This window comes from Patiria miniata, unplaced genomic scaffold, assembly GCF_015706575.1.
Source record: "Patiria miniata isolate m_02_andy unplaced genomic scaffold, ASM1570657v1 HiC_scaffold_1, whole genome shotgun sequence".
Classification (NCBI taxonomy): domain Eukaryota; kingdom Metazoa; phylum Echinodermata; class Asteroidea; order Valvatida; family Asterinidae; genus Patiria; species Patiria miniata.
Window position 1 is genome coordinate 5,894,759 of NW_024037047.1, and position 72,089 is coordinate 5,966,847.

The window sequence follows — 72,089 nt, forward strand, 5'->3', positions numbered from 1 at the left end:
TAAGCTGCGATTGCAAAACTAATTTTGGAAGCGAAAGTAAACCGTGCGGAACGTAAACAGGAAGTTCTATTGTGACACGGTTTTTGTGAGCCGCCGAGGTGCGCTATGCAACGCTGTAGTGTTTGGGGAAATCCCTGACTATAACAAAATGACTGCTTTTTCTAAAAATAGGACAAGTCTCATCACAAACGTTTGCAATTTGTTTATAAGAGGTTTACAACTCGCAAACTCAACATTCGAGAAGATTCAAGCAGGTTCACACGGATATCTCTGTAAGTTCTTTTTGTATTTATGTCAGGCCTTATGTCATGTTCAAATCTCTAAGACAGTGATTGCCAAAGAGAAAAATCATGCAGGTACCTGGTCAAGACAACTCTAATTGATTGAAATGAACACTGTGTTGAAACCAGAGTTAAAACTCGTTGCGTTTTTATTTAGTAAAGTGTTGAACCTTCAGTTTGAATGAGAGCATTTTCACTCGAGTATAGAATAACTTTTCACTCTTTAGAGAGTAGGCCTATAGTAGCTATCCATGGCATGTACTTTTGACGTTAAGAGTGCATTCTCTACAGCTGAATCACTTTAGAACGCATACTATATAGAGCTTTCTGAATATCCAAGCGAAAACGCTATTCTGCGTTATTATCAGGCCCAGTAAAAAAAAAGTTATCAACATTAGCAAAGTACGTGCTACAACTAGAGAATGAGTGCCAATCTATCACGTGAGTATACCAATTTTTTTGTATCCCTTGTCTAATTTTTTTTCGGTAGGTAAAAAACTTCGACTCTCAAAGAACAGTTAACGATGACTGATCGCAAGCGCTATCTCTCCTTTCTCCATGTTCTCCTGATCTGGCTGATAGTTGTGACTCTCATGCCGGAAGCTTCACTCGGTCTGCCCTTGAAGAACGAGCACATGACCAAACGAAGTCTAGACAATCTCATACACAATAGCGGAGCAGACCAGCTTGCAATCTCAACGCGCCCTGATCCAGACCCTCCCACCACGAGTTTACTGGCTGTCACGGACACGGAGCCTCAATGCCTGCTTCATCACGAGTACGCAGAGATTCTCCACAGAGGGCACGATGACAGTGACCCCCTAGTTAGATCGTTCATCAACCGGCACGGTGAAATCAGGTTCGTAAAAAAACCCGAAATTTATGTTTTGATTAATAAATGTTTGTACTTCAAAAGTTCGAATGTGATTTGTGCTCCGTTTTTTGTCCTTCTGACTTGCAAGTTATTTCAAAGGCTCAAGAGAAAAAAATCGCACTACTCCATGAGGTGACATTCGAAGATTTCGAACCCATTATGTGATTCGCATCATGTAGAACCGTGATCGATGTTATCCCGATTTCTATCCGAGGAAAAATTCCGAGGAAAAATAAAGTTAGGAGTCGAAAACTGCTATCTCTTCCGCGCCCTCATTCCCTCAGTGAACAATACTAGCATGCATGTTTGACTGAAGTTCTTTAAGACAAGATAATATGTAAGTCAAGGTCAAAGATAAATAAGGAACAGGACAGCTCTTTGCAATATAGGGTGAGTAAAAAAAAGCGGAACCCACCACCCCTCCCCCCCCAAAAATATATTTAATATTTAAAAAAATGTGTAGCATCAAACATAATAATGACTGGAAAGCCAATTTCATAAGCTACTTTTAGATGAAAAAATACTGAAGTTGCTCAATCCGTTCAAAGAATATCCCCATTTAAACATAATGACCCTAAAACCCATTTTGTCCAAAATGCGATTTCAAGGATCGTCGTCACAGTTGTCTTCAAACATCCCCAGCCTCAGTTTAAAAGTTAAAAATGTGCAACACATTCCTTTTGAAGGCCATCTTGTAAAAAAAGTAGCTTATGAAATTGTCTCTCCAGTCGTTATTAATGTTTAGTGCAACATATCATTTAAATATGAAATATATTTTGAGGTGGGGGGGAGGTTGAGTTCCGCTTTTTTTTCCTTTTTTTTTTTAACTCATCCTTAATTATGCTGTAGGCCTATATCCTTCTTAAACATGTGCCATAATAGACATTTAAATTCTTCTCACTCCATTGTCCCTTTGCACTTTAGACATTATGTGTGTCTTCCCTGTCGGTCATGCCCCCCTGGAGTTCGAATTCTTTCCCCCTGTCATCGAAGAAGGGACACCATTTGTAGCTCCACTTGTGTCGAACCCAACTACCAGTTCGACATGGACCGACAGATGTGCAGTAAGTAGTTAAACATTAATTCCCTGATGTCAATCCCAAAACTTTTTCAAAAAAAGCTAGGAGGAATTAACTTTTAAACATGTTGAATTTGTGTTGGTTCAAAGAGTTAGCTCTTCGAGGTTGGACGAAATTGATGAATGATGAGTCATTATTGCGAATAGGTAATTTCGAAACGCATCTCTGAAAGGGAAGTAAACTCTATGTGGGAGATAAAAAGGAACAGGAAGCTATTTTGTTGTTTGTTTGTTTTTTTCCCGTCTTATTCGAAACACGAGGGCATTGGGGGAAATCCAAGACAAAACTGTGATTTCAAAATACGAACAATAAGTCCGGGATGACGCATTTTCGTAATTGGCTCAAAATAGCGTATGCACACGCACGGCGACATTATTAGCTAGCACTTAAGCATATGACTAGATTAGTTCTGTGATGCACAGGTTGATTTTACCTTTGGGCTTTTCGGCTGACTTTTAATACGCTGAATGTAAAAAACAAGTTGAACTGAAAAAAAATAGCTTAAACAGCTGAAAGCAAATGTTTATCTGACGAAGTCGTTGAAGCCAATGGGCCCTGTGATCAGTTTGCCTTGGACAAAGCTAGAAAGAAAGTTACTTTTGGTTGGACATTCTAACCGTAAAAAGAGATACTAGTATGCACTAGTATACATTCGAAAGTAAACATAAATAATGTAAATTTAATTAATTTGTTGTTTAATCTTTAAATCAAATCTTTATTCAGTTCCACAGGATCCAGCACAAGACACTTCTACTCAGGCATCATCTTCAACCGCAATTCTTTTGCCCCGGACCACAGCGAATAACTTGGTATTCGTAGTAGATGACAGCACGGGAGACAGTGGCATCATTGACACAGTCGATCAATTTACAGCGCCACCGCCATCACACAAAGCACTTGGAACACAAGTTACTGTTATAACAGTTGGCATAGTGACACTGAACATGCTTGCCATTGCGGGAATTGCCCTCATATATAAAAGGTAATTATAAACAATTTCAACTGTAGCGTTTGTTACACCCTACAGAAAAAAATAAAACACAAAGAAATCTCAGATCCCATGTGTATTGTATCATTGTCATGGTTAGACCAACTACCTGCCCCCCCCAAAAAAAAAAATGGCTGGGCTTGAGTCCTTGTTAAGGATCAATCTCAATATCCCTTTTTGTGCATCTCATCTTTTGGATTTGCGAGCATTCTTGTTAACATCTCTCTTTTTGTGTCTGTTGTATGCTTTAAACCATAGAGCCAAGTGTAGAAAACGGTACCAGAAGTCTCGAAGTGGATGCTTCAATAATGTCTTATCGACTCCTCATGATGCTACCCAATCGTCTGTACAGTCTTCATCAGTACATAATCAAGTAGATAATAGACCAAACACTACATCTGATAGTTCCAGTGATAGATCAACTTCCAGAGGGATCCAGGGAGAAACGAGCCTTTCAGACCGACGTCAACCTCAAAGTGAACCGAGTTCCCAACGAGCCAAGGAAAGTAACCTGAATATCTTCCGAGAACCAGGTTATGAACAGGGTGCCGTAACAATTATGGTCTCGCAAGAAAACGAGTCGGTCTCCCCAGCTCCTATTCAAGTCCTCCGTGGCAAAGATCCATACTGGCTTGTCATGATCGGCCAGTTCGGCCCAGAAGGGGGCGTCCTTTCTTGCGAAGACTCTGATGTCATCTTGGAGATTCCACCAGGTGCTATCCCTGCCGACCATCAAAACCAGACAATCATTGCAAAGGTCTCGCTGCGACCAGATGTCGCTGGACCGAAAAAGAAAGACCCTGACTCCCTGTGGTTGACTCCCCTTGTGGAATTTGAATCCCCTGGACTTAAGAGATTCAACAAGGATGTCAGGATGAGGCTTCCACATTGTGCCCGCATGAAGCCTGGCTGGACCTTCTGTGTGAACTACACTAATCCCGCCGCTGACACCAAATGCAAGAGGCTAACCGAACCTGCTACCAGTAACCGACACCCGGAGGCTGACAGCTTCCTGCTTTCCAGTGACGCCAAATCAGAGTCAACTTGGTTTTCTGTTGAACAGAAATGTATCTTAACCAAGTCTGGAAAAAGCTGTCGCAAGGCTTCTGTAGAAGGTGACGACGTGACTTTCACAGTCGACGAGAAGTACTTCAATGTCTCAACGTCACACTTCTCTAAATACTGCTGCACAGGATGCCATAAAGAACACCCTCTTCATCTGGAGGCTGTAGTTTACTGGATTCACACAAAGGTCCAAGGTCGTGAGCAGATGGATCTGAACGTTTATATCCTTGATCCAATAAAGGTAAGGGACTTCAGACAAGTTCAGAGAAAACCTGCAGAGTTTATTGCATACAGTTAAGGCATCTTGTTCATAAAAACTTTGATAACGTTTTGTGTTTCTTTTACCAGGATGCCCGAGTGCGGGTCGACCAGAATGAACGGTACAGCGACAGCCACACAGGTTATTACGATCTCATCTTAGGCTATAAGAAGAAGAGCAAGGAACCATCTCCAATCGAGATCAGTGTTCCAGAGGACTGCATGGGAGACGACTGGAAGTGGAAACTAGATACCTACAATGGATGCCTGCCGGCTAAGAAGGTGAGTTCAAAGATAACAGTACATTTCAGGAGTCCCCCTTGAAAACCCCTCGACAATGCCAATGTTTTATATCGATTTAAGGAAAGGAAAAAAAGCTCAAACACACCCTTCGCAGCCAAATCCTCTACCAATGCTCGGGTAAAGAATATATACAGAGCTATCCGGTTCGTTAGTGTGACGTCACCTCCAGCACTTTCTGCACGATTGGAACCGGAAGTTAACGCAGCTCGAGCGTTTGCAGCCAATGGGCGCTAGTAATCAGTGGTGTGCGCGCGTGTATGACGTTTTTACTAACGAACCGGATGCAAGTAGCTGTTTACCTTGCATGCGTGGCATCTTTGCAGAACTCGTTGCCTGACGCTTGCTTCCCTTCATCGTGTGATATGATCTCCTTGAAGAGAAACATCAAGTCCCATCTTTTGAATCTTCTTTTCTGTTCATTTCGCTTGTTTCTATCCCCTACACTTCTCTATGTAGCCCTTCACATTGAGTGGCTTTCGGCAGTGTAATGGGTGACTTCCATTCAACATCATTTTTGTTCTTTCCTCATCAGGTAATTCCAATCCAGTCGCTGATTCGATGTTGCTCACCCCTCATGTTCTCCCGTCAGACATTCTCCTTCAGCCCCAAGAACCCTGCCAAGGACAAGCAACTGTCTTTCTTCAAGGCGATAGTCTGCATCAAGCAGGAGAACTGGCCCGAGGGCGACCCCACCAACATTCTTGTCACCGTGCCTCTTGCAGCGAAGGTAAAGATGAGAGGTTCCATTTTGACTTGGACTAAAGCCGCATCCAACTCTCTTGTCTAGGGTTATTGTCTAGGTCTTGGAACATTACAACTGCATGCCATGGGTTCACAAGGGCGGATCCAGAAAACTATTTTTTTTGGGGGGGGGCCAACAAAATTTTGGCGTGGGGTTCGGGGCCCGCTTAAGGGCCCCGAAATTTTTTTGGATTCTTGATGCTCTGTGGTGCGATCTGAGGCAATTTCTGACCACTTTAACCAATGTTTTTTGGAGGAAAAGATGGTGGTGTACCCATTGCCTGCCTTTATTGCGATGTCACATAAAAAAAAAAATTGGTTTCTTGTTTTAGGGGGGCCATAACCCCCTTTGGCCCCCCCCCTGGATCCGCCCTTGTGGGTTCATGCTGGCAAAAGACGTAGCCTTAGCTCTGAAAGCCTGTTTCTGACATGGCATACGTTCTAGGCTATGTATTTGCCTTTATGTGCCGCATAAAATGTGCCAGTGTTGCACATTCATGCTTAGTCTGTCTTCCAGATACATGTAAAGGTTGGCTAAAACATGCACTGCAAGTAGTTTGGAATTATCATCATTTGATGGTGGTGTTGTACCAGTGATGTTCAATGTACCATTTCTGTTAAAGGTCGAACCCTCCCTCTCTGGCAGGCAATTCAGCTACGCAATCACAACAATCAAAATCGATCCAATTACTGATTTTAACAGTTAAGAATTCCCTTGTTAATTTGATATAGCCATGCTTTTGACTAGAGGTGATTGATATGCCAGTTGTTACTATCAGCATAGAGCAAGGAACAGATACCCCTTTGTCTATTGGGAGGAAATTGTGACTTGACTGTGACAGATAAAACAGAATCTAAGGATGTATCCAGTGGAGAGAGACACAATTGAAATACTTCAATTCATTTAATTATATTTCCCACTCTTTTTCCCCCAGGAAACGATAGAATCTTACTTGAATGTGAACAACAACAGAGAAACAGGTGAGATTCTAAATTGCGTTTTGAGAAAGTGTGCTGTAGTTTAGATAAGAACCTAAGTAGCTGACGAGAAGACGGTTTTCTCGGAGGGATTCCTTCGAGTTGAAGACCAAAATTTCGAGGAAGAGGGAAGAGTTGAAGGTCTTCCTTTTATTTTGTACAGCACACTTAGTCCAACTTTGTCATTCACAATCAAGCAATGCATTCTGTAAAAGAAAGACATCTTCCCGACGTACATCTCCCGACGTAGAACGAACTGTTTCACTCTTGTGGTATAATCGATTAATCTTTTCCGGTTTTCTTTTTGTTTCTTTGTATCAGGCGCTATCGTGACAGATGCCCAAATCAAGCTTGTTGAAAGCAAACTGTCGGTCAAGAACTGGCGCCCTCTGTACCGCAAGCTGACTGGCGAGGGAGCGGACGTCAAGCTCGGCCACATCGAGGCCAGACACCCGAACAACACCGCCGAGCAGATCCACGAAGCTCTGGTGGACTGGCGGACGAGTGCCGGACCCATGGCCAGGCTCCAAGACCTGATTGTCGCTCTGGAAGAAGTTGGACACAGGGATATCGTGGATTCCTTGCAGCCGGTGATGAAGATGAATGATGAACTCATCGTTCAATCTGACGAACCGTCGATGTGTAAAAAAGAGACATGTGTTTAGAAAAAAAATCAATCAAGGGCAAGTGTCGGTGAGCTGCAAATAAGCGGGGAGATTTGCTCACCCAGAAAATGGTTGATCTCGAAAGATAGCATGTCACTTTACAAAATGCCATGAGATACCTGTATGTTCAAAATCCAAATGTCAGTGTCATTGATCTAGCACAGCATAGTGATCTGCTTATTGCACAGACAATTGTTGAGCTTGGAAAGAATTGCTTAGAAGAAAAATAGGTTATACCTTACAAAATTACATTAGACTATAGTAATTGACCTATCGCCTTTTGCGAGTTAGCAATGCCCCTCAGACAACCCTATGGAGATTTTGTACAGTATGTTTTATTTGTCTCAGTTTTTTGCGCGTTCCGCGTCCATTTGTATCCGGTTCGTTAGTGTGACGTCAGCACTTCTGCACGATTGGAACCGGAAGTTAACGCAGCTCGAGCGTTTGTAGCCAATCCGGATTGTGGAACCGGAAGTTAACACACCTCGAGCGTTTATCCAATGGGCGCTAGTAATCGGTGGTGCGCGCGCGTGTATGACGTTTTTACTAACGAACTGTATATCATGTAATTGGACCATATTTTACAAGCTGCGTTGACGCGATTCTGCCGCGATGTGTTAATTGGGTTGGGAATGGCTCTCAGCAGGAGGTTTTTGGTCTAGCACGTAAATTTGATAGGGAGTGTGGTCTAGTGGTTAAAATTCATGGCTCGTGATGTTTCTATGAACTGAAGGTGACGTCGTGACCACGCCCACCTGTCGTGGTTCACTCAAATAATATGTGCCTTGTTTTTCGTTAGAATTAAACACAAAAAAGCACTTGTCGCTTTTAAGTCTGGGTAAGATATCTCCTTCATGTTCAGAATTTTGTTAAATTCAAAGCTATGCAATATGTGCATGTTATATTTTTACATGTAGAATTTGTATTAGAACAAACCAAGGATGGCTTATAAAGTTAAACGTTAAGAGAGTTCTTTAATTATTTATTTACTGGCTGTAAAAGATATGCCTCCTGAATTATGCAATGTCGGACATGCGTTTTTGTAATAAAACGTACTCTTTTTAAAATAACTTTATTCATATCATTCTGAAATGTCTTTTGGTGTACGTCTGTAAGTTTTACTACATCATAGACTCGTTGACGCGTGCGCCCACTGGGATATTTTGTTAGACTTGCTTATTATTCACGAGTCGGCCATGATTAATTGAAAGTGAGGTAAATATAAAATCTTCATTTTTGGAACTTGCGAAGAAAAATGAAAGCAAGAACATTAGGCCTACTTAATAATTCAAATCTGTTTAAATGAAAAGTTTAAACTTTGTAATTAAACATTCCCTAATGTTTTAGGCCAAATTAAAAAAAAAGATGAAAGTAAAATAAGGCTGCATAGCCTAAATAGTCTGGCGCCATCCCATTCTACAGTTAACAATTATGAAACATTCAGGGAACACGACAAAAATGGCTACCTCGTGAATAAGGTCTATTGAAGTATAGACCTTTCTACGCTTGGTTGGCAAACTGCATTTCTGCCAACCACGGGTTGCAAAACTATGGAAGTTCCGACACTGCAAAAATGAAGAAGAGTTATTACAGATAACCAAAATAATATTTGATGGTTGGAAATACAACATTGTCTACAAAGCTACAACATAATTCCTAAAGATGCCTTTTCACTATGTATTGAGGGCGTTATGGGTTTTTGGAAAAATATGTTGCCAACCACGACTTTAATTTATGCGCTTGCGGCAGCCCATACAAAATAGCACCAATGTTTACAAACAAAAGACTTCTATATCTCTATCAAAGCGCTTGCCTAATTATGTTCCAGGCTAGTGGGCCCACAGCATCCAGAGTCACTATTTGCAATTTCTTTTAGTTTCTGAGACTGATCTTTCAGTTTAGTTTCTTTCGCAGAGTTCTGTGGTCATTGAATTTGTGGATTTGTAAAAAGGATTACTTGAACTTTTGAGAAATGAGGAGTCAGGTTGGCGTAGTGACTTTCCTCGCCTTTCACCGCTGTGACCCCTGTTCGAATCCCGCCTGAGCCGATTATGTGGATGGAGTTTTCAGTCCCTACCAGATTCCATGAGTTTTCCTCAGAATATTCCTCTGGGCTTTTCCTCCCACCTCTAAAACTGTAAATTCTTCTCATTGTCTTCTCTCTACAGGTTTCTTCAGGCTTTCGAGCTACAGTGCTTAGGGCACTTTTGAGGAATCCTCGGTTTCATTACCAGAAAGAAATAAAATAAAATATAAAATAAATTTTGATAAAATGGGACTCGAAAGTCAATGTACGTTAAATATTGAAAAGGAGTGGAGAATTCCTTCTCAAACAATGAAAGATGTGGTACATCACGATGTTTCAATTGTCTTGAACACCTACATGAGGTTGAATTTTTTTCAGACTAATTTTACCTGTTTCCAGGAAGTGAGTGTATACATTGTACATGTATTTATCTTGGGCGTCTGTATGTAGCAGAGATCGTATACGTTGTCTGTAGCAATTCATTTGCAGACCTGCAATCCTCTATTGTTTTTGTTAACAGCGCCCCCTTATGGTGATCATAAAAGAGCAAATATGCTAAACACATTCATAATTGTCTTCAACAGTTCAGTTAGAACAAGTTGTTCCATGTTAATGTTAAATGTTGTGTAAAATATGGCGAGCTTGAAGTCAATCGATCTGAGATCTTTCTTTCAAAGACACCAAGGATGCTGCATGGTTCTTATTGCATTTGTGGAGCTTTTTATCGTCCTCGGATCCATCTTGAGTTACAACATTCTCTTTGCCCGTTTCCAAGAGGAATTTGGCTCTGGAGCTGCCATTACAGGTAAAAAAAGGTCTTGCTATCTATTCGTTCCGTTTTATTGTTTGTTGCGACACCGGAAATGCGCAGTGAATGTACGTGTTGCATTGCATTGTGGGACTGTTTGCGCAACATCAAAATCTCAACATGATCGAAAATGCAGTGTACATTCACGTGAATGCTAACTTGCGACGTGAATTTGACGTCGCCGTAAATTCGCAACGAAAATGGCCCAGTTCAAAATAAGCCTTCTTTTTCAACTCTTCATAATTCACAAGGCAAAAAGTACCCCTGGCACGTCAAACTTTGCGTTCGCGTTATCGTTCGCAACGAGTACACACCGAACGAAAAGTTCATGCGAAGCGAATTTGACGTCACGAAACATTCGCTGCAAATTTGCTGGAATAGTATGTTAACTTTTATTTCGTAAAGCCCGGTTCATACTTCATGCGAATGCGAAGCGAATTTGACGTCGTGAAACATTCGCTGCGAAATTCGCCCGAGTTGAAATGTGTTAAACTTTTGCGAATTCGCAGCGCGAATACTTGCCAAGACGTCCCAAATTCGCGTTTGCTTTCGCTTTCGCGCCGATGATGAACCGGGCTTAACGCAAATACTTGTGATGTTCGCTTGCGCTGAGTATGAGCCGATCATTAGGGAGAAGATCAAAGGGGATGGTTGGGGTGGCTATAAACCACACCATGCACCAATGTTAAGTTATTTACATTGTGAAAACAATCCAACATTTCCTTAAAGGGCTCATGACATGAATCTATTACTTGTGAACATTGATTTCTGCAATTATCTACTCCCCTTAAATGTCTGATATCAAGTATGGAGTGAAATGTCCTAGCGGTTAAGAGCACCGGACTCATGTTCTGGTGTTTCAGAGGCAAAAGTGACGTGGGTTCGAGCCCGCGGGCGGGCACTTGTGCTCGTAAGCAAGGCACTTAACCTTTATTGCTTCGTCCTTCGGATGTGACGTTAAGCTGTAGGTGTGTTGCATAAAAGAACCCAGTAAACACTTATCGCTAAGAGAAGGGGTTTGCCCCGGTGTTTCTGGCCTCCTGTATAAACTCCCACGTGGAGTACTTAGGAGAAGAACCAACCAAGAGCCAAGCACCAAGTTGACGCCATTTCAAAATTCATTGTATCGAAAAATGCACTTTTTAAACATTTAAATTTTTCCATGCTTTTCCTGCAAAATGAGGGCGCTGTTGCTGTGATGTCATAACAGGAAGAAACTGTTAACTAAAGAGTTTTCTGTTCAAATTTTGAAACCAAATTTTTTGAATCTGCTCATTGAAAACATTTGTGAGAAAACATCTGTGAGAAAACTTTGCTCATTGGCCTACAGAAACAACGAATCACCAAAGAAAAGAAAATTTACGACAGCAAAATATCCAAAATTTGGTGCTGAAATAGCTGTATCATTGAGGTTTCTGCCTGAAATGACATCACACTTCTGCTCATGAATATGCAAATTTGCATCAGCATAAAAACCAAAGGCTCTAATATGCCCTTGAAAATGGCAAAATGAAATTTAAAAATTAGGTTAAATGGGACACAAAGGTGCATTTACAAGGACTGCAGTAAAAATACATGACATAAATTACAATCACCTGAATAACGTCATCGTCGCTTCAGAACTTGGTCGATTTATGCGTTTACTGCATTGCATCATTCAGCTCTCCCTCCCTTGACGTCCAAACCCCAGCCACGCCCCCTTTGGAAAAATGTTGGATCTGCCACTGAAACCGGCCGTAATTTACCTTCAGGCACTTCTGACAAACCCGTGGAAAAGTTCTCAGTAGCTTTACAAATCAGTGTTCATTCTGACGCAGTAGACTAAGCTACCCATAACTTATAGCCGCAGGTCATTATGTGTTGCGGGGACATTTAAAGGGAATGTACATGTACAACATTTGCTTTTGCTGTAATTTTCAGAAATGGATGGAATTGGGGGGTTGGAAATATATAGCAAATATAGTTACACTGACTTTTTTGAGGTTTTGGGTTCGAAAATGCTATAAAAACCAAGAAAAGCAATCATGTTCCTGTAGTCTGGTTCCCTGACTCCATATAAGAAGAAACAGAGCAATTTACATACATTGGGGAATTGTAAGGTCGGGGAACCAGTCTAGCTGGCTCGTACCCGTTCATAGGTTTGTAATCGATTGCAAACACGTGCGATGGTCAATTGGGGCCAGTATTTGAAAAAAGGAGGTTTTTTTCCTACGCTGATCGGCCGACCAGCGTTGGAAATTGATACAAAAATACCACTTTTCTTAAAAATGACAGTATACCAGGTGCCATGATTTTACAGGATGCTTTACACTGTCATTCACTTACAGTCCAGCATGGTATTTCAAAATGATTTGGTAGTTTTATTTTTTGATGTTTGCAAATGTTGTATTTGCCCTTTAAACACTTCTTAGTACAACCTTTGTTCCGCGCACCTGCTGTTTCACGCTGGGGTTCCATATCATGGGGATTATGTTTTAAAGAAAATGTCACAAGTTCAAGATCAACTTTCTTCCTGAGTGGAATCTTCCGCTCAGGTCTGTAATACGAATGTAGACAAGCAACGTAATGAAGGACGGCCTTCTCAAGCAAAAAACAAAAACAAAAAATATTGAGTGTTTTTTTTCGATGACTCTGGTTACCAATATTATAAAATGGAAATACAAGTCAGATTTTACAGATCAAATCAACTTTGTCGATCGCGCCCTCTACTTTGTCGATCGCGCCCACAAATTTGTGCTCACAAAATGGTACGGGCCACAAGTTGGACATTGCGCCCCTTTTGACAGCAATGTTTTCAAAACTATCTTGGTAATAATAAATAATAATGCAGGAGTCTTATATAGCGCACGTATCTACCAACAACTAAGGTACTCAAGGCGCTTATGTCTGTTTTAAAGACAGATATGTCTTTAAAGCTTTATACAAAGCAAGCTTCGGACGTTCGGGACCAGGAGTTACAATGATATTTTATCACATATACATGTATTTCAGAAAAGGAAATCTCCATTTTATCCCTGAATGTCGTTAGACGGAAGGGCAAAGGCGGCATAAAAGAGGAGGGGCACGGCACATTCGTCACTGCAACGGGGTATCAAAAGTAGGCGGCACCTCACCTTCGAGTCTATGGAAAGAGGTTGTGGTTAGCCACCCTCTAAATCCTTTGCAATTTCTTCCAACATTGTTGCTGGTCCCAGAGAGGGCCAGCCCATAATTCTCCTTGCACCTCACTGACTCACCTGTCACTTTCTGAGCCGGGTAGTGCCGTCGTATATGATTACTCCGTAATGGGCCACAAGGGCAGATCCAAAACACAATTTTGTTTGGGGGGGGGGAGCAAAACACATGTGTCGTCCCCCAAAAAGTGGATCCAAAAATGACGGTGTGGGGTTTCATTAATTTGTTGGATTCTAGATGCTCTCAAGTGCGATCTGAGGCAATTTCTTACCACTTTAACCAAGTTTTTTTTTTAAGGAAAAGTGGTGATGTACGCAGTGCCTGCCTTAATTGCTATGCCATTCCTGGATCCGCCCTTGAATTGGGCCATATCCGGCTCCTTGTTATACACCGATGCATAAGAAGACGTGAATAGCCATTCTGAATCAATTAAATAGAATTTTGCATGGGCTCTTGGACCAGCTTCACTATTCTTGCTTTGTCTTGTTTGTGTTTCGTTTACACCATGCAGGCTGGGTAGGGTCCCTCGCTAGCACGTTGCTCTTCTGCAATCCAATCTCGCCCCTGCTCATCCAGCGATATGGCCCCAGGGCGGTGACACTTCTCGGCGCGGTGGTGTTCACCGGTGGACTCGTGGCTACTTCATTCGTACCCGGGCTGCCCTACGCTATCGTCACGTACGGTGTTCTCGTCGGCGTCGGGGGAAACTTCATCGTGCAGTCGGTTGTGCTGGTCGTGTTCAACTGGTTCCCGGGAAAGAATTGTTCTCGTGCTATGTCAGTGGCTCTTTTGGGACCTCCTTTTGGTAAATACAGGGTGTCCTGAAAATAATGGTGCATGTAGACCCTCCATTTTCGCCAGTTTACAACCGGACTTTACTGCAAATGTTTACACGATCCTCAAGGTTACAGGTTTAGCTTGAGAATACCGTTTGTTTAATTAAGACTGCTTTTGAAAATCCAGAGATATGTTTGAATAACCGCAAAGTAAAACAAAACCTTTTCTGTGCCACTTTTAGGAAGCAAGTGCAGACTCTAAGCGGTCTTAAACAGAGTGATTAATACCAACCCGATTTTGCAAAATCCCGATTTTGTTCAACAAGCTCACTTCATGCTTTTTGAAACATCCCAGACATAAGTCTACATCTATTACCTTGAAGACGGTGTAAACATCCGCATACGGTTAGCATATTGGCCTCTTTGTACCTCACTGGATGGATGGATGGATGGATGGATGGATGGCGTGCTGGATGGCTGGCTGGCCGGCACAAGTTTGTCAATTGATATACTTTCATAATAAACGTGTAAGAAATAAGTTAAGTCTCCATAATTATGAATCGAATGGCCAAAGTGGATTTTTTTGGTTTCCATCACGTTACTTTATCTTATACTGTACGTACTTTCTTAGCCCCCTTGGAATATACTACGCTGGTTAAAGGTAATGTACGTTATGATGTGAGCAGATATGCACCATCGTGCAAACTGCTGTCAATCCGAATTTGCGCTTAGATTTTAATTGTCTGTTGTTTCGTTTCTTGTTTGCATCACAGCTTCCTTAACTTTTGCCCCACTTTTCATCTGGCTCATTGAGGACTACGGTTGGCGCATCTGTCTCAGGACAGTGGGCGGAGGGAGTTTCGTGTTGAGCGTCTTTCACGCAGCGTTCATCGTGACTCCGATTAAGGTCAAAGTTCAGGCGCTAGCAGCGACGCGCGTTAAGTGCAAACATCGTCACGACGGTGCGTTGACGTCGCAAGATGGCGCCTCAAATATTGACTTAGGAAATGGCGAGAGCGACGAACTTGCCTGCAAGAACTTACCTCGCAAGAAGGGCAAAGTTTTACTTCAAGCTGACACATGGATGTGGCTGTTTGGTTTCTTGCTGGGCAACATCGGGTGGACATTTATCGCCATGAATTATGTAAGGAAGTTGGATTATTTAACCATACATGTTTTTTTTTTCTTCTAAATAATTATTGGTAAAGCAAACTATCTTTATACAGCATCTTTGCTCGAGTATCATGCATTGTAAGTAATGCGTTCGAATGTCCCTCCACTGGTCTTAAATTACTTTAAGTGATCCCAGAATTCGAGATTTCAAAAACGATTATCAAAATGTTAGGCCGTATGTGCACTGTTGCGGTATCAATGTATCGATGAAATTCATTGGTCTGTATCAGTTTACATGCCTGAGCCAAAAAAAAATAACACCCTTAATTTTAAGAAAATCCCTCTTGCTGTACTGCTCTAATAATTATGTGATTTTTCATTCTGGTTTTCCTTGTCAGGCCAGTTTTATGGAACACGACCTTCATTTCACAACTAACCAGATTACGGTGGCGTTAGTTCTGGCTTCGACTGGAGAGATCGAGGGGAAAGTTTTGTTCTCCATCTTCGGTGGTCGGTTGCCGTGTCTCAAGCTGTACGTTGTAGTTGGGACGTTGTTGCTCGGTGGTCTGGTGTCCGGTCTGATGGTCGTTCTCCGGACGGTTCCGCTCGTCTACGTGATCTCGTTCAGTGAGTCTTGGGTCTAATACCAAATCTCTAGTCTAGTTCCCGACCTGACGATTACCTGACGTACGAGATCGTAGGTTATGTGACCGTCGCATTCAAAAGAAGGGCATGACACAGCTAAGCACTGCCTTGTACGAGTGCAAATTGGGAAGTCTTTTATTGAAATTTAATACAAAAAGAACCCATAGGCCTGCTGCTGGGAATTACACCTAGTCATTTAATTTCGTAAAATGCGAGCTTTGATTTGATGAACTTAACATTAAAATTTCAGGACAGCTAATAAGCACAACACGTATTTTTTGTTGGCAAATACATTTCACAGCCGGAATACCCCAGCTATCGCGAGTGTTGACGAAAACGTAATCTACGGTTACACTACACGCTGCTCCAAAAGTATCGTATCCATGATTAGGAGGCCAACTGTGTGTTTCTATGTGTTTTCATTATTTAATCCGTTGAGTCTGGAAAAGCTATACACTCTAAAAAGTACCGGGTCAGATTTAGTCGTGAATCCGGGATATATAAACTGGTATAACTTACAAGGGTAAAATTGACACCTTTTGTGTCAAAGGACACTTTTGGCAAAGCTTCCGGGTGAAAATGACCAGGGAAATGATCGAGAGAAGTATTCTTAGACTCAATAAATTGTCAAAATGATACTTTTGCGAAAGTATAAAGACAAGAAAATGACCACGATATAAAAGCTTTTCTCACTTGTAATTCTAAATTTGTACCTTGTTCAGTCGTGGGACCGATCAGGGGAGTATCATATGTATCTCCCTGCCCAGCTACAATGGAGCTTTTTGGAGACCACGGTTCTGATGTCGTCACCCTATTGTTCATGATTCCCAATGGCTTCGGGTTTTTCTTCGGCAGTTTGCTAACAGGTACATCACTGACAAGTTTAAAGGGAATATACAACATTTGCAATCATCAAACAACCGAACTACCAAATTTTTACGAAATACCTTACTAGGATGTCGGTAAATGACAGTCTAAAGCATCCTGTAAAATTATGGCACCAGGTGTGAAGTCATTTTCAAGAAAAGTGGTATTTTTGTGTAAATTTCGAACGGTGGTCGGCCAACCACCGTTGGAAAAACCTAACTATTTTCCAGCTACTGCTCCGAATTTACCATTTCTTTCAGTCCAAATTTTGTTTGCTATTGGTTACATGTTCATGAACGGGTGCAGGCCAGCTAGACTGGTTCCCTTACTTTACAATTTTCTGGCATCTATACATTTACCCGTTTCATCTTTAGTGGAGTCAAGGGAACAGACTACTTGAATATTTTTGTTTTTCTTGGTTTTTCCAGCAGTTTTGAACACAAAACCTGAAACATGTTAGTGTAACAATATTTGATATATTATACTAACCCGTCAACTAGTTCATTTCTGAAGATTACAGCAAAAGCCAATGATGTACATTCCCCTTAACGGGCACTGAACTGGAACTTCAACGGGTTAGGTTTTTGAACATTCCTCTTTGGAACAAAATGCATGAAAACCAAATGATCCTCTCTATGCCTTCAAAGGTAATGTACATTGCAATTAACGTAGTTTTAAGGGGTGCATACCTATGTTCCCCAATAACTATATTCCCCAACCCTGTCCTTAACCCTATAACAATCTAACCCTTACCCTAAGGATTTTGGGGAACATAGGTATTAGAGAACATCGGGTAGACCCAATTTTAAGAAGTGGACTGAATAGGAGCTAGTTGAAAGCGCATATAAACTGACATGTTCAATGGTTAGCGTCCATTGTTGCCAGCTGTGGCGTGGGGGGGGGGGGGGGGGGGAGTAAATACATGTACTTCCGAGAGTTCGCAAGAGGTCAAGCTGTTTCTCATAGCCATGGTTCGGTCCAAACCATGCTTAGAATTTCCTTCTTTTCCTTAAAAATGATAGCATACATTCAATATGCAGGCGCAATGATCGCAGTGGGTGCTGTCTACTGTTACAATTAGTAGGTAATTTCATAATAATGTTTTGAAAATGTTGTACGTTACCTTTGAACCTACTATGGGCCAAGTATTTGGGCTAATATTGCTAGTACTCACACCTATTACAATTAGGCTTGTATAATATCTATCAGACCAGCTTTCATTATTTTAACATATTGCTGGGACCAAATTTTTTTTTTGTTATGATTATGAAATTGTAGTGGGTAATTGGGACTGGAAAACGCAATTTTGGGATTAGGCCAAAAAAAATATATATTCGGTCTCTGGTCAGACCAAAGTTTCGGAATTGACGCGGCCACGCGGCTTTTTTTTTTTTTTTCAAGCTTGGATTGTACAGACAAGGTGGGGTACTATTTTGCTTTTTTGGTGTCCTCATGTACATTGGTGTCCATAATTTGCCTTGGTGCTTTCGATCATTTGCCTTGGTGCAATTTCCCCATTCCTTGGTGCTCTTTGGTAAAAAAAAAATTGAGGAGGTGCGGAAATAGAGGGCGCTGTTGGAGCTACCGCGGAACATTTTGGAGAAAAAAAAAGATCGACGCGCATGATTAAAATCGACGCGCGCGCTGACCAGAGACCGACTTATTTTTTGTTTGGCCTTACACTCCAGTTAAAGTTTCAGAAATGTCTGGCCTGTGCGGAAGCCTTTCACCTTTCCGGTTTTGGTAAAGCTTTGACTCGGAAAAGAAACTAACAGTGTGCATTATTCCACAAAGAGAGTGTGGTTCAACCGTTCCTTCCTCCATGGTTTAACTTGAAGTCTACACATTGCCTGGAATTCATCTTAATTCATCTTACTGATAGAGACCGCCACTGTTCCTTATGCTTAACCGCACCTGCCGGGATCCATGTGCAGTGAGTGAGTAAAATACGAATCCAGAAGACTAAGTGTATGGGAATAAATATATTCATTCACTTTGCTTCCTTTCAGGTGGCCTGTACGACTTGACGGGAGACTACACAATGAGTCTGATCGTCACATCGGCCATGTTCGTGTGTGCCGCCCTCGGCATTCTGGCCATACCCATTTGGAGACGGTGGCAGTCAGGAACAGGCACAGAGCTTTTGTGTCGCTCCTCGACAGCCGGTGAGAAGATTCCCCAGGAAAATACCGTCTTCGAAGTCTCCACGCAGACGACAATGTAGTCTCGGTACTAGACTGGATTTTCCCCATATCCGATCCCGTTCGTAATTCAGTTTAAACCACGCCCACTGCACAGCATTGGAACCATTGGAACCGGAAGTTAACGCAACTTGAGTATTTAACCAATGGCCGCTAGTAATCAGTGGTTCGCGCGGGCAACTATGACGAAGTCACTTACGAACCGGATACAGCCGGTCCGCAACAAGCGCGGTAAAGCCTTCGAGGTCGTAGATCGAGGTCGCGATGAACTACATGAATCCAATCTAGTCTTGGGAATAATGGCAGCGGTACCCTGGAAATTCCAAGCATTCTTCACGCGCATGCATTAAATATCTAAGTGCACATGAGGTATGCTCGGAATGTGTTGGGTAGCGCTGCCAATATTGCCAAGACTAGATTTAATTCATCTTGTTCATAGCGACCTCGCTTGATATGAATACAGCGCACGTGAGGTGTGTTCGGATTTTCCTGGGTAGCGTTGCCAGTATTGCCAAGATTGGATTTGATTCATCTTGATGATGGTGACTTCCACTGCAACAGCCTTCACCACGCCAGCGGCTGTATTAATATGGGAACGAAATCTAATTCCCATCTTGTGCCAAGAATAACAATAATGCTCCTGCATGTTCATAACCTAGACTCTTTGTTTTAGTATATGCAATACAATTCGAAACGATTCGAAACTATCCGTAGCTTAAAGGGAATATACATCATTTGCTTTTGCTGTAATTTTCAGAAATGGATGGAAATATATAGCAAATATAGTTACACTGACCTTTTTGATGTTTTGGGTTCGAAAACGCTATAAAAACCAAGAAAAACAATCATTTTCCTGTAGTCTGGTTCCCTGACTCCATATAAGAAGAAACAGAGCAGTTTACATACATTGGGGAATTGTAAGGTCAGGGAACCAGTCTAGCTGGCTCGTGCCCGTTCATAGGTTTGTAATCGATTGCAAACAAGTGCGATGGTCAATTGTGGCCAGTATTTGAAAAAAAGCCAGTTTTTTTCCAACGCTGATCGGCCGATCAGCGTTGGAAATTGATACAAAAATACCACTTTTCTTGAAAATGACAGTATACCAGGTGCCATGATTTTACAGGATGCTTTACACTGTCATTCACTAACAGTCCAGCAAGGTATTTCAAAATGATTTGGTAGTTTTATTTTTTGATGTTTGCAAATGTTGTATTTTCCCTTTAAAGTGTTGATGCTTTTGGAGATGTTTGTATGTGGATTAATGAACGTACTAATAGCGAAGTGAAGGTAAAATTTGATAAGCTATGCTAGTAAACTTTATTTTGTGGGGGGTGGGGATTGTGGAGTTTTTCTTTAATTTTTTTTTGTTTAGTTGTTTTATTTGCCACGACATCATTATTATTTTAGGTCAAATCTTATTTTTTTAGCAATTTGAGATGTTGATAACAATATTTAACACTGTAATATAAATGAATGTATGTTTTTGATGTATACATCTGATGAATTATATATATATATATATATATAGACCCCTCCAAAAACAATAGGACGACACAGGAGATGCCCAATATCTTATATTTCCGCAAAATTCTCAATGGTTTCAAAAGTGAAGTTGAAGATCGGAAAATATTTTTTGCAAGGTCTCACAACCGATGGAAATTTGACGTAAGAAAAAAGCTCAGGTCCTGTTATCATATATGATTTAATAACTTTTTTCAGCCACAAGTCAATTCTGTGTGTGTGTGTGTGTGTATTAAATTGCGTTTTCCCCCTTCGAATATCCCTTTTGCTGCTGTTAACTTTGTCTTCGTACCCAATAGGTGTCTGCGTACAAATTGTAAATTTATATGAAATGGGTAAGGTATACAGGGTGAGTAAAAAAAAAAACCACGAAACTCGAAGAAGCTCTGCATGTAGCACTTTCAAAAAATAGGATATGAAAGCCCAATTATTAAGCTTTCTTTTAGTACAAGAATCATTCAAATCACTCATGTACTTTTCAAGTTTTAAACACAAACGCCGTTTTGATCTTCTGTCCACAAAACAATTCACATAGGGATGCATGTGAATTGTTATCATATTGCTGAAAGAACACTTACCTTTCTTGCGATCCATGGACAGAAGTTTAAAACGGTCTTTGTGTTTAAAATTCCGTGACTTGATTTGAATGATTCTTTTAAAAGGCAGCTTATTAATTGGGCTTTCATATCCTAGATTTTGAAAGTGCTACATGCACTTCAATAAAGAACTTCAATAAAGAAAATGGTCCCCACATTTGGGTTTCGTGTTGTTTTTTTACTCACCCTGTATACGACTAAAAGGAGGTTAAGGAAAACAGTATCCAGTTATCGGTTTGTTAATCGGTGGTATACTAGCCTTGATCAATTGGCTGTCTACTTCTTCCCTGAACGAGCGAGCGGCCGCTATACCGTGCAGCTTAGCTGATTGTGCAGTACCCGTTGTACTGTACTTGCCACGGACACAGCGCCGCGCACACTAGCCTTTCACCAAGGCCATCGTGGCTTAACTTGCCCGCATTAGACAAAGCGGCGAGACGGGAAGCGACTGGAGCGGGAGACCACACGCGCGAATGGCAAAGCCACGAGGGCCTTTTCTAACTTGTCAAGAAATTCTTATGTTTTTCTTTATAATCTTGATTTTTGCCATCCCAAAAGGGTAACAAAATTCCAACCCGGATGCTTGCACACAATTTAAAAACAAAAAAATGCGAGTCTAGTTTTCCACGAGATCGTGACCGCGAAATTGTTCTAACATTATCTTATTTCAATTTTACTTATAAAAGTATTTCAAGAAATTGTTTGAGTGTATGAATTTATTTTTCATCTGAACTTACAGTTATTTGCTCTTACGTTTTCCTTGCTCACCCTTCTTTTAAAAATGGAAGCGTCTAGGCAACATCCGCGTTGTGATTGGTTAACCTTCAGCACTCTTCTTATTTGCATAAAAACTGTGAATAATTCACAAAATCAAGTGGGGAAAAGACCTCGTGGTTTAGCCACTCGTGCGTGCTGACTTAATCTTTGCTCCAGTCGCTTCGGGTCTTCGCAGCTCCGCCGCTCTAAGCCACGATGGCCTTGGCAAAAGGCTACGCGCGCACTAGCCTCGACGATCCCCTTGCTTGCCTGCATAGCCTACACGCACGTACGCCCCACACACATATCCGTAAAAGTACGCACAGTATAAACCTTCCCAAGTCGAGGCGAAAGACTGGGGAACTGTAGGGCATACGTACTGTCTACTGTGGTATTCTTTAGGTTACAGCCCGGTAGTCCGAAGGTTCTTTAGTCCGAAGGGTCATTAGTCTGAAGGTTCGTTAGTCCAAAGGTTCAATAGTCCAAAGGATCGATAATCCGAAGGTTCGATAGTCCGAAGGGCCTATATTAGTCCGAAAATAGAATAAGGTTAATTAATCCGAAGGTTCGATAGTCCGAATAGACGATAGGGTTCGATAGTCCGAATCGACAATAAGGTTTGATAGTCCGAATAGATGATAAGGTTCGATAGTCTGAATATATGGTAGGGTTCGATAGTCCGAATTGACAATAAGGTTTGATAGTCCGAATTGAGAATAAGGTTCGATGGTCCGAATGGGCAATATGGTTCGTCAGTATGACACTTCGGACTATCGAACCTTACTATTGAATCGTACTATCGGACCTTATTGTCGATTCGGACTATCGGACCGTATAGTTTTTTCGGACTATCGAGCCTTATTGTCAATTTGGAATAATGAACCTTCGGACTACTGAACCTTAATTTCTTTTCGGACTATTTAACCTTCTGACTGATTAACCTTATTCTAAATTCGGACTATCGAACCTTCGGACAAATGAACCTTCGGACTAATAAACCTTTGGATAAATGAACCTTCGGACTATTGCATCAAATGTTCGGATTAACGCACCTTACTTCATATTCGGACTAACGAACCCCCTCTTATGGAAATTTTGTGCATTCGGACTATCGAACCTTCGGACTAAAGAACGTTCGGACTATCGGACCTTCGGACTATCGGGCGGCCCCTGTTCTATAAACAACAGATCGCGTCGCCTTGTGAAACGGCGACGGCGACGGCGACGGCGACACGATCTGTCGTGTTATAGAACACTAGAACAAACGTGCACTATGTAGAGCAGGCAAGCAAGGGGATCGTTGAGGCTAGTGTGCGCGGCGCTGTGTACGTGGCAATTCGCAAGCACAACGTGGACCGGACAAATCAGCATATAAGCTGTACGGTACCGGCAGCTGTACGGTACTCTCGTTCAGGGAAAAAGTATGGACATTGGACAGCCTTGGTCAAGGCTAGTGGTATCCCTCATAGTATACATTTTCTATCTGCTTTAAGCTAAACGTGTTATGTGTTGGCGTACCTGTCAGGGTGAAAAACAGAAAATAAACTCCCATATCTGGCACCCAAATAAATATCCCCTTTCATAAAATCGGGGGAGGGGGGGGGGCTCTAAGCTATCATAGGTGATCTAGAATAGTAGCAATAAAACTGAATTTACCACCTCTTACTTTCTGTTCATTTTGGGGGTTTAAAACCTTTTACGATTTGGTGAATTTTCTTTTTTACTTCTAGGATGATTACCCTGACAGCCCTGTCAGATCACTGTCTGCTCCCGTGAAAATTAGAGCGACTTTAAATTTGGGTCCGATTTTAGCCCAATTCCTCAGAAATACAATTTCAAAACTGGTTCAGATTAGGGACTTCTCATTTCTATACCAAACACCAAGTGCAGTGTCAGTTGCGTTTGGGTCGGCTGAACTTAGATTTCACGCATGATCTCACAGTTTGTATCCTGAAACGAGTATATAGCGGGACATTCTGTTCCACAAATCTCAGCGATAGACGATTCATTGTCGACAGGTATGTCGGTCAATTGTCTCGTGGAACAGGTTCAAGGCAATGTGAGCTGGGGAAATTCCCCCTGAACTTGCGAAATCGAACGGCTTTGTCATGTTCAACCTTTCACCTGCATATGCTCATTGTCCCAACTTTATTGTAATCATTTTTCTTGGATTTCTTTTTATAGCACAATGATTTTAAGGCCAAAAAAAAAAAAATTGGGTATTCGGATTTTACAGACAAAGTGGGTACTATTTTGCTTTTTTGGTGTCCTCATGTACATTGGTGTCCTCCATAATTTGCCTTGGTGCTTTCGATCATTTGCCTAGGTGCAATTTCCCATTCCTTGGTGCTCTTTGGTAAAAAAAATTGAGTAGGTGCGGAAATAGAGGGCGCTGTTGGAGCTACCGCGGAACATTTTGGAATAAAAAGATCGACGCGCATGATTGAAATCGACGCGCGCGCTGAACAGAGACCTACTTATTTTTTTTTTTGGCCTAATCTGCAAAACGATTCGTTCAGTTAATCCACTTTGGCGGATGGGTGCAACTAATGCGCACATTTAACTGGCAGGCCTGTTTTCAATATATAAGTATATTTCGTTCTCTGATGATTCCAACTTGGAAACTCTTCAACAACAAAATTAGTAAGTACTTCTTGAACAAACTTTACACTGGCGATATGATCAAATAAGGATCAAACACTGAAATGTTTACAACCACGCAATCCATTCATTGCACGGGCCAATACAGTTAGTGACTGAAGGCTAGGAATCACTTGTACCTGCTTGTGTCATGCGAGTGCTCTTCACGTTTGCTTCATACATTAAATTACAACATGGCAACATAATTTGTTATTGTCACCATAAATTAAAAAGAATAATAAAAAACCTTATTTAAAGAAGGGCAAAACCTAATTTGATGAACTCCATAATTGTTGCCACTTTTTAAAAATTAAAATCTGATGAAGAAACTCTAACTTAGGAGTACAACAATTTTTCCTAATTTTTTGCAATGTTGAAACTTGACAAAAGTAAAAAGTTGACGGTGGATGTTTCATCTGTTATAGAAACTCGGACCCTAAACTCCACAGCCACCCCTGGTTTCAGCTATGACTACTAACGGATATTTAAATGTAACTTTAATTTTACATTGGGCCTCCGTGTAGGGCCTAAACCTGATTTCCCCCCAAAAAATTGGAGCATTAAAATATTAAATAATTTTTTTAAATATCAGTCATGGAATATAGACTTGCACATGTAGACCCAAAAGTTGAGGGGTGGTAGCCAGATATGAATCTTTATTTTTTAAGACTGGGATTTTGCTTTCTGAGGAAATAATGGGGTACTTCAAATGAGCAGCCAGAAAATCGAATCTTATCACATACTGTCATGGCAACAGTGAGTGGTAACTGGTAAGAGTGTGTGAATTCATTGCTGGAAAATCATGTAGAAAAATGTACTCTTTCTCCAAAATACTATCCCAAATTATAAAGAGAAGATTGGGGTCGAAAATTTTGGAGCACCTCATTTATTTTAAAAATAAAAATATACTTAAGTTAACGCCCACAGGGTCGGGCTAATAAACAAAACAATCCCCGAAAATGGTTGGCCCTTATTGCATGAATCGGTACTTACATGTACTTTACTTTACAAAATGTCGAAACTCAAATTTCGACATTTTGGCTAGTCTCGACTCGAGACCAGCCAAAATATCGAGACCAAAGGGGACCGAGACTGAGACCAAGACCGAGACCACAGCTCCCGAGACCGAGACCGAGACAGAGACCGGTCTCGAGACCCTACAACACTGTTGAAAATGATTTAAAATCTATTTATTTTGACGTGTCATATTATTTTAAAAAAAAATCAACGAGTCCAGTCTGCAGATACTGACTTAATACGTGAATTAGCGACCACAACGACGCTAATTGCATATAGTGCGCTATGGGGACGGGAAGAGAGGCGCTGGGCTTGGAGTCTCGTGTTCCGCCGGCGGGCCATGCACACTACTAGCTCTGCTGGGCCCCACGCCTGTACGAGGGGCCTCGCGTGCACTCCATGCACCGTATCCCGCCCGGTGAAACCCATTGGGAAAATTTACGCTAGCAATAGCGCCACGGCCACGCCACGCGGTACTCGGTACGCTCATCACCGCCCGGCCCCGGTCCGGTTGGTATCGGCCGGTCATGTACCGCGGCGTGTCCGCTAAAATAATGTTTACAATTATGTTATCCTTTTTTTTCGTGAATTTGTACATATACATACTAATTAATTGAAGACGGTTAGCAAGTTTGCAAGGTGCCGAGTTGGCCGGTGCCGATGTTGGCTAGGTCATTATATAGTGCGGCCGAGGTTTCACCCACTGCAAAAACATCGCCGCGCAAAGTGCAAGCGCGGCGGTCATCTTTAATTGTCAGTCTCTACAGGGTACAACCCTGCAAGAAATTTCCATAGACACTAGAGCTAAATGCGCACACTTCAAAATTCTTTTTAAAATACTCAGAACTCTCACAGGTGTTCAAGCTGCACAGAAAAATCATGATCAATGTGTCTTTTTTCATTTTCTTTTCATTTTTTTGGTGGGTTGACTATTGACTTTTTGGAGATATTCTCACCCAAAGAAGACGACCCCTATATTCCCCAAATCGGAAAAGTAGCCATCTTGAAAGATCGATCCATTCACAACATGGCAAAATAGCGCCACTTCGAGCCCAATAGCGTCCAAAGTGCTCAGGATTGGAACCCCCAAGCCCGGGCCAGAGGTTCATTACCATATCTCTTCAATTCCCCACTTTTATGGCTCTCAAAACTCTCTAATATAGAATATTTTGAGGGTATAACTTTTATTACTGAGCTCGGCGGCGGACAAATTTTTGGCCTACTTACAGGCGTGCACCCTCATGGTCCGACCGTCTGTATCCTAGAACGAGCACATCAGCGGGCCATTCTGCGGTTCCACAGGTGCCGGCCCACTGACCCGTGACAGGTTCAAAGTTAATTTGTTGGGGGAAATCCCTCTCAAACTTGCGAAATCAAACAAAATCTCCCTCATGCTTTGTTATGTAAATCCTTTCACTCGGCCCATTCTCATTGTCACAACATTACAAAAAATTTTTTTGAGCACTTGTATGGCACAAACGATCCGTTCAGTTCCCCTTTGACGGTTGTGTATTTATGCACAGTTATCTTGCAGGTGTGTTTTTAAAGTATAAGTATATTTCGTTTTCGGATGATTCCATTTCCATCCAACTAGAAAACTCTTCAGCAACAAACTTGTAAGTACTTTTTGAACGAATTAACACTCTGGAATCAGCAAAAACATGGAAAAGAAGCCTCCCAGTCAAAGTGTCTAGAATTGCCGGAGCATGTGTGAACACTTTTATTGTAACATATGATATAATTCATTCTGATAAGCACCGTACCCCAAAAGGTCAGTTTTTTTCAACGATGGTCGGCCGGCCATCGTTGAAAATTGATAAAAAAAATAAACTTTTCTTGAAAATGGCAGCACACCAGGTGCCATGATTTCACAGGATGATTGAGACTATTTTAACATCTACAAGTAAGGCATTTTACAATAATTTAGCATTTAGTTTGTGATGTTTGCAAAACCTATTACCTATTACCTATCACAGGCAAATTGTGGACGGACAGACGGACATATTTTTTCAAGTTATATGTATTACATGTATTTCTTTTCATTCCACGTAACATGCAATACAAAACTTAGATCGGTGCTATTTCAATACATCTTGATACAAGATGAATTTGGGTGCAACGTTGATTTCCATATAAAGGGGTATAACGGCCTGATATCCCCGAAAATGTCATTTTTGCATTGTTTACTTATCCTATTTCAAAGGTCTAGTTGGCTTTAAAAATCCATGAACAAAACATCTTATTTCCTGTTATCTATCATAGCTCCTTCTCTCTATTTTACATCGCTCTTTTCATGCACAAGTCTTTTTTATGCATTTTTATGTTTTTATGCAGTTAAAGTCTTTAACGGACTTGTTTGCCAAGTACATATTTATACCAGTATGCTTGCTATTTTACCAATGTTTGGCAATATTCTATATATTTTAGGTGTATTCTAAAGAGTCTCGAAAAGCTGAATGATGGGACGTCGTGGGGTATCTGTTTGTAATCTCCTCAGACGACCCTCGGTCCTGCTTCTGATTTTGCTTCCAATATTCCTGGCTGAAGGTTTCAATGTTGATGTCAATTCCTTGGGAGAAAAAAGGGGGGCAAGTCCAATCTTGACCAACGCAGATATTAGTGAGGTGGGCCACAACGAAACAGCTCAACGAGGGAATACCGAAGGTAGAATTGAGGATAACGGGAGTGGCACACGTTCGAGCAGCCGAGATCGACAGGGTGATCGACAGGGTGATGGGGGAGATATCAAGGATCACGTGGAGTTTCACAAAACCAAAACAGCTCAAGAAGAAAGAGAGAATCTCGGCAAGGAGTTCTGTCGTCTACTCATGCATGATCGAGAGCTACTGGACCTTCTTTTGAACAACACGTACCACGGGCACATCTCAAACCTCTCCAGGTCACAGATCACCGTTCCCAATTGCGGTGATGGCGAGTATCCCTCCATCATCCGCTCAATAAGTCGTCTCGGTGGGAGCCGGATGCGTGAATTGAAATTTTATGTCAACAAACAGGGCGAGTACAGGTACGGTCGGTGAAATTCCTAGTTTCCTTGCCTTTGAACTTCCTGCGTTTTTCCATTAAATTATGTTATTTTTATTTGGCAAAGAGTTAGACTGTTGGTCGAACATTTTGTAGTTGCGAATGGTGCAGAGACCGGCTTAGCTCCGGTCTGTTTTGTGGCCCTTGAATAAATGCATTTTAGCTAATATCTCATTGGGCCTACTCACTTTTTGGTCCCCCTCACAGAATGTTTGTCTGTAAGAGAGAACGACTGAAAGAACGACACAAGAGGGATGATCGCAGTAGGGATCATCACGATGGAGATGGTGATGATGATAAAGGTGATGATGATCATCATCATCCTCGTGATACATGTCATCGTTGCAATAGGAAGGATATCTTCATAGCAGTTGGGGTTGTATTAGTGCTGCTGAATATTCTTTGTCTGTCGATCTGCGTCTTTGTCATGAGGTAACTACTACAATCCTTTGTTCTGTAACTTCTCTCATGTCATAATATTCAGTAACAAGTTGTCAACCTTACGCAAACAAAATTATTAAAACCTGTTGTAGTCTGGATTTGTATTTTGTATCCTATCTTTATCTTTTCAAAGAAAGAGAATGGGATCTCTGAACGTGCACAGATTTGAGGAAGAGCAACGCAGGAGTGGCACTCCGTCGTCAAGACACCACCGGCGTGGAGAACCATCTCTGCTCTCCATTAGTTATACATTGGATAGAGGAGCCTCCACGGAATGTTCCGGCAATAGTCCAAGAAGAGCTGAGATGGGCAGTTCTAATGCTAGCCCGCTTAACTCCGAACAAGGCGTCCAAACACTCTCTATTCCTTTGGAGGAGGATTTGGACTCCACCGATTCTATCCAGGTCCTCCGCGGAAAAGATCCATTCTGGCTGGTTATGATCGGCCAGTTTGGTCCAGAGGGAGGCACCCTGTCCTGCGAGGATTCTGATGTCATCGTAGAGATTCCCCCCGGCGCTATTCCTCCTGATCGCAGAGACCAGCTCATTATAGCAAGGATTTGTTTGTGCCCAGACTCCATCGGACCCAAGCTGACAGATCCCGACTCCTTGTGGCTTAGTCCCCTCGTCGACCTCGAATCTCCTGGTCTGCAAAGATTCGATAAAAATGTCCTCATCAAGATTCCGCACCGAGCTCGAGTGCAGCCCGGCTGGACCTTCAGTGTACATTACACTGATCCCACTGCTGACACCAAGAACAACTGGCAGACCGATACCACTCGTGCAACCGTTAACCAACTTCCCGAGGCTGCCACGTTCCTTCACAGTAAATACACCGACACCCAGGCAATGTGGAACTGTGTGGAGCAGAAATGGCATTTTTGCACGGAAGAAAAGGCTTCAAACGACGTGACCAGGCTAACTTTTTCTGTCGATGAGAAATACGTCAACATCTCCACATCTCACTTCTCCCAGTATGTCTGCTCAGGGTGCAGTAAAACACATCCTCTAAACCTGGAATCTGTTGTGTTTTGGCAACACTACAAGGTCAAAGGTCTCGATCAGATAGATCTTACTGTCTACATCATTGATATAATTAAGGTATATTTTGTGTAAAATTTATTTTGGATTGAATAATGAAACTGGCGTTTGGTCAGGTGTTGTCGTTATTGTATATTCTCAATTCTATAAACCAAAGGGAAAGTCAAACTAAATATAAGGGAAGTCAAACTACATATTAATTTTCATCAGAGTCAATCTCGGTCAAGTGTAGTGTCCGAGGGTTGTTAAGGTTTTCAATCACTGCAGAAATCTTCTTTCCTAAGAACAATTCGTATGGAGATGTTCACTAATGAAATAAATATTCAATACTTCTAAGTAATGACCTGCTGTGTTCTTGTGTTGTGCACGAATAGGATACCCGCAAAGCCAGCGTTGAAAGCAACGACAGATCAAGCAAACTGGCAGGAGCCCAGAGCGGCATGACACCATACTCCTCACTCAGCTTGGAATACACGTCTAGTGAGGCTTCGTCGCTGGTCATCTTTGTTGACGAGGAGTGCATGGATGACGACTGGAAATGGAGTCTAAAATCTTACAACGGAAGACTCCCGGCTAAGCGAGTGAGAAGAAACAAAATAGATGATTCACTTAATTGGTATTCCAAATATCGAATCAATGAAGATACCGATTGACCTTTTTGCTAGTCACAAGTGGGCACTAGGAAGGCATAGTGTCCTCTGATTGACTGACTGACCGTGCTGACCATAACCCACATGTGGGGTGATGGTCCTTTCAGGACTAAATCAACCCATAATGTCAAACCTATTGAAAAACATCACCCCGGATGTGAAATCTTTAAAAAAAAAAACCGGATAAAAGGAACACAATGCCATCACCCCACATGTCCTTCCCGTTGAGTCGTCCGCCCGACCGACGGAACCACTTACTTACACACACACGTTTACGTTTAATACCTTTCTTTGTTTTCGTAAAACCTGTGAAAAATATCGTTTTACTCACACCTTGAAAACCCTTTCAACTTCGAGTGTTTCTCTTCATTTTACGAAGGCTAAACCTAACCCCAAAAATGCATCTGAATCTGTTTTCCACAGAGGGGGAAACCTGGAGTGGACAAGGGGCAAGTCCACATAACGTATCTGAAATCTGGTTTAAGAGGAGATATTTACATTTACATTTACATTTATTTCATTTTCGTAGGCCTACACAGTGAATGTAACGCTTGTACACCCATTCAAGGGCACCCCACCCCACCCCACCTATCTACTCACCCACTCACCTTTCATCTTTCCTACCCACAGGAGATGTCAGTTGAATCAGCCATTCGTGGCTGCTGTTCATCCAACATGTCTACTCGAGAGATGTTCACCTTCGTTCCGAGGGACCCTTCAGAGCATGGGCAACTCAGCTTTTTTCAAGCGATGATTGGCATCAAACAGCTTAACTTACAAGATGTGGTCATGAAAATGCCAATTCTTGTAACTGCTCCCCTTACTAAGGTAAGAGGCAGAGAGTTTTAAGCGAGTTGGTTACAAGTCAATCCAAAATCATCCCTATCTCAAGTCAAATCAAGTGATAGTGACAAAGACAATTCGTGCCATTGCTCATTAAAATGATAATTACGGTTTTATTGACGTTCTGGTCAAATAAGGGTGCAACTATAATATTGGAAAAGATTTAAAAGAAAATTCCCGACGAGGTTCGTTTTATCTTACAGGGATGTGGAGCTGCAGGAGCTACTAACACCGATAACACCAGCAGTGAGGGTATGTGGTATATCTACGTTGTCCCAGGCATTATCGTTTATCATTAATGAACTAATTGTCCGTTGAATTTTCTAGCTTTACTCTAAAAAAAATCATGCATTTCATTATTGCTAATAATTCCAAATACGAATTCAGATTGAATGACACTTTGAACGAGAAAACTCCGTCCCATGTGTTGTAGGTGAATAGCAATTACAAGCATTTCGAATCTTTTGCGGCCGGTCAGTGCAATGTAGACTGGTTCCGTAACCCTGTCAGAATAGGGTTCGGGATGAGTCTGCTAGTAAGGTGGATCTGAGCAAAACAAAAGCCTTGATTCCGAGGATTGAAGACTTCCATTAAGAGCGTTCAGAACTTTCGCAAGAAGCCAAAACTTAATTATTGAAAAACAAAATTAATATGCTATGAAAAACGGTTTTGTTCGTTGACTCTACTAGACTGTATCTAGTTCTACTGCTGAGGGCTTAATCCATCTTTACACTTAAAACTAACCGACTGCTGTTCCAAGTCAAGTCCACTTCTCTGGAGATGTTACAATCTCGTCGTCTTATTATTGACACCGTTATGGTGCTAAAATAGAATGTTTGATTTTGTTTTTGTAAGAACCCATCAGTGACGTACAAATTGACTTCGTCGTCGAGCGACTGTCCAGCAGGAAATGGCGCCTTCTCCACCGCAAACTGATGGGAAAGGGCGCCGACATCGGCATCGAGCACATCCAGCACAGAGATCCCAGCGACTCCCAAGAGCAGATCCACAGCGCCCTCGTCGGCTGGAGGAGCAGCAAAGGTCGCATGGCAACGGTCGAGAAACTCATCACAGCTCTTCAGCAAGTAGAGCTTCGAGACATTGCTGATCAGCTGCAGTCGTTTTGCCCAGAGTCGCCAGAGTAAACAGACGATGTTCTCACATCCTCTGATGCATGTGTGGATGGAACCACATACCGTCCTCGTCCAATCTGTCTTAATCGAGTAGTCTCTTTGAGTATTCAAGAGAGAGTTCAATCGACACTTAGTCAACGTGATTTAATATGTAGGCCAACTCTGTAACGTCCCCAGTCAGGTTCATCAGGAATCTGAAGTAAGCTAATTGACTTAAATCAAGTCGAGAATATTATTCATTACAGATAAAGTTCGTCTAAGCTGTTGCCGAATGGCAGCATTCAGAGATCGAATTCGTCTTCATCAATCAATTAAAGACTAATGTGAAGTAATTTAGTACGGTGTGCACGTGCCTAAGCGTGTTCCCTGTTTTGACGAAGCGGGTGGAAATGTGCACAGTTCTGTGGAGTCATTCGCTCGTATGATTTTATTGGACCGAGTACAGTACTGAACTTAAAGATTGCTTACCAAGAAAAGCGTAAACCTAGAATTAGCGTCCGTTTGCTACGTGAGGTCTTAGTGCACCCAGAACCCACTGCCAAAAAAAAATTTCGCCCAAAATTTTTGGCCGCAGAAAAAAATTGGAGGGTTTTTTTTCGGGGACGGACTATTTTGAAAATGGTGGCGGCACTTACACCCCTATTAAACTACTCGAAAATAGGCCACATACATATAACCAAGGTAAAATCTTGGGACTAAAAAAAAATTACCCCCCTCCAAAAAAAAATAAAAATGAAAAGCTCTTGGAGGGGGGGGGGGGTGCTGATTTGGTTTGGAGTAGACGAGACGAAATGAAATTGAATGAAATTGTCAGACAAAAGACGAAATTTTCCGACGTGCACTTAGTCTATGTTGCTGTACAAATAGGCGAATTCGAATAATAAATATGTTAAAATGGCCAGAGAACCTAGCATTTGATTTTAATGGAATTGGGTCAAGTTGAGAACCCATGCTCCTGTTCACATTGTACTGGGTTCTTTTCTTTATAGTTTGTTTGGCTGTTGGGCTGTTCGTTCCTTCATTTGTTTTTATTTTTTAACTAAAATGATTTTATTTTGAATTAATGTTTTAATAATGTGCACTGTTCAAAATGTGCCTGTAATGTACGGTAAATGCGCTGTCAAATGAGATGCAAACAAAAACAAGCCCTTAAATTCCGGTCATTGACTGGTTTGCTATAAATGACGGTGATCTTTAATTCCACAGAGATTCCTGTAAGTATACATTCAACGGTAATTTACCTTGCTGTAATGGAATAGAAAGTGGGGCTGGATGCAAGGTGGCGAGGTGAGGGAGGGGGATAGGTACAGTACCATCCAGGGCAGCTGGAGGTGAGGCATGCACCGTAGGTAGCTTTTGTTTTACACTAGCTGGATGCCGCTAAACAATTAGTATTGAGAGGTGTATTAAACTCTTGAAGAATTTCCTTGCAAAACGGGAGGGGAACATGGTTTATACAATGTTGTGTATATACTGTCTGTACAATATATTATATAGTAGTAGTATTATTCATGGTTTATTTTGTTAACCCTTCACGGCCAAAAGGCCGAATTGCAGTTTAATTGACAAACATCAAATCATTGTACAGGGTAAGCCCAAAAAAATGCAACCATTACTATTCATATTTTTTTTTCCAAAAATGTAATTGGTTAATTTTTATATTTTGGATATCGGATTAAAGCTTAGAGCGTTTTCTTTCAAATACTTAAAATATCATAAAAACAGCACATTGGGTTGCCGAGAAAATGCCAATTATGTAAAAGAAGTAATTTTTCATCCATTCGAAAGACATTAGGAGGGATTTACACTGCACCTATTTGTGCATGAAATGCATGTATAGTGCACTGTGTCCTAATCCTTACAAATAACTCGGCAACTAATATGATAAGAGTACAAATGAATTTGCCTTGGTTTTTTGGAAATAGTTCATATTTTTCACCTGAAATCCTATTCAATTTTTGTTTAACTTTTATCCTTTTTAATCCTATTTAAACCTTTTCAGCATCACAATATGTCAAAATATGAAAGAAATTGAACAAAATAAATGAATGACAATTACAGAGTGGGCTCACTATTTGTTGGAACGGATGAAAGAATAATTTCACAAGGAGTTTAGTTCCATTATTAAACCAAGTATGCTTTTTAACGCTAATTTCATTAGTTACTTGCTGTAGCTGTAAATGATGACCTATGCCTGTAAGTTGTAAAATAACTTGCATGTTGTTACGTAATTGTTGAAATTCCAACTTTTAACTGAGCCCACAGAAAGTGGTCGACCTATTGCTGGTAAGCACTGCATGATTAACCGCTCTTTAAATTCTGCAATAGCAAATCGTTACGGCTCCGATAGCACAATGATCACAGTGATCATTTAAGGGAAATGGGCAGTGTTTTACTAGTTTTGTATAAAAAAAATACGGTGTAAGAAAATATGTTTATATTTTCATTCAATTAGTATTAACTTGGTTCGTCTAGTTTGATATGTTTATATATATGTTGAATATGCTGTTTTTATACTATTATTTTGCTTTGTGGTTTTTATCGAATGCGCTATATCAGTTTTAAGTTTTGTATTATTCTTATAGTTACCACCGTAAATAGTACCATTTGGGAGACACATAATCGTCGTAAGTTGCACCTTTGGAAGACATGCGGCACTAGGGAGACATTTCAATGTCTTTCTTATGCCTCAACTCCTATTAAGAGGCAAAATTGTAATGTTGCAAATAGGCTACATCGATTAGCTCGAGGTAAAAACACATAAATATTCGTGGGGATAGGATAAGGTTGAAGTACAAAAAACCTACAAAAAAAATTATGACCTGATCAAATTCAACATACACTGTAAGACAAAAGTTTTGAAGCAAGAATCAAATAGTTGTTTAGTGTGTTGTTGTTTTACACAATTAAGTGTATTGCGTCAAAATAGTATAATAACAAAAGTGAATCATAAATATGTTTTAAAGAAAATAATTTGGGAGTTGGTTTTAAAGTGTAGCTCGAAGTAAGTTTTTAGTAGTTAGAGATAAACTGAGAAAATACGCAAACTGGTTTTTAGGGGCGTGAGAAGAGAAGGTAGACCTAAGAGTATAATTCAAACATAGTTTGAAATGAATACGACCCGAATAGCATAACATAGGGACGGTGAAGTTCTTGGTGAAGGCAGTTCTGGTTGCTAAATCATAAAAAAAAACGTTATATATTTTTTCAAAGAAAGTTTAGATCCTTTACTATCTATTAAACCAATTAACTTTTCAACACTAATTTCGTTTATAGTTACTCTTTGGATATAGCTGCAAATGATGTACTGTGCCTATAATAACTTATTAGTTGTAACATAACATGCACGGTGTTACGTAATTGTTGCATTTACAACTGTTTACTGAGCCAACAGAAAGGGGTCGACGTCCTGCTGGTCAACACCGCATTATTAGCCGCATGGTTCACCAAATTCTGCAATATCAAATCATTACGGCTCTGATAGCACAATGACCACAATGATCATGGACAGTGTTCACCAGTTTTGTATATACAGTGTACGGTGTATTTTGTATATTTTCACAATGATCGTTTAGGGAAATGGGCAGTGTTTTAGTAGTTTTGTGTATACAGTGTACGGTGTGTATGTTTATATTTTCATTCAATTAATATTAACTTGGCTCATATAGTTTGATATATATATAAATTGGGTATGCTGGTTTTTATACTATTCTTATACTAAGCGATTTTTATGGAAGGCGCTATATCAGGTCAAGTTTTGTATTATTATATTACATGTATTATACTTATTATTACCACCGTAGATAGTACAATTTGGGAGACACCTTACCGTCAGAAGCATAATCTTTGGGAGACATGGGACACTAGGGAGACATTTATATGTCTTTCAAATGCCTCAACTCCTAATTACAGGCAAAACTGTAATGTTGCAAATAGGCTAGATCGATTGCTGGTGGTACAAAACATGAATATTCAAAATTCGTGGGGGTAGGATGAGGTAAAATTTGAAAATACATAATAAAAAATCGGCTGATCAAATTCAATTAAAAGACAAAACTTTAACGTGTTTTGGGGGACTAAATTTGTTTGTGGCCCCCGCCAATAATGTGTGGATCCGCCCTTGCCTATTGGTCTTCCCCTCACACGAACACACCCTAAGTTGGCCGCTGCATTTTTTTCTGCAGCCTATATCGTCAGTGGCATCACATATTGCCAGTGCTTGAGAAGTGTTTTTCGAAAATAAAATTGGATATGGCCCTTTATTTGAATAGGATACTTCACCTATTTATTCAAGTCAAACTATAAGAGAAGCGTCTCTTGATGGGACAGAGCCAGATTCCTCGCACTCGACCATATTGGAAACCTCAGCATGTATTGTAGTTAATAGGCTAGACGGTGGCCATGAATTTAAGTTTCAAGTAAGCAAAGGATAGGCCTAGTATAAGAAAAGATTGGACTCTATCCAAAAATGCACATATATTCATGGTTTAACCTTAAAAGGCCCGGGGCAGAATCTGCCCCCTCCCCTAATTTGTTTTCGCGATACCCTTGAAAACAATTTCCCGAGTCTTGGGCGTCTTTTGAAAAACCAAAAATTCGGACCCCGGGTTGCCGCGCAGGGACAAATGTTCCGGCGCTACGCGCCGTCAGAACTGAATTTCCTCATACACGTAGTGTACACAAAGCAGACACCTTTCGTGCATATGAATAATTAATTAGCCATTATTCCAAAATCTTTTAAACTATAGTCATGAAATGTCTTGGGTGTATTCATGTTAAGTTGTTCTATTCATGTGCTGAGTTTCACAATTTTTCGTCTCTCGATGGCTGAAATCTTAGGGGGGCGGGGCGGCGCCCACCAGCTATGAGATGGTCAAAATAACCCGAAAGTGATCCGAACTTAACTGGTTGCTATGGTAACCATTGGCATCCTACACAATTATTTTTGCCCCACATTTGCCTCTGGTTTAAGATAAGAGAGATCACCAAAGTTCATACCGATCAGCTAAAGCGTTCAGGAGTAATTGTAATAACTTTCATTTGGAGGGGGCGTGGCTCCGTCCCATACCCATAGTGTTAACTTTACAAGGGGTCTGGAATATCAAGGGGTGATAATCAACAATAAGCTACAACATGACATAGCAATAAAAAAAGCAACTATATTTTGCCACTTTGGATGGTACCAACTGGTGCATTTTGGGGTCCAGGCCAATTTATGTTAATGTATTTTTTTATTTATGTGCCTTTCCGTTGACTTTTCCATCCAAAGATAATTACCCCTAAAAGTAGGCCGGAATCCCATCGCAAGTTTGAAAATGAGCTGAGCTGAGCTGAGAAGTAGAACGACTTTCGTGTCCAATTTCATCCAGGATGCCACATAAAAAAAATATTCAAAGACTGGTTTAGAGTTGGGCCCCTTCGCTTCTACTCAACCTCAAGTGCAGTGGCAATTCACATGACGACGTTGTACAAATCGTATTAGGGTCGGTTTGGTCCAGTCGGCGCAGGCTACCTGGGCATGTAGTCTGTATCCTTAAATAGACACAATACGTATAGGGGTACTGTACTCCGCAGGTGCCGGCATAGACGGTGATTCATCGTCGAAAGTTAGACACAATGATATGACCCGTTGTAAATGTTTCAAAGCTTTACAGTTGCGGCGGGGGAATCCCTCTTCCATATTGCGAAAATCATATTCTCCCATGCTTTGTCACGTAAACCATTTCACTCCGCCACTTCTCATTGTCCCCCTTTTTTGTACAACTGTTTTTGGGTGCATGTATAGCACAAAAATTGTAATCTTTAAAACGATCCGTTCAGTTCCTCTTTGGCGGATGTGTGTTGATATGTACACCTTTATCTGGCAAGTGTGTATTGAAATATAAATTGTTTCGTTCTCCGACGATTTCAACTCTTCAGCAAAACTTTGTAAGTGCGTTTTGAACAAAATTTTAACAAAAAAAATTAGTTGATTTAATAGGCCTACCAAGTAGTGCACAAAAGTTAGTGCAGTGGTTTAGTGGTATTATTGCCTGCCACAAAATATGAAGTACACACTTCAGAGGAGTGTTCTGCACAGTACAGGAAGATGATGGTGGTGGTGACGATAGAGATGAAGGTGGTGAACAAAGCTCTTCGTCAAATCTTTTTCGAAACGACATCGGACAATATCAAAAGAAGGGGCTCTCTCTGCATTATGCATATTCATGATGTCCAGGGAAATTAGAGAATAAGTTATATAACAAGGAATAATAGCGTTTAAATCACCGACGATTGGCAGCTCATTCGTGGACTGGTTGGAAGAGGTCCCGACTTCTAATAGGTGATCCGAGTTCAAATCTCAGTGAGCGTTTTTCTCTTCTTCTCAGTTTACCTTTAAATAAGTAAAGTGATGAAGGAACATTTCTCACAAGACGTAAAGCCTATCTTGGGTTTGTGTTATGGAGAACAAGGCATTAGATATGCATGTAATGGACCAATCAGAAGATGGAAATCGGATGTCAATTGGGGGAAAAAAAAGATTCGCTGCCCGGCCTCACGCGTGGCAGTCAGTCGGTCAGTCAGTCAGAAAGACGGTATACACTCTAAAACCAACTTAGTCAAAATATTGACTGGTTTTTCTAGTTATTGAAATTGACTAGGAATTTAGTCAAACATGCAAAGTTTCATACTATGACTAGAAACATAGCTGGGTTCGAGACCATTTCAGTTATTTGCATAACTATTTTTTCAAAAAAAGTCAATAATACTGACTGGAAAAATCTAGTCCGATTGACAGATTTTCAGTTGCACCCAGCTGACCTGAATGGCTGGTCAAATTTAACTGGTTTCTAGTCAAATCTGACCAATGCTTTGTTTAGAGTGTAACGAGAACAACGATGACACTAGACTGGCACTCTAGGACCAGGAAAAGGACGGCTCCCAATCATATGGGCCTTATGCACTAGTTGTCCATTTTTTTCTCGTGTTCCCCGAATGTATTTCATAAATTGTGAACTGTTGAATGGGATGGTGCCAGACTATTTATTCACTATAGCCTCACTTTCAATTTTTTTTTTTAAATGTGTCTCAAATCACAAAGTTTAATCACAGGTTTTAACTAATTCACCAGATCAGACTGGTATTAATTTGTAACGTCATTGCTTTCATACACAAGTTCCAAAAATAAAGGATTTCCTTACTCTCAATCCAATATGGCTGACTCGTGTATAAGGCCCATTGCTTTGACAATTATATACTCTTTGTTGAGGTCCCTTACTCAAGATTTGATTCACGTAGGCTATGATAGTGATTTATGCTATGATGTGTGTCCAGAAATACATCAGGAAAAGTTAAAAAAAAAATGGCGCGCTAAATAAGTACATTATGTACGATTCCGTTGAAAGCCTATCATTATAGCTTTGGTGAAGACTTTGTAACTCGTGTTGTTCGGCTCGGTCACAATGACGGCGCGCCTGTGAAAAGTGGAGGGTATTATGATTGGCAGCCGTCTTTTGTCATTCAAATTTCAACGACGACCCGGCTTTGACCTGTACAAGCCTGAACAGGCGAGCTTGCACTTGCTGACTTGCATCAGACAATGGTGGAATATTTTTTAGATCGCGCAGCACAATCAGTTGTGCCAGCTATGTGTAAGTTATTTTTGGCGACGCATACTTCAGCCCCGACTGAATTAAGGATACGGAGCTTTAATAAAGTCAGTAAGTCGGCTCGCTAGAAATGAATTTCTTAAAAAAAAGTTGTTATGCATTGCTCTCTGAGTAATTGCGATTTTTTTTCTCCTCTCGCAATATTGGTATAAGTTTTATTTTGTTATACTTAAAAACTACTTTTTTTTGTCTTTGCGGGTGTCGTAAAATGATCAGCGCACTCTCAATTGAATGTTTTTTTTTCAAGTCAGGTTTTGAAACGCATATACAGATCGTACGAATTTGTATGATCAGCGGTTAAAGGGTATTTTGGCACATTTTTTCATCATGAACGTTATGTTTCACGCAATAGCAATACGTTGTGGAGTGTTTTTGTGAGGATAATGCTGTAATATTTAACTATTCAAAGTCTGAAGGAAACAAATCTTCCAAAAAAAACACACATTCTTTTCACTCAAGAGAGCCGCACTTGTTGGATGTCTATGTACCTGGCCTCCATGTGAAGCAGTGCTGACGGCATGGTCCGTGTTGCTGCGTTGTGCGACGCGGGATCGGAACTGTATTTTGTCCGTGTGTCACGGCGGACCGTCTGACCTCGTGCGGTGAATCGGAAAAGAAAATCATGACTTTTTCATAACAAGAGATACAAATCTGATTCAAAAACCAAATTGGTGTTTATTTTATAAGGTTCCAATGATGTATTAAACGTTTTTGTGCAGTTTCGAAAATTGAATAGAATTATCATAAAATTAAAATAATTTGACACTAAAAATGACTGAATGTTTCACTGGGTTTTGCCATTTTTGTTATATTTCCAAAACGCAAGCTCGTATGAAAATGATTTAAAATCTATTTATTTTGACGTGTCATACTATTTCAAAAAAAATCAACGAGTCCAATCTGCAGATACTGAGATAGCTTTGCACGTGACGTTTAGCGGCCACAACGACGGTAATTGCATAGAGCGCGCACATGGGGACAGGAAGAGAGGCGCTGGGCTTGGAGTCTCGTGTTCCCCCGGCGGGCCATGCACACTACTAGCTCTGCTGGGCCCCACGCCTGTACGAGGGGCCTCGCGTGCAGTCCATGCACCGTATCCCGCCCGGTGAAACCCGTTGGGCCAGTTTACGCTAGCTATAGCGCCTCTGCCACGCCCGGTACGGTACGCTCATCACCGCCCGGCCCCGGTCCGGTTGGTATCGGCCGGTCATGTACCGCGGCGTGTCTGCTAAAATAATGTTTACAATTATGTTATACTGTTGTTTTTTTCATGACATTTTTACACACATACTAATTATTTGAAGACGGTTAGCGAGTTTGCAAGGTGCCGAGTTGGCAGGTGCCGATGTTGGCTAGGTCATTATATAGTGCGGCCGAGGTGACCGACAATCAATTCAGCACCACCATATTTTTTTCTCTCGTGCTCATGCGCAATGGATATATACGGAAACAATGTTTTTTTTTTTAAATATTATTATTAGGCTGTGCCTATAGCCATATCATAATAATGTAAAGAACCACGTTCCGTTGTTTGTAATGACACAACAGACATCGAGTTGGACAACGGATTGGTCGTGGCCCGGATTACGTGTTTCGTAGGCCCAATAGGCACCAGTGTTCCATATGCCCTGCTCCACCCTAGAGGCACCGGCAGCAAATTCATGTTAATGCTATTAAAGTACAAATCACTATACAAATCAAGCCAGGCCAAACTGGTGTAGGTCCTAGCTCTGAAAGCCTGCTGGCACCTGCAAGAGCTCAATTGCCTCTCAAAAGTGTGGGGTGGTACACACAAGTCACGTGTATCTAGATCAGAACTAATGCGAGTGCGAAGCCTAAACGGCGTGGTGTTCGGGGCCCGCTGAAGGGCCCCGAAAAAATGGATTCTAGACATTCTGTGGTGCGATCTGAGGCAGTTTCTGACTACTGGCAAAGTTTTAGCAAAAGATCATCATTTAAACATTATTTTCGAGTTTGGAGTCATTGAATCAGCTATTCTGCTGAGCTATATAGAATCAAATGTAGGCTCCATTTTTTTTTTATTTAGGGACGAATATAGTTGGGGGGTGGGGGAGACGAAATGTCCCCCGTTCCCCACCGATCAACGCCTATGGTTGGCACCGTGCTTCAGAACGACATACTTAGCACGTAATTTTTTTAACGTAGACCCTATATGCCTGCATGCTGTATAGCGTGAATTTGTGAAATCGAAAATTCTGAGAGAGACCCTAAAAAGTTCCCTGCTCCTGGCCTAACACAAAGAATACTCAAAGAAATTAGACTGGGAAGCCTGAAAAAATGTAACATTTAAAGGAGATGCAAAATGTTGCTTTTTATGTTATTTCTGAAATGGATGGATTATTGAATTACAAATTTTACAGCAGAACTGGATGGTTTTTGTAACAATATTGTCATGATGTTGTCTTCATTGATGCTGGAAAAATGTTGTTCTTATAAGGGGGTCCCTTTTTATATTCTATGGTTCTCATTTCCGACCGACCCTTTTTGGCTCCCGACCGAAGGGTGAAAAAGCACTTGTTATGCCGCCGACCCTGTCTAGAATTTCTAACCAGGAAAAAAGAGAATAAATAAGGATAATCTGTCCAAATCCGTGGGAAAAACTCCGAAGTAAATATTTTACACATGCGTGCATTCACAAGGGTACTGCGCGGTACGGATTGAGCTGAGGTACCATGCCAGCGCCACGCTGTGTGTGAGCACTACATTTACGGTGTTCCGCCACCCTGTTGCACGCTGGGTGCAGACCGGCGAATCGACTCCATAGACCTTATCAGCGATAATTAAGCGTACTTCCGAAAATAATTGAAAATACTCACAACTCTCCAAGGTGTTTGAGACACCCATCTAATGCTTTTTTCATAATCTGTCATTTTCTGTTCAATTTGTGTTCGATTATTCAATGACTTTTGGGAGAAAATTCCATCCAAAGATGGTTACCCCGAAAAATAATCATGTCGCCCATCGCCATTTTGAAAAATGATGCCTGCGCTACATCCATTGCGAACTAGAGCAATTTTAGGGCCCAATTTCATGCGCATTTTACAGAAATACGAGATCACACTCCTGTGCACGGCTTCTACCCATCTTTTATTATTATTTATTTATTTATTTTATAAACCTTCAAGTTCATGGCTTCCAAAATTATCTAATAGTAAAGAATTTGAGGGCACACAAATTGTTATTTGGCCCGCGTAGGGAATTCTGGATCCATTTACAGGTATACACCCCACTGTTTGGGACGAGTGCTGCATGCTAGGGGAAGGGGGGATGTATATTTAACTTGTCATCGACCTGTATGCTTAGTGAAGCTACAGGTAAAGTAATACACACCTTTTTTGAAGTTACAAAACCAAAACAAAGTGAGGTGGTTGTTAATCTAAAATCTCCAATCCATCCACCTCTCAAAATTGCGCAAACGTGTTACAGGTTGTGCACAGTACAGATGACTGGATGGACAATCAGGGTTATTAAAACAACTGGAATTATCTGTTGATCTTTTTGATCATGAGAGTAGGTGTTCACCGTGGCGGCGTTGACAGTAAAAACCTTCATATAAGCTGCATGGCGCAGATAAAGTCACGTACAGGGTGTCCCCAGAAATGTCCCTCTCAAAAACAAAAGATTAAATGAAATGTGAAATTTCTACTTTTCTTACATAATTGTGAAGCATATTCAATGTACTATTTTCTGTTAAATTTTCATCGGATTCGGTTCACCGGTTTTCCAATTAAAAGCTATTATGTGCTAAATAAAGTACTATTTTGCACTATTTTAACTTTAACATTTAGAATAAACTGGGATTTTGATTACATTAATAAACTAAACAAGAGGAATAGCATGGTTGACACTTAATATTGTTGACAAAGGCTATTTGTTATGTAATGTCGTCTTTAATTATAGCAAAGAGTTTCTCAAACACCAGTTATAACAGTTCAAATTGATTCAGGTCATTCAGGCAGGGGCGGGCCTGAAAAAAAAAACCCCAGAAACACATTGTATACGCTCTCAATGTAAACGCTCCATTCAACTTGAAATGGAGCAACATTTACTGGTGTTACGTAATGGCCTTTGGTTCAAAACCACGAAACAGAATCCAACAAAAAAAATTATACCAGAAAGAAAAATGTTTGGGATCATCAATTTTATAATTGAATTTGAGATATTTTTTTCATCAGTTAATTCTGATACACCCTCCTGTGAGAGGGGGGGGGGGCACTTTTGGGACACCCTGCAGTACAGTTATAATCCACCAAAGCTGGATCCAATATGTATATGAAGAAACAGCATTAATCTCATTACAGGTATTTAAAGAATTGGGGCCTAATTGTTCAAGCAACCTGTGTGTTGTTTCTGCGTGTTCAATAGTCGGGAAGAATTCCTGTAGACTGGGAGTTCATTTAGGCAGGTTTTTCTACGTGTTTACAAAAATACGTTTCAATGATGGCAACATTTGTTTGTCTTTATATTTGACAGGCTTGTTTAAACAGTCATGGCAAACTACTAGCCCACATTTCAATCAAGTACGACATGTATTTAAGGAAATATTGTTCAAGCAACGTGTGTGTTGTTTCTGTGTGTTCAATAGTCGGGAAGAAGTTCTGTAAAATTGGACTTCATTTATGCACGTTTAGCAAAAATTAATTTCAATGAGGACAACATTCGTTTTTCTTTATAGGCTTGTTTTACCAGTCGTTAGCAATCACTAGCCCACAAGTACATTTCAATCCAGTAGGACAGGTATTTAATGAATTATTGTTCACGCAAACCGTGTATTTTTTCTGCGTGTTCAATAGTCAGGAAGAATTTCTGCAGACTGTAAGTTCATTTGGGCAGGTTTTTCTACGGGATGACAAACGTTAATTTCTAAGGACGACGTCATCATGTTTGTCTTGATATTTTATGGGCTTTACCAGTCATGACCAATCATTAGCCGACATTTGAATCGAGTACGACATGTTTTTAATGAATTATCGATCAAGCAACGTGTATGTTTTTTTTTTCTTGGCCTTCTTGGCCTAGATATCAAGGTGTTATCATTTTTCACATAATGTCCCATTCATTTTTGTGAGGGTAACTGTGCTATTAAATAACTTTGTGAATTTGAAGCTCATCAATACTAACATTTTGGCGTATTAACGATTTATGCAAATAAGGCCTATTTCAACTTAAAATCAAGCTTGGTAACTATTATTTTCGGATTCAGCACCCCGAAATTAGGTAAAACAGCTATGTTACCAACTTCTACTAAAAATGCCTCTTCTTGCCCTAAATGAGCCTTTTTTTGTAATTATCGCCTAGACTATCCACCCAACGGAGATGCTGGGGGTTGCATAATTTTATTTAGCATGCTGTGCATTCAACATCGAGCGACCAACCCTCCTTAAAGGCCAAAAACAAATTGAGAACCATGGAATTAAAAAGGGACGACCTAAGTTGTTCCCTGTCCTTACTTCGGCCGGGCTAAGTAATTTATAAGACGTTGGAGAATCGTTAGGTCAGGGAACCATCTGGCTTGAACCCGTTTGCAAACAGAATGTTGACTACTAAATTTGGTAAATAGAGCGAGGGGGCAGTCATTTGAAAAAAATCATTATTTTCAACGATGGTTGGCCGATTTCACGGGATGCTTGAGTCTGTTATTCATTTACAGTCAAGTAGGGTTTTCATAGTAATTTGGTATAGTTTTTTATGTTTCAAATGCTGTAAGTTACTTTAAAACGTAAGAAAATATAGACACATTTTGGAAGGACCGACGGACATATTGTTCAAGTTATTCTTCTTTTCTTTCCACATGCAATACGGAACTTAAATCTTTGTTATTTTGATACATCTTGATACATGTATAAGTTTCGGTACAACTTCGTTGACTGTACCTGCTTATTTTGTGTATTAAAGATTATGTTGACTGTGTTCATTCAAAGGTGTAGAAATAGTCTGTGACATTTGTTGGGCTTGGCCTTGGGTCACGTACAATAGCGCCGTGCGCTTTCCAAGTAGAATTTGTTGTTGCAGCGGTCTTTGTTATTCAAATGTTTACCTTTTGTTACAGTCTGTTGCATTTGGATCAGACAGAGGTGGACGGGTTGGTTTTTTATTTATTTTTTTGATCGAGCACACAGGTTTGATCTGGTACACGATATCCTGTGGAGACGTATACCTACACGATAGGGAACAAAATATTGTATACGTCTCCACAGATCAGTTTCTATATGTAAAAACGTCTCCACAAGGTTATCACCAAATATATAGATATGTGGATTTTACTCAAAATCTAGGAATTTCCAAGGTGTGCTGATTTGTTGCAAATTGAGGTATTTTATGTAAGGGATATTACGTTCGAATTTCAGCCCAAGAAATGAATTTTTGGTTAAAATAGGAGCATTTTAAAAGTTAACTTTCAAACTCGCAAACTTTAGTTCACGAGAACAACTCCCCGAAAAAAAATGACTCCACAAGCCATACAAATTCCAGAATGTTTGTATGTATAGTAGTGTGGAGATCAGACACTGTGTACGGTACGTGTGTAAAGCCACACTAGTGACGCTACAGACGTCTCATATCATCTATCTGTGCACATAATTTTGTGCAACCCCGCGTCATCCAATGGTGCTGGCTCTTGAACTTGTGGCGTCATATAAACCAGATGTTCGGCCAGTGCTGTGGGTTGGTCAATAGCTTCCAGGTTTTGCCTTGTACAACATCGGGTTACCGAAGTCACGATAAAAGACGACCATTGAATGGTCAGAATCTGCAGGTTAAGATTCAGTGTTGTTTCTCATAATCTGCACGCATAATCATAGACGCTTTGCCCTCTGAAAAATAAATATAAAAAAATACTCAATTTCATGTCACCTCACAGATTGTTGAAATAATTTAATATAGCTCTATGGATATTATTATTAAAATAGACATAACTTGAGAATAGAGTATGTGAACATTAATAACGTACCTGAAATTTTGTGCTACTCAATAACATGAACTTTATGCATATTTTGGAAAAAAAAATTGCAACCTGATGCCACTTCCGCGAATGTGTACAAAGTCCATGGAGAGTCAAGACAATTTTCTGAGTATTTCCTAACAAAATTGGATGTTCCTCAGTCCCAGATTCATGTCTTATCATCATTTTTGTGTAGGGAGACCAAGTGCGCCCTCTGTTGTTATCTAAAAGTTTTGCGAGTGATTTGCATATCATGACCTTTGGGCTTCCCGCGTAAAGGCAAGTTGTAACGAGTTTTCTCCTGTGGGCTTCGAGCAGAGAAGACCGACATAAAATTGTCTCCGCAAATTCTCTCTTTTTGTAGGGAGCATGGCTCCTGCCATGCTCCTGAGATATATCATTCTGGGAGGGTACTTCATAGAAAGATCCCAGTGAGTATTTTGCTGTGTTTCATCATCATTTTGTGAGAGAAACTGTGTAGATTCGGGATGAGACATTCGTTGCATTGTACTGTCATGACTGTGTAGTTTTGTATTATAGTGTGTAGCGTACATGTGTTGAACTTTGACACACACACACACATTGTATACTGTGTCATATTTAATATATTATTGTGCATAGGGCTTTGAATATTGGAATTGTTTTAAGAATAAATTTTATTGTAGTTCATGTTATTCGAAATAGTCGTCATATCATCATTTTTGTTAGAACACTCGTCCTCTTTAAATAGAGGGCCGGCCTCCTTTTGCCGTCCCGCTACATTTGCATGATTGACCTTCATTTAGATGATATATGAAAAACAAAATGGCGTCAGGTTGCAACATCTTTCCATCATTTTATTTTAAATGGAGCGAGCCACTTTTTTTTGTATTTTCTTTTTGGTCTAATTCGAACACTTTCTTTGTGACTGACCCTGCATTCCCTAATTTCTTTACAATGGATTATGCCAGCTAACAAAAAATCAAATATGGTTTGACTTAACTTAAGTTATTTTGGCGAGGAATTCACCTATTGTACAAGGATAACGAAGGTAGTGGCGTATGTTTATACCCCCACCCCATTATTTTAAAAGACTGCCCTTGTACGTTCAAGTGCCCTTTTTCGCAAGTGTTTACCCACCCCCCCCACCCCAATAATTTAAAAGAGTGGCCTTTTTTAAACAAGTACCCCCCCCTTCTTCTTCTTCTTCTTCTTTTTTTAAAACAAGTGCCCTTTTTGCAAACCTCTGAGGCATCCCGCATTGCTTCGGCCGAGGAGAGTCGCCGTCACCGTCATGTTCCCGCTCCATTGGCCAAGACCTCTGCTGATCCCAAACTTGTGTGTGAAAGGTGTGGGCGTGTCTGCCGTGCCCGTATAGGCCTGCTATCACATTAGAAAGCTGTCTGCGACACTGAGGACGTCATGGTCGTCGATGAACGACTGGCTGCAATCATGATGCTTACTATTTTACCGTATACTTATTTTGTGTTTAGCAATATTTGTGTATAAAAAACTTTCCTTTTTTTTGTTTTACAGGAACTTCAATTCTACTGAGTCGAGAAAAGCTGAATCATGGGGCGTCGTGGGTTATCTGTTTGTAATCTCCTTTGCCGACCCTCGGTTTTGCTTCTGATGTTGCTTCCAATATTCCTGACTGAAGGTTTCGATGTCGATGTCAACTCTTCGGGAGAGAAAAAGGCGGCTAGTCAAATCTTGACCTACGCAGATGTTAGTGAGGTGGGTCACAACGAAGCAGCTCAGCGAGGGAATACCGAAGGTAGAATTGAGGACAAATGGAGCGGCACACGTTCGAGCAGCCGAGATCGACGGGCAGATGGGGAAGATATCGAGGATGACGTGGAGTTTAACCAGACCGCAGCACCTCAAGAAGAAAATGGCATGGAGTTCTGCCGTCTAATGCATGATGATGAAGAGGTACAGGATCTTCATTTGAACAACAGGTCTCATTGCAATGATGACGAGGAGGTTTTCACCTGGAGCCTAAGTCGTGATTCGAAATGTTATGACAACCAAAAGGGCGAGTACAGGTTGGTGAGATTCCTAGTTTCCTTACAGTTGAAATAGTTTTTTTTTTTTAATTTGTCGAACAATTACATTGTTGATAGAGAAATTGTTGTGGTTGGGAATTCAGGGGCCGGCTTAGTTCAGGCCTGTTTTGTGGTCCTTGATTAATATCATTTAAAGCTAATAAATTCACTATAGGCCTACTCGCTTTTTCGTCCATGTCACAGATTCTATATGTGTAAAAACTCGCATGGTGGTCCACCTGGTCCTAAGATGTGGATAGTCGTCATTGTACTACTACTACTACTGATTATTCTTTGTCTGAGCTGCTTCATTGTCATGAGGTAATTACTACAATCCTTTATTCTGTAACCTCTCATGTCATAAAATTCAGAAACAAGTTGTCAATCTGACGCATACATATAACTATATGTGTTAAAACCTATTGAAGTTCGTGAATTTGTATTCTATATACGTTGTACGTATCTTGTCTTTACCATTTCAAAGAAAGAGAAGGGGATCTCAGAACGTGCACAGATGGGAGGAAGAGCAACACAGGAGTGGCACTCCGTCGCCTAGAGCCTACCGGCATAGAGAACCATCTGTGCCCTCTGTAAGTTATACATTGGACAAAGGAGCCACCATAGAACGTGGCGAATGTCCTAGAGGAGCTGAGATTTACAATTCTAGCGCAGGTAACTCCGAGCAAGGCGTCCAAACAGTCTCTCTTCCTTTGGTAGAGGACTTGGACTCCACCAATTCTATCCAGGTCCTCTGCGGAAAAGATCCATTTTGGCTGGTTATGATGGGCCAGTTTGGTCCAGAGGGAGGCATCCTGTCCTGCGAGGATTCTGATGTCATCGTAGAAATTCCCTCGGGTGCTATTCCTCCTGATCGCCGAGACCAGCTCATTATAGCAAGGGTTTCTTTGTGCCCAGACTCCATCGGACCCAAGCTGACAGATCCCGACTCCTTGTGGCTCAGTCCGCTCGTCGAACTGGAATCTCCTGGTCTGGACAGATTCGATAAAAATGTCAAGATAAAGCTTCCGCATCGAGCTCGAGTGCAGCCCGGCTGGATCTTCTGTGTACATACTGATCCCACCACTGACACCAAGTGCAACTGGCAGACCGATACCACTCCTGTAACCGTTGACCAAGTTCCTGAGGCTACTACGTTCCTTCACGGTAAAGACACCGATACCCAGGCAATGTGGAATTGTGTGGAGCAGAAATGGCATTCTCGCACGGAAGAAAAGGCTTCAAACGATGTGACCGGGTTAACTTTTTCGGTCGATGAGAAATACGTCATTATCTCCACATCTCACTTCTCCCAGTATGTCTGCTCAGGGTGCAGTAAAACACATCCTCTAAACCTGGAAGCTGTGGTGTACTGGCAACACTACAAGGTCGAAGGTCTCCATCAGATGTATCTCAATGTCTACATCATTGACACAATTAAGGTATAGTTTTATGTAAAATTTCTTCTTTTTTTCCGATTGAATAATGAAACTGGCGTTTACTCATGTTTTGTGGTCACAGCATCTCAATTCCACAAACCATAAGGACAACCAAACATATAATTAATGTTCATGATAGTCAACCTCAGTCGAGGGTAGTGCCCGAGGATTGTTGAGGTTTTCATTTTTGAAGGTTTAGACAATTTTACGACCAAACTATTGCAAACACATTGTGTGTATATATCTCCTGAGAACCGTTCGAATGGAGATTTTTACCAAAATTTAATGGCGTTAATATTCGAGACATTTTAAAGATTATCTGTTGTGTTCTTGCGTTGTGCACGATTAGGATACACGCAAAGCCAGCGTCGAAAGCAACGAGAGATCAAGCAAACTGGCAGGCGCCAAAAGTGGCATGACAGGATACTACCCACTCAGCTTGGAATACACGTCTGGTGAGGCTTCCTCGTTCACAATCTACGTAGACGAGGAGTGCATGGATGACGGCTGGAAATGGGTTCTAAATTCTTACAAAGGAACACTCCCGGCTAAGCGAGTGAGAAGAAACACAATGGACGATTCACTTTATTTAGTTGGCCATTCCATTTAGCAAAGCAATTAACATACTGATTGACTTTTTTTGCTAGTCACAGTGGGCACTGCAAGCCTAGTGTATGCCTGGTGCCTATCTGACTGACTGACTGACCAACTGACCGACGTACCCCCTCACCCACCCACCCACACACACGACCTTACACAGGCATAGAAGTGGGGTAGGCCTTCTTCCTTTGAACATACCTTGAACATACCTTGAAGGCCTCACCTCCATCTTCATGTCATCTAGAAGAGAAGTGTGGCAGGGTTTAGGGGGCTTCATTTGCCCATTAAAAACCCCAAGTTACTTAAATTCTGCTTGAAGCAGAGAAGTATGGGCGCTTGGATGGCACTCTCAGGCAGTTTGTTCCAGCTATCCAAATAGCGTACCAAAATGTTGCAATGTTTCACACTAATTTCAAAATGCTTTGATTTTAACCAGAATTAATTTCCTGGGCTGAAATTTGGACTTAATATCCCTTTTCTAAAACTCTTCTATTCGGGACACATCAACCCACCTTGGAAATCCTTGTTTTTGAGAAAAATCCAGATATCTATTTCGTGAAAAAAACTTGTTGGGTACCAAAACGGTACCCCCGCAAGTCGGTGGGCATTCCTTGTGGGGTACCTCCCATGTTCCGGTACCCTATAAGGCAGTGTTTATACGTTCACCCAAGTGTGTATCGGGGACCTCTATTGCCCTCTTTTGTTTGTACTTTAAGTTTTTAAGGAAGACCTCCCATAATGTTTTGTACACGATTGCCAAATTGGGGACCTTCAGTAATTAGGGATATTAAATGCATAAACAAACTGCTAGGCACACCCTCAACCCTCGTCACCCACCCACCCACCCACTTACTCGTCCTTCATGTTTCTTATCCACAGGAGATGTCAGTCGAATCAGTCATTCGTGGCTGCTGTTCATCCCACCTGTCTACTCGAGAGATGTTCACCTTCGTTCCGAGGGACCTTTCCAAGCAAAACTCAGCTTTTTCCAAGCGATGATCGGCATCAGGCAGCTTAAGTTACAAGATGTGGTCATGAAAATGCCAATTCTTGTAACTGCTCCCCTTACTAAGGTAAAAGACAGAGAGTTTTAATCGAGTTACTAACAAGTCAACCCAAATTCATCCCAATCTCTAGTTAAGTCAAATGATAGGGACAAAGACAATCCGTTGCCATTGCACATTAAAACGATATTTACGGTTTTATTGACGTTCTGGTCATATGAAGTTGCAACTATAATGTTGGAAAAGATATAAAGGAAATTCACAACGGCGTTTGTTTATTTTACAGGGATGTATATGTAGAGCTGCCGGAGCTTCTAACACCGATAACACCAGCAGTGAGGGTAGGTGGTATTTCTACGTTGTCCCACTAATTTTCGTTTTTCTCATTTATGCCATTGCTTACCCTATTATGTTCAAGCTTAACCCTGAAAAATATAAAAATATCATTATTTCTAGTAATTTTAAAGATATTCACTTTGAAAGAGACTTCGAACGAGAAAAATCCGGTCCACGTGTAGTAAGTGAATAATTACATTAGACATTTCGATGTCCCTGTTTCCGTAACACCATCGTCATCAGGGATTGGGACCAGTCTTGCTCGTAAGGTGGGTCTGTTTGAGCAAAATAAATAAATAAAGAAATAAAGAAATAAACGCCTTTGGAGGGTAGAAGACTTCCAATATTGACCTTTCGCAAGAAGTAAAAAAAAAATTATTGAAAAGCAAAACTTGAAAAGTTATCAATTAAATGGCTCTATTTGTTGATTCTACTGCACTGTAGCTAGTTCTCAGGGACTGCTGTTCCAAGTCCAATCCACTTCTCTGGAAATGTTACAATCTCATTGTCTTATTGAAATGTATATGGTGCCAATGGAATGTTTAATTTCTTTTTTGTTTTTTTGGCAAGTCCCCATCCGTGACGAAGAAATTGACTTTGTCGCCGAGCGACTGCCCTGCAGCAAATGGCGCCCTCTCTACCGTAAACTGATGGGAAAGGGCGCCGACAACGGCATCGAAGAGATCTGGTACAGAGATCCCACCGACTCCCGAGAGCAGATCCACAGCGCCCTCGTCGGCTGGCGGAGCAGCAAAGGTCGCATGGCAACGGTCGAGAAACTCATCACAGCTCTTCAGCAAGTAGAGCTTCGAGACATTGCTGATCAGCTACAGTCGTTTTGCCCAGAGTCGCGAGAGTAAACAGACGATGTTCTCACATCCTCTGATGCATGTGTGGAAATGGAAACACATACGGTCCTTGTCCAATCCGTCTTAGCCGAGTAGTCTCTTTGAGTATTCAAGAGAGAGTTCAATCAACACCCAGTCAACGTGATTTAATAATGTAGGCCAACTCTGTAACGTCCCCAGTCAGGTTCATCAGGAATCTGAAGTAAGCTAATTGACTTAAATCAGGTCAAGAATATCGTTCATTACAAATCAAGTTCGTCTAAGCTGTAGCCAAATGGAGGCATTCAGAGATCGAATTCGACTTAATCAATCAATTTAAAACTAATGTGAAGTAATTTAGTGCGGTGTGTGCCTAAGCGTGTTCCCTGTTTTGAAGAAGCAGGTGGAAATGTGCACAGTTCTGCGCAGTCATTCGCTTGTATGATTTTATTGGACCGAGTACAGTACTGAACTTAAAGATCGCTTACCAAGAAAAGTGAACCTAGAATAAGTGAGAAAATGTAGCATAATAGTCCTTGGGCTACTGGGGTCTTAGTGCACCCCCAGAACCCACCGCCACCGATATTTTATAATGCTTGGCATGTCCATAATATGAAAAAAAAAGATGATAACAGTGAAAATGGTCTGGGACGTTACATATGTGTACTCATTGCTTCAACGAAATTTGAAATTGTCAGACAAAAGACGAAATTAAACATCCGAAGTGCACTAAATCAATGTTGCTGTACGAATCTGAATATTAGAATAGGTACTTGAACGATGAACGTTTTAGAATAGCCGGAAACCTATATTTTGATTTTGATGGAATTGGGTCAAGTTGAGAACTCATTTTCCCTGTTTACAATGTACATTTTTTTATTTTTAATAGTTTGTTTGGTTGTTGGGAAGTTGGTTTTGAAGTATGGTTCGAAGTAAGTTTTTAGTAGTTAGATTTAAGCTGAAAAAAATACGCAAACTATGGCTTTTAGGGGCGAAAAAAGAGAGGGTAGACCTAAGGTATACTTAGTTTGACATGGGTTGCTTTAAAAAAAGAAGAACACGACGTTAATAGCATAACATGGTGACGGTGAAATTATTGGTGAAGGCAGTTGCTAAAGAAATTGTAAATAAAAGAACATTTATAAATTGTTCAACGGTAGTTTAGTTCCATTACCATCTTTAAACCTAATGTGCCTTTTTACACTAATTAATTTTTTTGGATATAGCTGCAAATGATGTACTGTGCCTATCAGTTGTAACTTGCATGTTGTTACGTCATTGTTGCAATTGCAACTTTTTACTGAGCCCACTGAAAGGGGTCGACCTATTGCTGGTCAACACCGCATGATTAGCCGCATGGCTCAGTGTTTACCAGTTTTGTATAAATATTGTACGGTGTATCTTTTTTATATTTTTATTTAATTAGTATTAACTTGGTTTATCTATTTTGATATATATTTTAGGTATACTGGGTTGCAAACAAATATTTTTGTCTAGTGATTTTTTTATAGAAGGCGCTAGGCCTATTTATATTAAATTCAAGTGTTGAATCAACATGGCAAATAATATGACAAGAGTATAAATGAATTTGCCTTTTGTAAATACTTGTTTTTTTCCTCCTGAACAGGTACTTATCCTTTTAATAATGCTATTTTAAACCTTTTTCAGCATCACACATATGTCAAAATATGAAAGAAATCGAACAATTAAATAACAATTGCACCGTGGGCTTACCGTTGTTTCAATATGAAGCACTGTTGGAAGAATAATTTCACGGGGAGTTTAGTTCAATACCATCTTTAAACCAAGTAGGCATTTTAACACTAATTTCATTATTTTTACGTTTTAGATATAGCTACAAAAAGTTGTAAAATAACTTGCATGTTGTTACGTAATTGTTGAAATTCCAACTTTTTACTGAGCCCACATAAAGGGGTCGACCTATTGCTGGTAAACACCGCATGATTAGCCTCCAAATTCTGCAATACGGCTCTGATAGCACAATGATCACAACGACCATTTAAGGGAAAACGACAGTGTTTTACTAATTTTGTATATACACGTACAGTGTATGGTGTATATGTATATATTTTCATTCAATTAACATTAACTTGATTTATCTATTTTGATACATATTTTTGGTATGCTGGTTTTTATACTATTTTTTGCTTTGTAATTTTTATGAAAGGCGTTATATTAGTTTTAAGTTTTGTATTATTATATTGCATGTATCATTCTTATTATTACCACCGTAAATAGTACCATTTGGGAGACACCGAAGCTTCGCAAGTTATATCTTTGGGAGACATGTGACACTAGGAAGATATTTCTATGTCTTTCAAATGCCTCAACTCCTAATTACAGGCAAAATGTTGCAAACAGGCTAGATCGATTTCTGGTGGTGCAAAACATAAATATTCGTGGGTGAAGGATAAGGTAAAGTTTAAAAAAAAATGATAAAAATTCGGCTGAGCAAATTCAATTAAAAGACAAACCTTTAACGAAAGCAAGAATCAAATACTGCTAAACAGTATGTGTGTATGCCTTAAACAATGAAGAAAATATTGTGTCAAAATGAAAAGAGATTTTACAGAAATGAATCATGAAGACGTTTTAAATAAAATAATTTGGAATTTGGTTTTGACATTTAGTCCAAAATACGTTTAGGTAAAATACGCAAACCATGGGCTTTCATGTGGAAAGGAGGAGGTAGGCCTAAGGGTACTTATAAAATAATGCGATATGGGTTGATTTCTAAATTATGTAGAACACAACTCTGGTAATAGCATTACATAGAGACGGTGAATTTCTTGGTGACGGCAGTTGCTGAAGAAATCAAAAATAACGGTACCTTTCGAGGAAAAAATAACAGAGAAATGTGTATTAAAATATGAAGAGTTTTCTTAATAAAATAAAGTTGCAAATCTGTAGGGGAAAATATCTTTTTTTTTTACAGTCTTAAGCACACCATCTGCAAATTTACTGCGGTGTGGTGTGAATCGTTACAGGATCAGGGCGCACAAAGTTTTCTTTTGCACTCACAGGTTGCCCACACACATTTAAAGTCGCAGTGACAGAACTGGCATGGCTACATTTTTGTCCAATTTGATTTGTTGGTTGGTCGGTAATATAACGTCAGCGATTATATCCCGAATGTCCTTTGGCCTGGACTGCTTCATCGAGATACCGAACTGGCTTATTGAATTGCGGAAAGTTTAATTTACACTCTCTCAATTATCATTCCCATGTTTGAGAGGTAAAACATTTTATAGTTTAGTTGTTGGTTCATCCTATACTATAAAAAAGCCCTAAAAGCCAATCTCCATTTTACAGCAAATGATTCCTCCACTCCCTGTAAAAAGTAGGGTTCCATACCATCCCAAATTTCACCGACATACAAGTGAAAAGACTTGCTCAGAGTTGGGACCTTTCTTTTCTACCAAAACTTAGGTGCAAGGACCATAGAACTCCACCCCCACTGTCTGAGCAGTTACAGACAGTCTAAAATCAGTTTTCTTGCCCTGCCATGCCTTATAGACAGGCTGGTCAACAACAGTCAAATAGCGGGCACTGTACTTCGCAGGTGCTTTCGATAGACGGTGACTCATTGTCGGAGGTTTGGCCCTCTTGCCCGTGGAAAATGTTTCGGGGAACAGTTGCGGGGAATCCCTCTGCCCAGATTGCGACATCGTAAAATAATTGTTCCCATGCTTTGTCATGTAAATCTTTTCACTCCGGCAATTTTCATTTTCCAAATTTTTTTATCGCTTTTTTTTGAGTGCGTGTATAGCACAAAGAACTTAATCTTCAATACGGTCCGTTCAGTTCCTCTTTGGCGGATGTGTGTTTATGCACCTTTATCTGGCAGGTATATGTTTGAAATAAAGTGGAATTTGTTTTAGGACGACTCAAACTTAAAAACCTCTTCAGCAACAACCTTGTAAGTACTCTTTAAACGAACTTATTCTAACTAAATATTGAGTAATTCATATAGCATGTACATTAAAGGAAATAAATATAAATTTTGCATTGGAAAAACAAATAAAACCCCCCCCAAAAAATGATGGTGGTGGTGATGATGCTAGTGATGAAGATGGTAAAAAATGCTATTTCAGTGGCGCACCCAAGGGAGGGGGGGGGGGGTAGTTTTGGGGCTTGAGCCCTCCCCCCCCCCCCATGGTTGCCAGTTTTGTTTTGTTTTGGGGGTAAATTTGTTTGTTGATTCCACGTTTTGACCGTGGTGATATGTAGATATAAATAGGGTCTGACTGTTTCAAACTTGCGCGCAAGTTTCAAACTTGCGTGCGAAAATTTCAAAGTTGCGCAAGTAGCAAGTTTGCGCTCGACAGTACTAGTAGTAACGATTGCACGAGGAACAGCGTGCGCGCGAAGGTTTATTAGTCAGACCCTATTTATATCTAACAGTACGTCTAGATTCCAGACTAGCTGCTACAACTCCCCAGTTCATTAGGAATTTTACTGAAAGGTATACGACAAGGTATGCAATAAAATTCACGACATTGCAAACAAATTCGCATACGTGTGCGCACATATTCGCGAATTGTTTCACGACATCGCATACGTGCGCGCACATATTCGCGATTAATTTCACGACATCGCATACGTGTGCACATATATTCGCGATAAATTTCGCGACATCGCATACGTGTGCGCACATATTCGCGATAAATTTTGCGACATCGCATACGTGTGCGCACACATTCGCGATAAATTTTGCGACATCGCATACGTATGTGCACACGTTTGCGATATGCGATGTCCCTTCAGGGCCACCATACACGCGATTATAGCTGGAATGTCCTTTGACCTGGAATGCTTCATCGAGATACCGAACTGGCTTATTGGGTTGCAGAAAGCTTAATTTACACTCTCTCAATTATCATTCTCATTTTTGAGAGGTAAAACATTTCACAATTTAGTGGTTGGTTCATCCTATACTATAAAAAAAAACACCCTAAAAGCCAGTCTCCATTTTACAGCAAATGATTCCTCCACTCCCTGTAAAAAGTAGGGGTTCATACCATCCCAAATTTCACCGACATACAAGTGAAAAGACTTGCTCAGAGTTGGGACCTTTCTTTTCTACCAAAACTTAGGTGCAAGGACCATAGAACTCTTCATTACCCCCCCCCCCCCCCTGTCTGAGCAGTTACAGTCTAAAATCAGTCTTCTTTCCCTGCCATGCCTTATACACAGAATAGTCAACAACAGTCATATCAATGTTAGCGGGCACTGTACTACGCAGGTGCTGGCGAGACGTTGACTCATTGTCGAAAGTTTGGCCCTCTTGCCCATGGAAAAGTTTCAAACCAACAGTTGCGGGGAATCCCTCTGCCCAGATTGCGACATAATACAATAATTGTTCCCATGCTTTGTCATGTAAATCTTTTCACTCCGGCAATTTTCATTTTCCAAATTTTTTTATCGCTTTTTTTTGAGTGCGTGTATAGCACAAAGAACTTAATCTTCAATACGGTCCGTTCAGTTCCTCTTTGGCGGATGTGTGTTTATGCACCTTTATCTGGCAGGTATATGTTTGAAATAAAGTGGAATTCGTTCTAGGATGATTCAAACTTAAAAACCTCTTCAGCAACAACCTTGTAAGTACTTTTTAAACAAACTTATTTTAACTAAATATTGAGTTTAACGGAATCAAAGTCTCTGAAATTGGTACAATCCTTAGGCCGAGTAGTGCACAAGTTAGTGCAGTGGTTAAATGGTATAATTATTGCCTGCCACGCAATGTGCGAGTACACAAATTAGAGGAGTGTTCTGCACAGTACAGGGAGATGATTTCATTCAATTCAATATAACATTTATTTATATCCAACCATGAACAATATACAATTCATATAGCATGTACATTAAAGGAAATAAATATAAATTTTGCATTGGAAAAACAAATAAAAAAACAAAGAAAATGATGGTGGTGGTGAGGATGCTAGTGATGAAGATGGTAAACAAGGATATTTCAGTGGCGAACCCAACGGAGGGGGAGGGGTTAGTTTTGGGACTTGAGCCCTCCCCCCCCCCATGGTTGCCAGTTTTGTTTTGTTTTGGGGGTAAAGTTGTTTGTTAGTTCCACGTTTTGACCTTGGTGATATGTATGTGGCCTATTTTCGAATAGTATGATAGGGGTGTAAATGGCGCCACCAACGTCATAAAAATCCGTCCCCCAAAAACACAAAAATAAAAAAGGTATTTTTTCTGGGGCCAACATCAAACTTCTGCAAACAATTTAAAAAAAAAAAAAATCAAAAATCGTGAGGACCCCCCCCCCCCCCCTCCAAGCCAAATCCTGGGTGCACCGCTGAGCTATTCGTCAAATTACTGAATTGGTCTATTTGGATCATGTTTTCTTTTTGCAGTGATATCCTGTAGCTTTTCCCAAGCTAAGATCACGATCAACATTAACGCTGCCCTCTTTGTGCGCATTGTGCTTCAAGTATAATATCGGATTTTGTAGTGCCATTTTCACACAAGTGGAAAAAAACATAATTTATATGTAAAAAAATAACGAAAATCTTGTACAGCTAGTGCCAGAGCGCACAAAAATGTTATTTAATTGAAACTGAAGGTTATTTACAGGAAGTTCTTTAATGCATCTATACAATAGAACTGCCCGTCCTCACACGTGACAGTCAGTCAGTCAGTCAGAATATACACTCCAAAAACAACTTAGTCAAAATATTGACTGGTTTTCCTAGTTATTGAAATTGACTAGGAATTTAGTCAAATATGCAAAGTTTCATACTATGACTAGAAACATAGCTGGGTTCGAGTCCAATTTCAGTTATTTGCATAACTATTTTTTTCCAAAGTCAATAATACTCACTGGAAAATATGGTCAGATTGACTAATTTTCAGTTGCACCCAGGATTAAGAGACCATGAGGCTAGTCAAATTAATGGTTTCTAATCAGATCTGAACAATTTTTTTTAGTGTGTATAAAGAGGACAAAGATGACACTAGACTGGCACTCTAGGACCAGGAAAAGGACGGCTCCCAATCACATGGGCATTATGCACTAGTTGGCCATTTTTTCTCGTGTTCCCTGAATGTATTTCATAAATTGTGAACTGTTGAATGGGATGATGCCAGACTATTTATTCACTATAGCCTCACTTTCAATTTTTTTTAAATGTGGCTCAGATCACAAAGTTTATTCACAAATTTTAACTCATTCACCAGAGCAGACTGGTATTAATTTGTAACGTCATTGCTTTCATACACAAGTTCCAAAAATAAAGGATTTCCTTACTCTCAATCCAATATGGCTGACTCGTGTATAAGGCCCATTGCTTTGACAATTATATACTCTTTGTTGAGGTCCCTTACTCAAGATTTGATTCACGTAGGCTATGATAGTGATTTATGCTATGATGTGTGTCCAGAAATACATCAGGAAAAGTTAAAAAAAAAATGGCGCGCTAAATAAGTACATTATGTACGATTCCGTTGAAAGCCTATCATTATAGCTTTGGTGAAGACTTTGTAACTCGTGTTGTTCGGCTCGGTCACAATGACGGCGCGCCTGTGAAAAGTGGAACGTATTATGATTGGCAGCCGTCTTTTGTCATTCAAATTTCAACGACGACCCGGCTTTGACCTGTACCAGCCCGAACAGGCGAGCTTGCACTTGCGGACTTGCATCAGACAATGGTGGAATATTTTTTAGATCGCGCAGCACAATCAGTTGTGCCAGCTATGTGTAAGTTATTTTTGGCGACGCATACTTCAGCCCCGACTGAATTAAGGATACGGAGCTTTAATAAAGTCAGTAAGTCGGCTCGCTAGAAATGAATTTCTTAAAAAAAAGTTGTTATGCATTGCTCTCTGAGTAATTGCGATTTTTTTTTTCTCCTCTCGCAATATTGGTATAAGTTTTATTTTGTTATACTTAAAAACTACTTTTTTTGTCTTTGCGGGTGTCGTAAAATGATCAGCGCACTCTCAATTGAATGTTTTTTTTTCAAGTCAGGTTTTGAAACGCATATACAGATCGTACGAATTTGTATGATCAGCGGTTAAAGGGTATTTTGGCACATTTTTTCATCATGAACGTTATGTTTCACGCAATAGCAATACGTTGTGGAGTGTTTTTGTGAGGATAATGCTGTAATATTTAACTATTCAAAGTCTGAAGGAAACAAATCTTCCAAAAAAAAACACACATTCTTTTCACTCAAGAGAGCCGCACTTGTTGGATGTCTATGTACCTGGCCTCCATGTGAAGCAGTGCTGACGGCATGGTCCGTGTTGCTGCGTTGTGCGACGCGGGATCGGAACTGTATTTTGTCCGTGTGTCACGGCGGACCGTCTGACCTCGTGCGGTGAATCGGAAAAGAAAATCTTGACTTTTTCATAACAAGAGATACAAATCTGATTCAAAAACCAAATTGGTGTTTATTTTATAAGGTTCCAATGATGTATTAAACGTTTTTGTGCAGTTTCGAAAATTGAATAGAATTATCATAAAATTAAAATAATTTGACACTAAAAATGACTGAATGTTTCACTGGGTTTTGCCATTTTTGTTATATTTCCAAAACGCAAGCTCGTATGAAAATGATTTAAAATCTATTTATTTTGACGTGTCATACTATTTCAAAAAAAATCAACGAGTCCAATCTGCAGATACTGAGATAGCTTTGCACGTGACGTTTAGCGGCCACAACGACGCTAATTGCATAGAGCGCGCACATGGGGACGGGAAGAGAGGCGCTGGGCTTGGAGTCTCGTGTTCCCCCGGCGGGCCATGCACACTACTAGCTCTGCTGGGCCCCACGCCTGTACGAGGGGCCTCGCGTGCAGTCCATGCACCGTATCCCGCCCGGTGAAACCCGTTGGGCCAGTTTACGCTAGCTATAGCGCCTCTGCCACGCCCGGTACGGGGGGATACGGTACGCTCATCACCGCCCGGCCCCGGTCCGGTTGGTATCGGCCGGTCATGTACCGCGGCGTGTCTGCTAAAATAATGTTTACAATTATGTTATACTGTTTTTTTTTTCATGACATTTTTAAACACGTACTAATTATTTGAAGACGGTTAGCGAGTTTGCAAGGTGCCGAGTTGGCAGGTGCCGATGTTGGCTAGGTCATTATATAGTGCGGCCGAGGTGACCGACAATCAATTCAGCACCACCATATTTTTTTCTCTCGTGCTCATGCGCAATGGATATATATGGAAACAATGTTTTTTTTTTAAATATTATTATTAGGCTGTGCCTATAGCCATATCATAATAATGTAAAGAACCACGTTCCGTTGTTTGTAATGACACAACAGACATCGAGTTGGACAACGGATTGGTCGTGGCCCGGATTACGTGTTTCGTAGGCCCAATAGGCACCAGTGTTCCATATGCCCTGCTCCACCCTAGAGGCACCGGCAGCAAATTCATGTTAATGCTATTAAAGTACAAATCACTATACAAATCAAGCCAGGCCAAACTGGTGTAGGTCCTAGCTCTGAAAGCCTGCTGGCACCTGCAAGAGCTCAATTGCCTCTCAAAAGTGTGGGGTGGTACACACAAGTCACGTGTATCTAGATCAGAACTAATGCGAGTGCGAAGCCTAAACGGCGTGGTGTTCGGGGCCCGCTGAAGGGCCCCGAAAAAATGGATTCTAGACATTCTGTGGTGAGATCTGAGGCAGTTTCTGACTACTGGCAAAGTTTTAGCAAAAGATCATCATTTAAACATTATTTTCGAGTTTGGAGTCATTGAATCAGCTATTCTGCTGAGCTATATAGAATCAAATGTAGGCTCCATTTTTTTTTTATTTAGGGACGAATATAGTTGGGGGGTGGGGGAGACGAAATGTCCCCCGTTCCCCACCGATCAACGCCTATGGTTGGCACCGTGTTTCAGAACGACATACTTAGCACGTAATTTTTTTAACGTAGACCCTATATGCCTGCATGCTGTATAGCGTGAATTTGTGAAATCGAAAATTCTGAGAGAGACCCTAAAAAGTTCCCTGCTCCTGGCCTAACACAAAGAATACTCAAAGAAATTAGACTGGGAAGCCTGGAAAAATGTAACATTTAAAGGATATGCAAAATGTTGCTTTTCATGTTATTTCTGAAATGGATGGATTATTGAATTACAAATTTTACAGCAAAATTGGATGATTTTTGTAACAATATTGTCATGATGTTGTCTTCATTGATGCTGGAAAAATGTTGTTCTTATAAGGGGGTCCCTTTTTATATTCTATGGTTCTCATTTCCGACCGACCCTTTTTGGCTCCCGACCGAAGGGGGAAAAACACTTTTTTTATGCCGCCGACCCTGTCTAGAATTTCTAACCAGGCAAAAAAAGAGAATAAAGAAGGATAATCTGTCCAAATCCGTGGGAAAAACTCCGAAGTAAATATTTCACACATGCGTGCATTCACAAGGGTACTGCGCGGTACGGATTGAGCTGAGGTACCGTGCCAGCGCCGCGCTGTGTGTGAGCACTACATTTACGGTGTTCTGCCACCCTGTTGCACGCTGGTTGCAGACCGGCGAATCGACTCCATAGACCTCATCAGCGATAATTACGCGTACTTCCGAAAATTATTGAAAATACTCACAACCAGTGGCGTAGCCACCGGGGGGGCGTGGGGGGGGGGGGCGACCGCCCCCCCATGAAACCTTGTCGCCCCCCCCCCAGTCCCCCCCCCCCCCACTGAGATTTTGAGTTTCTAAAAAAATTATCATTGATCTACATGACGCCATGGGCCCTATTATGTACTACAATGTATCTTTTGCTTAGAAAATATTGGTTAAAGTGGTCAGAAATTGCCTCAGATAGCACAACAGAACATTTAGAATCCAAAACTTTTCGGGGCCCTTAAGCGGGCCCCGAACCCCACGCCTGTAGCTCAGAATTCTGGTAGCTGATTCAATGACTCCAACCTCGAAAACAATGTTCACAAAATTTTCTTATGCCTTTAGCTGAGAAAACCTCGAAAATTATGTTTAAATTATTATCTTTTGTGCTAAGATAAATTATTGGTTAGAGTGGTAAGAAATTGCCTCAGATCACACCACAGAGCATCGAAAATCCAATTTTTTTTCGGGGCCCTTAAGCGAACCCCACGCCAATAGCTCAGAATACCGATAGCTGATTCAATGACTCCAACCTCGAAAACGATGTTTAAATAAATATCTCTTGCCAAGAAAATATTAGTTAAAGCATGGAGGAAAGTCGTGAGAAATTGCTTCAAATCACACCACAGAACATCTAGAATCCATTTTTTTCGGGGCCCTTAAGCGGGCCCCGAACCCCACGCCGTAAGGGCTTCGAGCTTCGCGCTTGCATCAGTTACGATCAAGGTATGTTCCCCCCCCCCCACTTTTGAGAAGCGATTGACGCCCCTGCTTGACGCCCCCCATGAAATGTTCCAGCCCCCCCCCCCCAGCGCCCCCCACTGAAAAATTCCTGGCTACGCCACTGCTCACAACTCTCCAAGGTGTTTGAGACACCCATCTAATGCTTATATATTACTATCAAACCTTACTATTGAATCGTACTATCGGACCTTATTGTCGATTCGGACTATCGGACCGTATAGCTTTTTCGGACTATCGAACCTTAAGCTTATTGTCAATTTGGAATAACGAATCTTCGGACTATTTAACCTTATTTTCTTTTCCGACTATTTAACCTTCTGACTGATTAACCTTATTCTAAATTCGGACTATCGAACCTTCGGATAAATGAACCTTCGGACTATTGCATCAAATGTTCGGATTAACGCACCTTACTTCATATTCGGACTAACGAACCCCCTCTTATGGAAATTTTGTGCATTCGGACTATCGCACCTTCGGACTAAAGAACCTTCGGACTATCGGACCTTCCGACTATCGGGCGGCCCCCGTTCTATATACGACAGATCGCGTCGCCTTGTGAAGAGGCGACGGCGACGGCGACACGGTCTGTCGTATTATAGAACACTAGAACAAACGTGCACTATGTAGAGCAGGCAAGCAAGGGGATCGTTGAGGCTATAGTGTGCGCGGCGCTGTGTATGTGGCAATTCGCAAGCACAACGGGGACCGGACAAATCAGCATATAAGCTGTACGGTACCGGCAGCTGTACGGTACTCTCGTTCAGGGAAAAAGTATAGACAGCCTTGGTCAAGGCTAGTAGTATATCCCTCATATTATACATTTTCTATCTGCTTTAAGCTAAACGTGTTATTTGTTGGCGAACCTGTCAGGGTGAAAAACAGAAAATAAACTCCCATATCTGGCACCCAAATAAATATCCCCTTTCATAAAATCGGGGGGGGGAGCTCTAAGCTATCATAGGTGATCTAGAATAGTAGCAATAAAACTGAATTTACCACCTCTTACTTTCTGTTCATTTTGGGGGTTTAAAACCTTTTACGATTTGGTGAATTTTCTTTTTTACTTCTAGGATGATTACCCTGACAGCCCTGTCAGATCACTGTCTGCTCCCGTGAAAATTAGAGCGACTTTAAATTTGGGTCCGATTTTAGCCCAATTCCTCAGAAATACAATTTCAAAACTGGTTCAGATTAGGGACTTCTCATTTCTATACCAAACACCAAGTGCAGTGTCAGTTGCGTTTGGGTCGGCTGAACTTAGATTTCACGCATGATCTCACAGTTTGTATCCTGAAACGAGTATATAGCGGGACATTCTGTTCCACAAATCTCAGCGATAGACGATTCATTGTCGACAGGTATGTCGGTCAATTGTCTCGTGGAACAGGTTCAAGGCAATGTGAGCTGGGGAAATTCCCCCTGAACTTGCGAAATCGAACGGCTTTGTCATGTTCAACCTTTCACCTGCATATGCTCATTGTCCCAACTTTATTGTAATCATTTTTCTTGGATTTCTTTTTATAGCACAATGATTTTAAGGCCAAAAAAAAAAAAAATTGGGTATGCGGATTTTACAGACAAAGTGGGTACTATTTTGCTTTTTTGGTGTCCTCATGTACATTGGTGTCCTCCATAATTTGCCTTGGTGCTTTCGATCATTTGCCTAGGTGCAATTTCCCATTCCTTGGTGCTCTTTGGTAAAAAAAATTGAGTAGGTGCGGAAATAGAGGGCGCTGTTGGAGCTACCGCGGAACATTTTGGAATAAAAAGATCGACGCGCATGATTGAAATCGACGCGCGCGCTGAACAGAGACCTACTTATTTTTTTTTTGGCCTAATCTGCAAAACGATTCGTTCAGTTAATCCACTTTGGCGGATGGGTGCAACTAATGCGCACATTTAACTGGCAGGCCTGTTTTCAATATATAAGTATATTTCGTTCTCTGATGATTCCAACTTGGAAACTCTTCAACAACAAAATTAGTAAGTACTTCTTGAACAAACTTTACACTGGCGATATGATCAAATAAGGATCAAACACTGAAATGTTTACAACCACGCAATCCATTCATTGCACGGGCCAATACAGTTAGTGACTGAAGGCTAGGAATCACTTGTACCTGCTTGTGTCATGCGAGTGCTCTTCACGTTTGCTTCATACATTAAATTACAACATGGCAACATAATTTGTTATTGTCACCATAAATTAAAAAGAATAATAAAAAACCTTATTTAAAGAAGGGCAAAACCTAATTTGATGAACTCCATAATTGTTGCCACTTTTTAAAAATTAAAATCTGATGAAGAAACTCTAACTTAGGAGTACAACAATTTTTCCTAATTTTTTGCAATGTTGAAACTTGACAAAAGTAAAAAGTTGACGGTGGATGTTTCATCTGTTATAGGAACTCGGACCCTAAACTCCACAGCCACCCCTGGTTTCAGCTATGACTACTAACGGATATTTAAATGTAACTTTAATTTTACATTGGGCCTCCGTGTAGGGCCTAAACCTGATTTCCCCCCCAAAATTGGAGCATTAAAATATTAAATAATTTTTTTAAATATCAGTCATGGAATATAGACTTGCACATGTAGACCCAAAAGTTGAGGGGTGGTAGCCAGATATGAATCTTTATTTTTTAAGACTGGGATTTTGCTTTCTGAGGAAATAATGGGGTACTTCAAATGAGCAGCCAGAAAATCGAATCTTATCACATACTGTCATGGCAACAGTGAGTGGTAACTGGTAAGAGTGTGTGAATTCATTGCTGGAAAATCATGTAGAAAAATGTACTCTTTCTCCAAAATACTATCCCAAATTATAAAGAGAAGATTGGGGTCGAAAATTTTGGAGCACCTCATTTATTTTAAAAATAAAAATATACTTAAGTTAACGCCCACAGGGTCGGGCTAATAAACAAAACAATCCCCGAAAATGGTTGGCCCTTATTGCATGAATCGGTACTTACATGTACTTTACTTTACAAAATGTCGAAACTCAAATTTCGACATTTTGGCTAGTCTCGATTCGAGACCAGCCAAAATATCGAGACCAAAGGGGACCGAGACTGAGACCAAGACCGAGACCACAGCTCCCGAGACCGAGACCGAGACAGAGACCGGTCTCGAGACCCTACAACACTGATGAAAATGATTTAAAATCTATTTATTTTGACGTGTCATATTATTTAAAAAAAAAATCAACGAGTCCAGTCTGCAGATACTGACTTAATACGTGAATTAGCGACCACAACGACGCTAATTGCATATAGTGCGCTATGGGGACGGGAAGAGAGGCGCTGGGCTTGGAGTCTCGTGTTCCGCCGGCGGGCCATGCACACTACTAGCTCTGCTGGGCCCCACGCCTGTACGAGGGGCCTCGCGTGCACTCCATGCACCGTATCCCGCCCGGTGAAACCCATTGGGAAAATTTACGCTAGCAATAGCGCCACGGCCACGCCACGCGGTACTCGGTACGCTCATCACCGCCCGGCCCCGGTCCGGTTGGTATCGGCCGGTCATGTACCGCGGCGTGTCCGCTAAAATAATGTTTACAATTATGTTATCCTTTTTTTTCGTGAATTTGTACATATACATACTAATTAATTGAAGACGGTTAGCAAGTTTGCAAGGTGCCGAGTTGGCCGGTGCCGATGTTGGCTAGGTCATTATATAGTGCGGCCGAGGTTTCACCCACTGCAAAAACATCGCCGCGCAAAGTGCAAGCGCGGCGGTCATCTTTAATTGTCAGTCTCTACAGGGTACAACCCTGCAAGAAATTTCCATAGACACTAGAGCTAAATGCGCACACTTCAAAATTCTTTTTAAAATACTCAGAACTCTCACAGGTGTTCAAGCTGCACAGAAAAATCATGATCAATGTGTCTTTTTTCATTTTCTTTTCATTTTTTTGGTGGGTTGACTATTGACTTTTTGGAGATATTCTCACCCAAAGAAGACGACCCCTATATTCCCCAAATCGGAAAAGTAGCCATCTTGAAAGATCGATCCATTCACAACATGGCAAAATAGCGCCACTTCGAGCCCAATAGCGTCCAAAGTGCTCAGGATTGGAACCCCCAAGCCCGGGCCAGAGGTTCATTACCATATCTCTTCAATTCCCCACTTTTATGGCTCTCAAAACTCTCTAATATAGAATATTTTGAGGGTATAACTTTTATTACTGAGCTCGGCGGCGGACAAATTTTTGGCCTACTTACAGGCGTGCACCCTCATGGTCCGACCGTCTGTATCCTAGAACGAGCACATCAGCGGGCCATTCTGCGGTTCCACAGGTGCCGGCCCACTGACCCGTGACAGGTTCAAAGTTAATTTGTTGGGGGAAATCCCTCTCAAACTTGCGAAATCAAACAAAATCTCCCTCATGCTTTGTTATGTAAATCCTTTCACTCGGCCCATTCTCATTGTCACAACATTAAAAAAAATTTTTTTTGAGCACTTGTATGGCACAAACGATCCGTTCAGTTCCCCTTTGACGGTTGTGTATTTATGCACAGTTATCTTGCAGGTGTGTTTTAAAGTATAAGTATATTTCGTTTTCGGATGATTCCATTTCCATCCAACTAGAAAACTCTTCAGCAACAAACTTGTAAGTACTTTTTGAACGAATTAACACTCTGGAATCAGCAAAAACATGGAAAAGAAGCCTCCCAGTCAAAGTGTCTAGAATTGCCGGAGCATGTGTGAACACTTTTATTGTAACATATGATATAATTCATTCTGATAAGCACCGTACCCCAAAAGGTCAGTTTTTTTCAACGATGGTCGGCCGGCCATCGTTGAAAATTGATAAAAAAAATAAACTTTTCTTGAAAATGGCAGCACACCAGGTGCCATGATTTCACAGGATGATTGAGACTATTTTAACATCTACAAGTAAGGCATTTTACAATAATTTAGCATTTAGTTTGTGATGTTTGCAAAACCTATTACCTATTACCTATCACAGGCAAATTGTGGACGGACAGACGGACATATTTTTTCAAGTTATATGTATTACATGTATTTCTTTTCATTCCACGTAACATGCAATACAAAACTTAGATCGGTGCTATTTCAATACATCTTGATACAAGATGAATTTGGGTGCAACGTTGATTTCCATATAAAGGGGTATAACGGCCTGATATCCCCGAAAATGTCATTTTTGCATTGTTTACTTATCCTATTTCAAAGGTCTAGTTGGCTTTAAAAATCCATGAACAAAACATCTTATTTCCTGTTATCTATCATAGCTCCTTCTCTCTATTTTACATCGCTCTTTTCATGCACAAGTCTTTTTTATGCATTTTTATGTTTTTATGCAGTTAAAGTCTTTAACGGACTTGTTTGCCAAGTACATATTTATACCAGTATGCTTGCTATTTTACCAATGTTTGGCAATATTCTATATATTTTAGGTGTATTCTAAAGAGTCTCGAAAAGCTGAATGATGGGACGTCGTGGGGTATCTGTTTGTAATCTCCTCAGACGACCCTCGGTCCTGCTTCTGATTTTGCTTCCAATATTCCTGGCTGAAGGTTTCAATGTTGATGTCAATTCCTTGGGAGAAAAAAGGGGGGCAAGTCCAATCTTGACCAACGCAGATATTAGTGAGGTGGGCCACAACGAAACAGCTCGACGAGGGAATACCGAAGGTAGAATTGAGGATAACGGGAGTGGCACACGTTCGAGCAGCCGAGATCGACAGGGTGATCGACAGGGTGATGGGGGAGATATCAAGGATCACGTGGAGTTTCACAAAACCAAAACAGCTCAAGAAGAAAGAGAGAATCTCGGCAAGGAGTTCTGTCGTCTACTCATGCATGATCGAGAGCTACTGGACCTTCTTTTGAACAACACGTACCACGGGCACATCTCAAACCTCTCCAGGTCACAGATCACCGTTCCCAATTGCGGTGATGGCGAGTATCCCTCCATCATCCGCTCAATAAGTCGTCTCGGTGAGAGCCGGATGCGTGAATTGAAATTTTATGTCAACAAACAGGGCGAGTACAGGTACGGTCGGTGAAATTCCTAGTTTCCTTGCCTTTGAACTTCCTGCGTTTTTCCATTAAATTATGTTATTTTTATTTGGCAAAGAGTTAGATTGTTGGTCGAACATTTTGTAGTTGCGAATGGTGCAGAGACCGGCTTAGCTCCGGTCTGTTTTGTGGCCCTTGAATAAATGCATTTTAGCTAATATCTCATTGGGCCTACTCACTTTTTGGTCCCCCTCACAGAATGTTTGTCTGTAAGAGAGAACGACTGAAAGAACGACACAAGAGGGATGATCGCAGTAGGGATCATCACGATGGAGATGATGATGATGATAAAGGTGATGATGATGATCATCATCCTCGTGATACATATCATCGTTGCAATATGAGGGATATCTTCATAGCAGTTGGGGTTGTATTAGTGCTGCTGAATATTCTTTGTCTGTCGATCTGCGTCTTTGTCATGAGGTAACTACTACAATCCTTTCTTCTGTAAATTCTCTCATGTCATAATATTCAGCAACAAGTTGTCAACCTTACGCAAACAAAATTATTATAACCTGTTGTAGTCTGGATTTGTATTTTGTATCTTATCTTTATCTTTTCTAAGAAAGAGAATGGGATCTCTGAACGTGCACAGATTTGAGGAAGAGCAACGCAGGAGTGGCACTCCGTCGTCAAGACACCACCGGCATGGAGAACCATCTCTGCTCTCCATTAGTTATACATTGGATAGAGGAGCCACCACGGAATGTTCCGGCAATAGTCCAAGAAGAGCTGAGATGGGCAGTTCTAATGCTAGCCCGCTTAACTCCGAACAAGGCGTCCAAACACTCTCTATTCCTTTGGAGGAGGATTTGGACTCCACCGATTCTATCCAGGTCCTCCGCGGAAAAGATCCATTCTGGCTGGTTATGATCGGCCAGTTTGGTCCAGAGGGAGGCACCCTGTCCTGCGAGGATTCTGATGTCATCGTAGAGATTCCCCCCGGCGCTATTCCTCCTGATCGCAGAGACCAGCTCATTATAGCAAGGATTTGTTTGTGCCCAGACTCCATCGGACCCAAGCTGACAGATCCCGACTCCTTGTGGCTTAGTCCCCTCGTCGACCTCGAATCTCCTGGTCTGCAAAGATTCGATAAAAATGTCCTCATTAAGATTCCGCACCGAGCTCAAGTGCAGCCTGGCTGGACCTTCAGTGTACATTACACTGATCCCACCACTGACACCAAGAGCAACTGGCAGACCGATACCACTCGTGCAACCGTTGACCAACTTCCCAAAGCTGCCACGTTCCTTCCCAGTAAATACACCGACACCCAGGCAATTTGGAACTGTGTGGAGCAGAAATGGCATTCTC

The 72,089-nt window shown here is 41.0% G+C and overlaps 4 protein-coding genes across 5 annotated transcripts in view; all 4 read left to right on the forward strand.

The window, feature by feature from the left end:
- The first annotated feature begins 245 nt into the window (after positions 1 to 245).
- On the forward strand, positions 246 to 7,607 carry LOC119746419. Of its 2 annotated transcripts, XM_038223464.1 has the most exons (9): positions 246 to 272; positions 864 to 1,140; positions 2,080 to 2,219; positions 2,958 to 3,216; positions 3,481 to 4,528; positions 4,636 to 4,827; positions 5,381 to 5,575; positions 6,525 to 6,570; positions 6,889 to 7,607. In XM_038223464.1, the coding sequence occupies exons 2-9, from the start codon at positions 875 to 877 to the stop codon at positions 7,230 to 7,232; spliced, it is 2,490 nt and encodes an 829-aa protein (XP_038079392.1). In that variant the 5' UTR covers positions 246 to 272; positions 864 to 874; the 3' UTR covers positions 7,233 to 7,607. The 2 variants fall into 2 exon arrangements, with proteins under 2 accessions (XP_038079392.1, XP_038079316.1); XM_038223388.1 differs by lacking the exon at positions 246 to 272 and having other exon boundaries at positions 511 to 1,140.
- Positions 7,608 to 9,891: 2,284 nt separating this feature from the next.
- On the forward strand, positions 9,892 to 18,865 carry LOC119730650 (monocarboxylate transporter 13-like). The gene is made up of 6 exons (XM_038203673.1): positions 9,892 to 10,063; positions 13,752 to 14,045; positions 14,790 to 15,160; positions 15,528 to 15,756; positions 16,497 to 16,640; positions 18,651 to 18,865. Exons 1-6 carry the CDS (start codon positions 9,892 to 9,894, stop codon positions 18,863 to 18,865), a joined length of 1,425 nt encoding a protein of 474 aa, XP_038059601.1.
- Positions 18,866 to 29,292: 10,427 nt separating this feature from the next.
- LOC119718739 lies at positions 29,293 to 53,962 on the forward strand. Its single transcript, XM_038188175.1, has 5 exons — positions 29,293 to 29,955; positions 30,270 to 30,476; positions 31,176 to 31,373; positions 31,592 to 31,640; positions 53,105 to 53,962. Exons 1-5 carry the CDS (start codon positions 29,293 to 29,295, stop codon positions 53,392 to 53,394), a joined length of 1,407 nt encoding a protein of 468 aa, XP_038044103.1. The 3' UTR covers positions 53,395 to 53,962.
- Positions 53,963 to 71,644: 17,682 nt separating this feature from the next.
- LOC119730734 overlaps positions 71,645 to 72,089 on the forward strand; it is a 3,309-nt gene continuing 2,864 nt past the window's right edge. The window contains exon 1 of the mRNA XM_038203793.1: positions 71,645 to 72,089. This exon is cut by the window's right edge and continues 218 nt beyond it. Coding sequence (XP_038059721.1) covers positions 71,645 to 72,089 — 445 coding nt within the window.

Bases quoted from the DNA above. Each gene is read 5' to 3' on its own strand.
- LOC119746419 (XM_038223388.1), top strand. From the start codon at position 806: ATGACTGATCGCAAGCGCTATCTCTCCTTTCTCCATGTTCTCCTGATC. The intron at 3,217-3,480 runs GTAATTATAAAC...TTTAAACCATAG, and splicing joins ATTGCCCTCATATATAAAAG to AGCCAAGTGTAGAAAACGGT. The intron at 6,571-6,888 runs GTGAGATTCTAA...TCTTTGTATCAG, and splicing joins GAACAACAACAGAGAAACAG to GCGCTATCGTGACAGATGCC.
- LOC119730650 (XM_038203673.1), top strand. From the start codon at position 9,892: ATGGCGAGCTTGAAGTCAATCGATCTGAGATCTTTCTTTCAAAGACAC. The intron at 14,046-14,789 runs GTAAATACAGGG...TTTGCATCACAG, and splicing joins TCTTTTGGGACCTCCTTTTG to CTTCCTTAACTTTTGCCCCA. The intron at 15,757-16,496 runs GTGAGTCTTGGG...TACCTTGTTCAG, and splicing joins CGTCTACGTGATCTCGTTCA to TCGTGGGACCGATCAGGGGA.
- LOC119718739 (XM_038188175.1), top strand. From the start codon at position 29,293: ATGATCGGCCAGTTTGGTCCAGAGGGAGGCACCCTGTCCTGCGAGGAT. The intron at 30,477-31,175 runs GTGAGAAGAAAC...TCCTACCCACAG, and splicing joins GAAGACTCCCGGCTAAGCGA to GAGATGTCAGTTGAATCAGC. The intron at 31,374-31,591 runs GTAAGAGGCAGA...TTTATCTTACAG, and splicing joins TAACTGCTCCCCTTACTAAG to GGATGTGGAGCTGCAGGAGC.